The sequence below is a fragment of the Gigantopelta aegis genome, chromosome 2 (genome assembly GCF_016097555.1).
Source record: "Gigantopelta aegis isolate Gae_Host chromosome 2, Gae_host_genome, whole genome shotgun sequence".
NCBI classification, from domain to species: Eukaryota; Metazoa; Mollusca; class Gastropoda; order Neomphalida; family Peltospiridae; genus Gigantopelta; species Gigantopelta aegis.
In genome coordinates this window covers 48,781,643-48,853,731 of record NC_054700.1, presented here as the reverse complement: position 1 = coordinate 48,853,731, position 72,089 = coordinate 48,781,643, and the positions used below count along the sequence as shown (strand labels likewise).

Genomic DNA, 72,089 nt, shown 5'->3' with positions numbered 1-72,089 from the left:
ACCCTGCACGGGCTCGGTACCGGCTTGTCCACAGTTTATAAACTGTTTAAAAATCTCTGGAGAAACATCGAGTCCCTCAACAAGAGGTCCCATTACATGCCGCATCACTCCAGTTGGCTGGACCTAATATATATACTGGACAACAAAACAATCGCGAATAGTTAATATATATATATATATATATATATATATATATATGTGTGTGTGTGTGTGTGTGTGTGTGTGCAGGGGTGCACAAATCGGTTGTCCGCGCACCCGGGACAACCAAAATATGTTGCAGGCAACCATTCTTTGTCAAACAGTTACCCGGACGGGCAACCAAGAAAATCATAAAACAAGTAAAATGAAAAACAAAACTTCACGACACTCGGACAGTCACGGACAATTCAAAAGTATCGAAACTGATAACTTGACTGACAGGCGATATAAATATCCACCCTAACGCTGCCATCCACTCAGCGTCCACCGTGCATGATTTTGACGAGTTCAATGCAGACAGATACGTTTCAGAATGGTGGTTATTAGCAAAGGGCACATGTCACGGGAATCCTATAATACCCGTAACTGAATGAAACACGATTGTCCAAATATCTCTCCTAACTGTATATCTATTAGATCTCTCTGTAACAGGCAGTTATACCCGCTGTGGCTCGTCTAGGTATGATCAGAGATACGATCTTATATAAAGTATATATTATTATAGCACGTTTAGTTCACTAGAAAACACAACAAAACACAATACACTTTGGAATCTGTATTAACCTACGCTGACAAATGTACTGCCGCAGTAGTTAATTAACAACAACAAATAATAACAACCCAGAACTGATCACTTAATTAGTTAATATCTAGGTGTCTAGTTTACACAATATGCTAATCACTTCACAGTGACACAACACCCACACGTGTGATAATTGAGAAACGCTAACACACACACGTGTGATAATTGAGAAACGCTTCCAGGGGAACTTAATTAATAAAGGAATTACAACTCTATTCCTAACTGGTTAATTTTTAATTAACCCTTACTACTCATTCAGTAACGTGTGATAATTGAGAAACGCTTCCAGGGGAACTTAATTAATAAAGGAATTACAACACTATTCCTAACTGGTTAATTTTTAATTAACCCTAACTACTCATTCAATAACCTTGTAATACAGAATTAATACTGGTACCTATCACAATAAAGACAATAATCTACAGTTTACCTAGGTCCTCTAGGATGACTGGCTAAGCTTTATATATATATATATATATATATATATATATATATATATATATATATATATATATATATATATCAGAACGGTGAGCCTACAGAATACTGCGTCAGATGACCGGCAGCACCGTCTAAATAATATTGGTATAATACAGTATTAAAATATTTAAAGTCACATCAATCACATCAAGGTTATACACAGAGCAGAAAATATATATTTATCAAAGTCCCGTCTGAACTAATATAGATCGTTCAGTGGACGACGTCCTTGCCCCTGGATACTTCCAAATGTTTCTCCCCGATATATCTAAAATCCTAGCTATTTATTCAAAACTCTCAGGGACAGCGAATATCGCCTGGGGGTACAAGGCGGTACCTCACCTATCATCTGATATTTCCACCTCTCCAAGAGTCGGTATATTTTTCTCTCATCGTCAGACTGGCTGTCGCCATTCGCCAAATCACGGTTGTAAAAACCGCACTCGCAGAGGTATTACGTAACTACTGGCCACCTGGGCTCCGCACCTGGGCTGGGTGTGTATTAGGCGACCGTCGCGCAAAGGTATCACGTAACAAGTTGCCCATCTGGGCTTATGTGCAATTGGAACTGTACACGGCCTCTAAAAAAATTAATATCGCCACAGGCGAAAAGAAAATTACGAGCATGTACCGTCACAGCACAAGACATATATACTTAACTCCAAAAGAAACGCGAAAATTTTAAAATATTAAAAAACCCACATTTGAATAAACTATGTACAAATCGATTAAGTTGACCAATAGCCATCTTGTCAGCGTATCCAATTCCACATAACGCATGAAAGAAACGAGTACAGTGTGACGTCACGCACGTGCTGAAATTGACGACCAAAATCGATCTGGAATGCAAAACGGGTGGATCATGAAAGATGCGAATTGCACGTGAAACACTACCAGGCCTGGGTATAAAAGAAACGCCAGACAGCAATGTTCAACTCATTTTACGAGTAGCGATACAACGATGCCACGACTTAACGCTGATTCCAGACATAGAGCTTTGGGGAATTTGGAGGCCGGAATGGATGCCAGGCAGGTTGCACGTGCTTTCGGTGTCCATGTCTCGACAATCTACCGTCTCATAGACCGATTTCTACAGAACAACAACGTCGTCGACCGTCCACGTAGCGGCCGTCCCAGAGTGACGTCACAGCGCCAGGACCGTTACATCGTCCGAACTCACATGCGTGATCGGTTCGTACCAGCCACCACAACAGCCCGGCAGACAGTGGGAACCCACAACCGCCCCGTTTCCTACACCACGGTACGACGTCGTCTGATCGCCATCCATCTGAACTGTCGTCGACCGTACATTGGACAACGTCTCACACAGCGACACCGCCTTGCACGACACAACTGGGCTGTTCTGCATCGACAGTGGCGGAACCGACAGTGGCAGAACATCGTCTTCTCCGACGAAAGCCGCTACTGCTTAGATAGGGCCGACGGTCGTATGAGGGTGTGGAGGCGTCGAGGTGAGCGCTTCACAGATGCGTGTGTTATGGAGATGGACCGTTGGGGAGGGCCTTCCGTCATGCTGTGGGGTGCCATATCCTGGGGACGTCGTGTACAACCTGTCATCTTCGACAACAACGGCCGAGGACGCGGCAGGGGCGTCACAGCACAGCGCTACATCGACGAAGTGCTCACGCCTGTGGTGGTGCCTTTTTTCGCGGGTCACCGTCAGATGGTTTACCAGCACGACAACGCCAGGCCACACACGGCACGGGCCACCCAGGCATTCCTGGCACAGCACAACATCATCACAATGGACTGGCCAGCTTTAAGCCCGGATCTGAACCCCATCGAGCACTTGTGGGACGAAGTTCAGCGCATGATGAACCAACGCCCTGCTCCCGTGGTGACACAGCAGCAGCTCCGCCAGGCCGTCGTGGACACCTACAACAACGTGCCCAGGGCCTTCATCAGGAACCTCTTCCTCTCCATGGGTAGGAGGTGTGCGGCGGTCATGGCCAGCAATGGCGGACACACCCGCTATTAGTGGACATGTTTGAGTGGCATGTGACGCCATTGAAGAAGCGCCATGGCCTTGACATTTCAAATGACAATGCGACCTCGATTTTTAACATGTCAATAACATGAAATCTCATCTTTACGAATTGTTTAAGTTTTTCATAGAAACGATTATTTTAAGAACTTTGGGACGTATTTCAATGAGTGCACTCAAAACCTCCAATCTACGTATTCGCGTTTCTTTTGGAGTTAAGTATAAAAGGCCACAGACTACACCAACAACCATCCAGTTCTGAGCAAAAAATTGGCTAAGCCATTTTTTATCTTCCGATGTGAACAATCGGTTACATATTCTATCCGACATCTAACAAATAATAATAATACCAAATATTAACAGGGATCTCGCGACTGGTAACGAGAAGCGGTGTCATCAAGAATTCAGCATAACAGTGTTTGCTTATTTTAATAATCACAGTTATTAATTTTAACGGCAACCTGTATGCCAAAAAAGTCTGAAAAATCTGTAGCGTGTTATTTTAACTCTGTAAAGTCTTTGAGCCAAAGTAATAAAAACGGACCAAAATTGCGTATCAGTTTCAATACACAGGCTAGAACCGAGTTCAGCTAGACCGAGCAAAACAAAAACGTCCGCTAAACTGGTTTATGCGCTTCACGTTAAACCCAATGTCCACGTCGGGAACCAATCACATAGTTCGCGAAGTGTGCATATAGGTCACGCTTGACAGTCAGCCGAGACTTGCAGACATTAAACAATACGATTACACGCAAGTAAATCTTGATGTACATTTGTGAGAAAAAACCTCACCACCAAATAGTTGTTCGCATCAATGAATACTTAATTGTTGTTTCATTTGTTTATTTCCGTTGTCTTTGTTAATTTCGCACTCATGCATTTCGCGATCGCGGGAAAGGAACATGCAGTATTTATACAAATTGCGGTTAAACGTACACTGAATAAAATTAGTTAAAAATAATCATGATATTTGTTAGATAAAATATTATATAAATGTGTTGACTGTGAGGTGACATCTCAAAAGTTAGCTAGATTTTAAAAAGACCGTAAAATTTAAATTCATTATCTTTTTAATCAAAACCTTTTGACGTAAAGGGATTGTAGTCATAACGTGAAGTCAGCATTCTTAGGTTACGTATTTTACAAGCTGAAATCAGTAACAAGCATATAACACGACGCGGAAATCAACAAAATTGCGCAAATTACGAAATTGTTGGGGTGTGGAATAGATGGGTTACTTTAAAATACAATTAAAAGCAGTTCAAACAAAATAAAGATTGATATTTTACAGAAATAATGAGCACTGATTAAAAAAAGAAGAGTATTGGCTCTCAGATTTTTATTAATGCCATAGGCCATAGAATTTGGGGTGTGTTTGCAGAGGACATTGTCTTCTAACTGCAACCGGCCTCGGTTGCGTCGTAGTAGGCCATCGGTCTACAGGCTGGTAGGTACTGGGTTCGGATCCCAATCGAGGCATGGGATTTTTAATATTGAGTGCGTCGTTAAATAAAACATTTCTTTCTTTCCAACTGCATATCTCCCCTCACCCACTGAAAAATCAAAGTAGGCTAATATATTAACTGCCCCTACCCCCATTGCTGTCTTTGATTTTGATTAGGGGGTAATTTTGTTATTCAGATGTATTCCAGTTTGTACATAATTAGCTGAAAAAGATGCATTTTCATATTCATATATAAATACTCTATACAGTACTACACAAAACAATTTTGGCTAAAACATTTTCATTATGGCAAATAAAAATCCCATTTGGCAATTTTTTTGGCTACAAGTATTTTTAATCCTGGATGAGCCCTGATTTCATCAAAGTATTATGACTGTGACAGGCCAAGCGAGATCGAACCGCCTCTGTGGATACATTCAGCTGATTGGGTTTTTTCTCGTTCCAACCAGTGCACAACAACCGGACAAAGGCTGTGGTAAGTGCCTTCCTGTCTGTGGGAAAGTGCATATAAAAGATCCCTTGCTGCATTAGGAAAAATGTAGCGGGTTTCCTCTGATGACTACGAGTAGAATTACCAAATGTTTGACATCCAATAGCCGATGATTAATTAATCAATGTGCTCCAGTGGTGTCGTTAAACAAAACAAACTTTTTTTCAGCCTAAGCGAAGATGAGCTGTAGTTAAAATAATGTTAAAAAAGAAATAAAACTAAACTGATAAGTAATGATAATAATAAAAACATTTTAAATTTCAGTTTCATTTTAAAGACAGTTCAAAATTATATTCATAAAACTTTTTTATGAAATACTTTATGTGGGCAACCAAGAGATGATGTTGGGCTCAAATTAATTCGGTAAACAGGCTGCCAAAATAGCCGAATAATTTTAAATAAATTAAAGAAAACTAAATTAATTGTCGCATTTCGTTTGTTTAGTATATATTAAAATTGTTTTAGTTTCTTTCTTTGTTTGTTTAGTTTGTTTTTTGTTGTTTTGTGTTTTGGGGGATGGGGATGTTGTTGGGTTTGGGGGGTTTTGTTCATGGTTGTTTGTTTTTCTTTTTTACTGGGGTGTTTTCATTATTATTATTTTGTTTTATTTTTGTTTTTTTATTGTTTTGGGTTTTTTTGGGGTGGGGGGGTAAATTTCTCGTAAAGGAAAGGAATAGTTGTTTAATGACACATCAGCACATTGTTTTAAACTAAGGCTATCTGGTGTCTCACAAGATTTACACCTTAAAACAACTCGCAAATCCAGAACCTTTTTGTGTTGTATTTTACTAGAATAATTGTATAACAATCAACAGAGCGAATACATGAGTTAGTGGATTGAATGCATGAATAAGTGAGTGAGTTTGTGAGTGAGTGAGTGTGTGAGTGACAGGGTTAATGGGTTAATGAAGTAATGGCTGAGTGACTGATTATGTGGATGAATGAATGAATGCATGAATGACCGGAATGTGTCCTAACAGTTCGTTCTCGTCGCGCGTCGGACACTTGACAAGGTGTTACCTGTCTGTCGCGATTGTCAGCCATGATAATCTATACCTGCGCTACCAGTATTACCGACAGTCTCAAGTACTCGCGTGAAATCCTGGCTGCTTGTTGAGAGTTCGAGAAAACAGCGTAGGGCGGACACCGGTCTCTCACTTAAATCTCAACGAGCCTTAATACAACACGGAGTGTCGTAACACGAGATATGCTGCTTTAAATTTAAATACGCATTGTATTGCATGGACGTGTGGCTGGTATGCACAGTACAAAAATTAGTTTACTAAGTGTTTTAATTATTATTCTCAAACGTGGTTTTAAACGTTCATAACTTACGGAAAACATGCAAGTAAACATTTACTGTCAGACTGTGAATGTGTATGAAACTATAGAAATATGATAGTGTTTTCAATGGGTTTGGTGTGGGGAGTGTTGTTGTTTATGGTTTTATTTTATTTTATTTAGTTATGTTGTGGTGGGTTTTGGAGTTGGTTTTTTGTAGGGTGTTTTTTGTTTTTGTTTCTTAGGGTTTTTTTTTTTTTTTTTTTTTTTGTGGGGGGGTTTTGTGGGGGAATAATTGTTTTGTTTTGTTTTATTGCTTTTTTCTTCTTTTTTTCTATTTTCTATTTTTTAACAAGTGCATGTCATGACTACAGAGTATAAGTCTATTGCACTGAAGGTGTCTGATTCATTTTACAATATTTACAGTACCGTTTACTTTGAACCATGATTACTTATAATAGTAATTGTTAATGTATAAAATATTTCGCTTTGACCAAAACTGTAGGGATAATCACCAATAAACTCTAGGGATAATCACCAGTACACCTCATAAAGTGTGAATATAGCTATTACTTAAAGTTTGTTTTGTTTAACGGCAAAAATATAGTCAGTTACCGCCAAAATTAACCAATGACTTTTAAGGTAACTTTAATGAACAATGTAAAAAATTCATATGTAAACACATATTATTAATTTGTAAACCCATACCAACTCGTTAATAATAAAATGATTTATTAATTATGATTGGCTATTGGATGTTAAGTATTTGGCCATTATAACACGTAGAAGAAACCCGTTTCATTTTTCCAACAGCAACAATGGATCATTTCATATGTACTTACTCACAGGCAGGATAGCACATACCTTCGAAGCTTCTCGGGAAAACGCTCTACCGACTGGATTAGATCCCGCCTAAATATTACTTAAACCCAGTCCTGGCAGTTGAAGTGTTTGCCCAATACAGTGTGCTTGAACCGTAATTGGATATAATAAAACCACAAATTGCACGAAACTGAAAGGAAATACATGATCATAGAGCGATCATTAAAGTATATTCAAATTTGTTCATACTACTGACAGAGAGGCCTATTTATTTCTCATTAACAATGCAGTTCGATTAAGTATGTTCTATATTCATTAAATTAATGATGCGAATTGAAAATAAAAATAAAACTCATTTGAAAACAAAATTATATCTTTCCTGACTTGTTTCGTGTCATTAAATATACATTGCATGTATGTTTTATATTCATTAAATTACAACTGCTATCCATAAATACGGAGAAATTAAAACCGAATTTTGTTTTATTAAAAAACTAAATATAAATAGAATTGTAGTTTCGTATTATATTAAATTCCTTGCAGTATCAAATACGGATAAGTTCATAATTATTATTCAAATATTAAAGATATTTTGTCATATTACAACACGTTGTAATATATACTTAACAAAAAAAATGCGAATAATTTAATATATAACTGTTCATGATAAAATCAATTCTGTAAATAGGCAGTCAAAATAGGCCAAAAATGTCCAGAAGATACTTGTAATTTTAATAGACACAAAAAGTAATGGGACTAAGACTGAATAATTTACAAATTTAAATAAATTGAAGAAATCAAATTGCTATTCGCAATTCTTTTGTTGTTGGGATGACCAATGTTCATTTTTGTTTTGTTTTGTTTTATTTTGTTTTATTACCTTTTTATTATTTATTACTTTTGGGTTTTTTATCTTTTTTTACGAGGGACCTCTAGTGTTTTCAGTTTTAAATCTGAATTTACAGTCACCTGAAAATGGTGGATCCAGAGGGGTTGTCACAGAGGACTCTTGACCTCTCTCCCAGTTGAAGCGCTCTTTTCAATTACTCTTAAGATCCATCATCCACAACATACATATACATCCCTAAATTGCCCCGAAAATGCGTGTCTGAGAATCATTATTTGCAAAATGTTCCGGAGAGAATTCTTAAATATCGAAAATCCCTTTTATTTACAGTGAGATTATTTATGTACGATATCTTATTATTTTACTTGTGCTGCCATTGTTTTAACTGTACTATATTGGATTGTTAACTTGGTTTGTCTTTTAGATACTGTTAGCTAATAGTCTAGAATTACTTAGTACTCAGTATAGAGCGGCTCATTACAATTTTATAATTTATATTGCTTGTATTATGATGTATATTCTGCAGTTTAATTCTGTTGTAATGAGGTGAGACTTTAATAAACTATCTATCTACTTTGCGCTTTTAAAACTTTTGTGACCCACCCATCCCGGATCCGCCAGCTAGGTGCTGAGATAACATTCTTCTTCTTTTCCTTCATAATGCTACACTGATTCCTTGTTTAAGATAGCTATGTGGTCCTAGAACCAATAACCACCTTGAAGGATGGCATTCCAAGCTGAACCGTTCTCTTGAGGTTGAAGGATCAGCTTCAGCAAGCCCGCAAAACTCTTTTAGAGTGTTTAAACGCTGCCAGCCACTTGCTAAAATGCAGTTGTAAATATGACTTTGAACTTTGTACGAAATATTTGTTTAATATTTGTCAGGCCATTTTAATAGTTTAATCGTTTTTGTTGTGTAATTTTATGATAAAATATGTGTTTGTCATATTATTTTCTCATATTATTTTTATACATAGGGAACATACATGGAATGTTCCACGTTTAACTGGGGATGTCATCTTTTAATACTAAGTATAGGCAAACTGGGTTGTAGGCAAACTGAATGTAGGCAAAGTGGGTTGTAGGCAAAATGGGAGGACACTGATCTGTCGGTGAAATAAAATATAGGTGAGGAAACAAAAAGGTCAAACTAAACCGAGAAGCAGATACGTAATTAAACAGACGTAACGTTATACGACGGGTGACTGTAGAAACATACGTGTATGGCCTCTTTGGAGAATGTTTGTGAATTATTTATAAGGACATGATTGGCTTTTGGAGACTTTCATACCTTGCAGGCCATTCCAATTTAGGTCTGGAAACACGTTCACACCATTCGTGGACGCTTCTTGGGCTTGTCAACAGTTTATAAACTGTTTAGAAATCTCCGGAGAAACATTGCCTCTATGATGGAGTTTCTCGTTCACAGAAGGTCACTTGAGATGAATGAACTAACAAGACAAGACAAGAATTTATTTACACTCGGGCCGTTGCACAACTGTATAGGAGAAATATATACATATACAATTTATAACATTCACGTGACAAGATGGTTGATAATGAACATATACAAAGACCAATAAATAGAATTCTATAAGAACAATATGTATAACAAAAACTCTAAATGCATTAGATACATGTACATATTTAAGAACATCGAACACAAACCACAAGTTGGTGTTCATATAAATATAATCTGGATATACATCATGTGTGGCCAAGTACTTATAAGCAAACATGTCATCGTAAAAATAGTTATATAGTTTTGTTTGGTTTGGTTAGGGACGTTTAAAGTTACTAATAATTACTTTTATAAAATATGCCAATTTCTTTAATATTCCGATTCGCTTACTGTTCATTAATTCTTTAAATTTATAAGTACTTGGTCGTTTATAGTAATATGAATGTATATACTGGACCCTTAAATCATGAAAAAAATTACAAACAAAAAGATAATGAAACTCATCGCCAATATCATTGACGTCGCATAGTGTACAAAGTCTCTCATCTATAGGTGTGTTATTCCAACGACCAGTTTCAACGGGTAAATAATGGTTAGACGTTCTAAATTTTATGATAACTGACCATAGCTTTTCAGGAAGTATACTAAAATAATTTTCAAGAAATAAATTTTCTTTATATAGCTCGTGACCTTTCCCTCTCGATGATTGTGATAAGTTATTTCTCCATATTTGTAAATATTGATCGTGTTGCCTTTGTTTGATTTGTTGCGAGAGACAGTTTACTGATATGAACGATTGAGATATCCATACATTGCTCATTCCTAAGTTATTCAAAATGTTTTTGATAGCTGTGATCCAATTATAGTTGATTCCAGACTTGTTAGTGACTTACCTGTGTAAATTCGCGAGAGAACATTTCTTGACCACCATCTTGTCACGTGATTCAGCCGCATAACGGTAACTGAATTGTGTCTAGTCTCGGTTAAAGAAAGAAAGAAATGTTTTATTTAATGACGCACTCAACACATTTTATTTACGGTTATATGGCGTCAGACATATGGTTAAGGACCACACAGATTTTGAGAGGAAACCCGCTGTCGCCACTACATGGGCTACTCTTCCGATTAGCAGCAAGGGATCTTTTATTTGCGCTTCCCACAGGCAGGATAGCACAAACCATGGCCTTTGTTGAACCAGTTATGGATCACTGGTCGGTGCAAGTGGTTTACACCTACCCATTGAGCCTTGCGGAGCACTCACTCAGGGTTTGGAGTCGGTATCTGGATTAAAAATTCCATGCCTCGACTGGGATCCGAACCCAGTCTCGGTTAAAGATACACTATACCAGTCACGTTAATTGTCTTACCATCGTTGATATCCTTTGGCTGTATATTTTAATTTAAATTTAGATCACATAAACATACATTATTCTCCATTTTAACACTATGGAATGCCATTAGTGGATTCAGAGAGTGGTCATAAGGATCCCCCCCCCCCCAAAAAAAAAGAAGAAGAAGAGAGAAAAAAAAGAGAAGAAAACAACCTGTCTTCCTGACTTCCGCTATTTGAATGGCTATTTGTAAGAGAGAGAGAGAGAGAGAGAGAGAGAGAGAGAGAGAGAGAGAGAGAGAGAGAGAGAGAGAGAGAGAGAGAGAGGAGAGAGAGAGAGAGAGAGAGGGAGGAGAGAAAGAGATAGGAGAGAGAGTAACTGAGAGAGGGGAGGGAGAGTGAGGGAGAGAGAAATTGAGACAAAAGAGAAAGAGATAAGATAATTAAGTAACGTTACATCTCTCCATTTATGTGGTGTCGCCAGTACAGGGATACGAACTCAATGTCTACCAGCCGTAAATGCCAGGCGTCATCACAGCTGACATTCGCGCCATCTTATTTACGAACAGAATGTGGCTAATTCACCAGAGCGAGAGACGTATAATTAACCGACTAAGAGGGGAACAATTAAAGTACTTGCTAAGACCCGTGGTTGTTTTGTCTCCCCACTCTTGTCTCGCCCTCACAAGAAGCTATCCTGACACCCTTGTGTGTTACGACGTGGCAGAGTCCCCTCCCCAAGAGCGCCGCCCCTTTCACCCCTTGACGCGTAATGAATTAGTCACCGTAATAAAAATGACACCATAAAATTCTCAATCGTCGTTTTTGTGTTCGTCGACAAATAACACAATATGGCCGAAATTACCCATATCATATCCCGAATTCCGTTACACGTCAGGATCCCGTGGTAAAAGGACGGAATTTCAAGAGCCGCAGCGGGATGATTTCTTTTTAAAATCTACAAGAACCGAATGAAAGTGGTTTAATTTTTCGTTACCGTTCGAATTAACAGAATGGTGTTACTTAACGCTTTCTTCTCTGTAGTGGGGATTTTTTCCTTCTTTTTCCGTGTCTGAATATCTCATACTTGTCAAGGAAAGTGAAGTCATAGAATGAGAGGTTGAATTCAATTGACTTTTAAAATTAATCCGTGTCATATTGGTGAATGAGTGGCGCGAATGACATTCTGTCGAGCACATTATACTCTACGACGGAACAATCGGCACATTATACTTTACGACGGAACAATCGGCACATTATGTTTAGAGCAATTCAGTTTTATATCCAGAGTGAAATCAGTTTCACTTGTCACGAACAGTATTATTGTGATCTTTAGTGTTCTATTTTAAAGGTAATTCTTAAAATCCAAAGTTCTATATTTTTAGTTAAAGAAATTGCTAAATATAATGCTTGTTTAAGACGAAGAAGAAGAAAACAATTAGCATTTTAATTGCATTGAAAACAGACAGGTAACAGCAAACTCAAATTTTAAATGTTAACAGATGCTGTTCTCAGAGTGTTTTTCTTTCTTCTTCTTTTTCTACCAGTATAATATAATATTATGACATTATTTTGTTGTAGTTTTTGCAGGCATATACTTCAAGGTATAATCATTACATTTTATCAATATATAAATATTTACTGTACTAAATTTGCATAATAACCAAAAGTATAAATATATTAATAAAATGTACTGATTATACCTTGAAGTATATATATATACATTTGGTTATTATGCAAATTTAGTACAGTCCCTTTAAGTGCAGTGGCAATGTGTGATATTTCTAAAGGCTAAAAGACAATACACTAATTCGCCATTATGACTATACCAAGGGTGATACAACTGAATACCAAATAGTTTACCCCTACTGGTACTCATTTAATAACGTTTAGTTCAGATTTTCATTAATATTGATAATATTAACTTTTTACAAAACAAATTAATTTTTTATAAGTTTAAAAAAATCTCTAGAATTGTTACCAGCTTATATAATATTAACACGCTGTTTTTAACCGAGTCCATGTTGTAGCTTTCTTTGAAGTTATTTTGCACCAACACTGATTTCTAAACATGTGTGCATTTGAGGTCCTTTTGGCACTTCCGTTTGGCATTTGCGTTTAAATACAATAAATGCCTACGTTGTTAAATAGCAGACCACGATAAAAGTTAAAAGTGCCAGTGCATTCAAATGGCCATTATGGGTAGCTACTAATAACGTACTTGTAGGCCTATTTAGTATGTCCCACATTACACACAAGGGAGTGATGCAAAGGACAGAGCGTTTGACTGACGCTTAGTGGATCGGAAGGTCCCGTGTTGTCGGATGGATCGAGTTTTTGTTTTTCCTTTTCCCCATGAAATACCTCAGGAAATATCAAGGCCCACTGAGGGGATTCGAACCACGGACTATCTATATGAGAGTTCAGTGCTCTACCAACTGACCTAATAGGAAAATTCCCACTAGCTACTGTCAGTAGCAGGACTTTATACTACTACATGCATATACCAGGTCTATCGCTTCTATTCATTGGTAATGACAACTAATATCGTCTTTCACTCATGTAGTTCTTGTGCCTCTATGAACCAAACCTATTTAGAGGTCATAGCAGATTTGTCAGGAACGAGAGTGTTCTGACCCACCAATATCCTATGTCAGTCCGTAATAAATATATATAGTTACGCTCGTTTTCTTTAGAGCCTAGAGCATATTTATTGATTAATTAATCATTGGCTATTGGATGCCAAACATTTGGTAATTCTAACGTGTAGTCTTCAGGGGAAACCCTCCACATTTTCTTCTATTATATATTATTAGCTAGAGATCTTTTATATGACCTTTCTCACAAACAGTACAGAACATACCACGGTCTTTGGAAAATCAGTTGAAATAACAATTCGTTTAACACCACAATAAAATTCAATGTGCTGATAAAGGAAGAAGGAAGGAAGGAAATGGCGTCGGACATATAGTTTAAGGACCACACATATATTAAGGGACGAAACGCGCTGTCGCCACTTCATGGGCTACTCTTTTTGATTAGCAGCAAGGGCTCTTTTATATGCACCATCCCATAGACAGGATAGCACATATCACGGCCTTTGATATACCAGTCGTGGTGTACTGGCTGAAGCGAGAAATAGCCCAATGGCCCACTGACAGGGATCGATTCCAAACCAACCGCGCATCAGGCGAGCGCTTTACCACTGGGCTACGTCTCGCCCCCGTGCTGATTATTAAACAAATAGTATTTTCTTTTTTAACATCAGCGTATTTGTGTTATACCATATCGCCATAGTATAAAGTTTAAAATTTGTTTTGTTTAACGATTCCACTAGAGAACATTGATTTAGTAATCATCGGCTATTGGATGACAAACATTTGGTAATTTTGACAGTCTTAGAGAAGAAACACGCTACATTTTTTCCATTAATTGCAAGGGATCTTTTGTATTCACCATCCCACAGACTGGATAGCACATACCACGGTCTTTGATATAGGAGTCGTGGTGCACTGGCTGGAACGAGAAATAGTCCAATGCGCCCACCGACGGGGATCGATCTCATACTGAACGTGTATCAGGGGAGCGCTTTACCACTGGGCTACGGCCAGTTCATATAAAGTTTAATCTGCAAAGGTGTTAATAAACCGGCCTCGGTGGTGTTGTGGTTAAGCCATCGGACATAAGGCTTGGAGGTACTGGGTTCGCAACCCAGTATCGGCTCTCACCAAGAGCGAGATTTAACGACTCGGTGAGTAGGTGTAAGACCGCTACAGCCTCTTCTCTCTCACTAACCACTAACAACTAACCCACTGTCCTGGACAGACAACCCAGATAGCTGAGGTGTGTGTGTGTGTGTGTGTGTGTGTGTGTGTGTGTGTGTGTGTGTGTGTGTGTGTGTGTGTGTGTGTGCCCGCCCAGGACAACGTGCTTGAACCTTATTGGATATAAGCACGAAAATAATTTGAAATGAAATGAAAGTGTAATTAAACTTTCTCTCTTTGTTTTTCAGCATCAGTGTGCTGTACTGTTGAAATCCTCACGAACATCGCCGTAAACGTATTGCTATGCACCCATCTATTGCAGCTTACATACCGCGAATAAACGACGGTAGTGCCGTGGGCGTTATTTATTATTAAGCCGAAATTAGTGGAGTGTGTAGTATGTAAACAGCGCACAAAAGATAAGCCGTGTACTGATATTAAACATTTCTCCCTCGCCTATTAAACTGCGGGGTACGTGGCTCGTCTTCTATCTTAGTGGAATCTGTCACCTCGTGACAGCTATAGAGGGACGCGTGGTGTCTCTAGTTTGAATACAGTGAATTAAATACAGTTTTCATTGTTAAGTGCACTTTAGAATGCCCTTAATATTCGCCGGTGAGTGAAAACTGTTTTGTTATAATGTGATATGTTTTATGCGCTGACACTTAGACGTGGCCCTGTCATACGGGCCACCCAGACGCTAAGGAAGAAAAACATTATAGCAGGACCGCGCAGAATGCTGATAACATCGACCAATCAAACGCCGTCTTCTCTAATTAAAAGCCGTGATTTTTTTACTATATGTAAATCGGGTCCGCCGAATGGCATTTAATTCGTCATGGCATTTCATATTCGCTGTTTATATCCGCTCATTGTGCTAAAAATAAAAATTAATTTCGTATACCGACAATAGCTAGTACGAATGAGCGCAGGGAAATTGAAATTATTTGGGTTTGAATAATCCCCCATAAGAGGGGAAGTTTGATGAATAATTCCCTCATACGTAGATATATTGAATGTTGTATACTGACAGTGTAATATTCGGCTGTCTAATTACTACGCGTGCTTAACGTGTGGGTTCGGGTGTAAGGATATTCTGGGTTTTAGAACAAGGTAAGACAAGCAATGAACTGGTTCATAAATAACGAAACAAGGTTTTCTGCTACAATATGTTTATATTAGTGAATCTTACCCTCCCTCCTCCTTTCTCCCTCCCCCTCTTTCCCGCCCCCATCTCTCTATTCGTCTATGTATGACTTTCTCCATCGTTCTCTTTCCGCCTCTCTGTTTCTCACTGTCCTGTTTCTTCTGTATGTCTGTCTCTCTCTCTCTCTGTCTCTCTCTCTCTCTCTCTCTCTCTCTCTCTCTCTCTCTCTCTCTCTCTCTCTCTCTCTCTCTCTCTCTCTCTCTCTCTCTCTCTCTCTCTCTCTCTCTCTCCACCTCAATCTCAGTCTCAGTTTTTTTCTCTGTTTGCCATCGACTCATTCCTCATTTCATAATTTCCTTTGTCACTCCCCTACTCGCTTTCTACGTGTCTCTCCTCAATCTTTGTTTCCTCCTCTATTCTTCATCTTTCTGGTGACAGACGTTGAATTTCAAAATATTTTTGTATTTTTATTCCCGAGATTTTTATATTCCGTTTATAAATTGGGTTGCAACTTAAAAAATAAAACCGTCCGAGTTTTTCTTCTGACCTTTTGCGCATCCGTCCGTCTGTTTGTCTCTATGGTTGACAAACAGTAAATGCAACTACATAAATCGAAATTGTGTGTTAGCGGTGAATGCACTTTAAAATAGCATGAAAAGCTTTTATTCGTCATGAGCTGGGGGCGGGGGATGGGTAGCTCAAGATCCCCTCGACCCCTTGTATCTTTTGGGGTTCTCTACATAAAATCAGTGCCCAACGACTGTTTTATCGATCGCCGTAGCATGTGATTGTGCAAAAGTGAATGTTATAAAACACCCTTGCTTCCTACTAACCGTACTTGTCCTGGGGTGGGGGGGTATTTTCACTTAACGCGTGTTAAACACGATTCGATGACTACATTTTAACTAAGCTTTTTTTGCATTACGTTAAATAACACTATTTACTAGTGCAGATACGCTTGTAGTTTAAAGCAATAAAAGAATCACTTTCAAATTACTAACAGTAATTAGCACTAATGATAATGATGATGCTTGATGGTGGTGGTGGTGGTGGTGATGGTGGTGGTGGTGAATTGATGATATGATCTTGTTTATTTCAAAAGAGAAATCAACATTAAAATGATATTTAGTTGCCATAATTTTCCGTTGAACAAACACAGCAATAGTTTATATACCAGCAAACCAAATCCTATAGACGACAATAGTAACATGTGGCGAAAACCGCTACAGGCAACTTTTCAGCCATCATACTATCTATATATATATATATATATATATATATATATATATATATATATATATATATATATATATATATATATACTCAATGAAAAACGTTCCTGTGCATGTATTACACTGTGTATGTATTTAATGGTCGATGCGGAGGGTGAATCAGATCGTTGTTAAAACATAGTTTATGTCATCGGTAAACAAAAGTAAATCTGCAGAATAGCGGTGTGCCCACAAGAGTTCCACATTTCAACCATTTACAAACTTTGCAGTTGGTCTGAGACCATTTTATTTGGTGCATAGGAACATTTGTTTCTGCAAGAATAATGACTAAAAACTCTCACCTTTGACGTAAATCAGAACAAATGGGGATGGGGATAAACTGTTAGTTTCAGACATCACGTGAAACGTCTTCGACTACTATAATTCCACACAAAACAAATGTTAGCTTATTTTAGTAGGGCCTCATATATTTCATGCACCATTGTAAAGGGTACATTGACACTAGTTCAAATTACATTATATGGATTTATTGGCCAGATAAAATAACATTTTATGACGAGAGAGAGAGAGAGAGAGAGAGAGAGAGAGAGAGAGAGAGAGAGAGAGAGAGAGACAGAGAGAGAGAGACAGAGAGAGAGACACAGAGACAGAGAGACAGAGACAGACAGATAAAGAGAAAAAGAGAGAGAAACAGAGATAGAAACAGAGAGAGAGAGGGGGTATTTATTTATTTATTTATTTGATTCATTTTAATATATTTAAATAACCTGTTGTTGTTTATATGTTTTAAATTTAATATTAGCTGGACGTCTTAATATTTTGTTTAAAGATATTACGTATCTTCTTTCTTTTTAGCCTTATAGTTTTTTCTTATTTATTTATTTGTTTGGTTCTTTGTCATTTTAAATTTAAATAAACTACTGGTTCTTTAAATTTAATTTTAGCTTGACGTTTTAATATTTTGTTATATATCTTTTTTTATTATTTTAGTCATTTTTTTTTTCTTTCTTTCTTTCTTTCTTTCTTTTTTTTTTTAATATTTATTTATTTATTTTATTTATTTATTTATTGTTCATTTGTTTTTTTAAATAATCAACTTCCTTATTTTATTATTATTATTATTATTATTATTATTATTATTATCACCAGCATAGTCCACACCATTATGTAGTAACTGACAGATTTGCTATTCTTATGTCGAAATAACGAAATAAGTCCCTTTGTTACTAGTTGGTTGTTTTTTGTGGGGGGGGGTTATTTTGTTTTTTTGCTAAAGCTATATGTCAGAATTATCAAATGTGTTCTAGTAGTGTCCTTAAACAAAACAAACTTTAACTGTTTCTCTAGAAGAATCTCATTGAAGAATAATATAAAACACACAATCAAAGACCTGGTTATACATACCAATCAAATTACATGTTTTACTGAAGAGCAAACACACCTAATACAGTTATTAGAGCGAAACATGAAAACATCGAAATACCCGTTAATAAACAGTTGTCAAATAATATAGTGTTTTGCTGAAATGCACATGAATGTAACGCAATTGAGTGAAGTGTCATAATTATTAAATAATAATAATAAATAATAATAAATAACACCTGTGTCGTGTCATGTTGAAATATATATATGAATAATTGGTTCGATTTTAGCTTTATTACAATTATATGCACGCATAAATAATCAGTCGCTCTTGTGATTAATTGAACGATTATTTCATTCGAAAGTTTTTTGTACTATTTACCAAAATAATCACATTGCTAGGTGGAAGTAAAAATTGTAATAACTGAAAGTAAAATTAAATAAATTAAAATAAAATTAAATACAAGTAAAAATAAAATAAAATAAAATAATTTTACATTAAATTTAATTACGTTAACAAGCTTTTCAGAGAAACTCCACTCATTTCTGTATTAGCCCTCCTTAGAAACAAAACACAAATAAAGGTTTGCCCTTTTTCTCAAAAAAGCTAGTTTCTTTATGAATAGGCAAGAAAGTTATATTTGACGAACGTGTATTGACACATGCGTGTTGATATGTCTTCGTTTCGTCTCATACAATAATTTTTACAGTTTTTCAAACATTTATAAATGGGTTTTTTATGCCTCTAATCTAATATAACCAAATTCGCTCATTCTAAAAAAAATTTTATTTTACTTGCATATTTTTATATATGAAGATATATGAAGGTCCCCAAGACCGTATTAGCTTCGTATGCGAGTGAAGCAATTTCTCAGTTAATTTTATTCTCCAAATTGTTTGTTTGTTTTTGTTGTTGGGGTGTGAATGGGTTTTCTGTTTTGTATGTGGGAGGTGGGGGTTTTTTGGGGGGTGGGAGGGTGTTGTTTTTGGTTGTTGGGCTGGGGTTTGTTTTTGTTGTTTTTTGTTTTGTTTTGTTGTTGTTGTTTTGTTGTTGTTGTTTTTTGTTGTTGTTTTTTTTTGTGTTTTTTTTTGGGGGGGGTGGGTATTATTTGTGTTGGGTTTTTTGGTTGATTTTTGTTTTTGGCTTGCTTTTTTGTTTTTTATTTTTTCTTCTTTTTTGTTATTTGAACTATCTTCGTTTTCATATATTCATCGCTAGTTTATAATAATCATAAAATGTATTTAGTGAAAACCAATTACTGACGTGTGTGAAGAGTGAAATACTAATTTTGATGTTCTAGGATTTTACAGAAGTGTTATCTTAAGTTTGGTTCCGTTTCTCGTTTAGAATATCAGTGTCTGTATAATCAAGGTTATGGTTGCCGGAGTTTGCTTCCCAATCTTACGAAAAAAACATTATATTATATTACATCGAAAATGTTAAATGACTGCTACAAACATTAATACACGACCGCAAACACAGACACTGGTATTGGAAAGAACAAACTATTTATACTATGTTAGTTTTACTCGACGAAAAGGATCGGTTAGACAGAAACACCTTACAATGGCTTTAAACTCACGACAGTCCCTTTAAATCTAGGCTAATGTAGGCATATTTTAAATTAAATTGAAAACTAAAACTAAAATGAAAATGAGTTTAAAATTATTTTACAGGCTATTCATTAAATATGTTGTTCGAGTATTTAAAAAGCACAGTTGTATTAAAATAGCTCTATCCTAACTTCTCAACTATTAAATATGTATTAAAATTTAAAAATAAAATGTTTTCATCACACAAAATGAAGAAAATATCTACTTCCCAAAAGTTATGACTTTCACGGCCAATTTGTGTTCTTTGTAAAATAAGGGACGTGATCTACCTCAGTTGGTACAAGGTTCGCCTGGCCTGCTTGGGTTGAAGGGTCGAATCCCATCGATGGACCTATTTCCTTTTTTCTTCTTTTTTATTGCCAACTGGTGCCTCGCCACATTGATATGTCAAAGGATGGACAGAGCCTTTGCTGGTAATGAAAAAAAAAGAGTTTCACTGTTTACGTGTCACAATTATCAAATGTTTGACGTCCAGTAGCTGATGATTAATACGTCAGTATACTCTAGTAGTGTCGTTAAACAAAACAAACTTCAACATTTGTTTATAAAATAATAAAATAAAGGCATTAGAAACGAAAAGAAAGACGCATAGTAAAACCTGCATACATATTCAAGTTAAAAACAAATTAGTAATTTGTTTTTAATTTAATTGGTTACAAGAATTAAACAATAATTTATTTTACCTGACAGTTCTTTCAAATTAATTAGTAAGCACGATTTAAATATGGTATTAAATATATAATAATAAAAATAAAATTTTAAAAGCACAGATCTTCACAAAAGCTAAACGGGGATATACAGCTGAAACTAAAACCTGGCCCAATTTCAATAAACATCGAACATCGTAAGCCCAGTTGTACATGCAAACGTAAATCTACGACTAAACCACAATTCTTATTAGTATAACAAATATAGTTAGAAATACACATATTTCATTTTCACTTGTCCTTTAAATGTTTCATTTTCCGTAATGGTGTACTTTTCTTCGTAAAATAGATGCCAAATTCGTGTATAAGTATGCCCGGTATAACTGCCAGTCGCAAACGTAAGCTTACGATGTTTTGTGAAATTGGCTCCATGTTTTTAGAGTTCACTAATTTGGGCACAACATATGTTGTTTTGGTTTTTTATTGTTCTGAGCATAGCGAGAACTTTAAGGAGCACATTAATCTAATTAATCAAAAGAAATGAATATCTAGGTAAAAACGACAAACAATGAATCCGCACATCATCTGTAGTTTCCGACTTCAGTAAGAGCCTACCAAAAAGCACGTGGTTTTCAACTGAACAATAACATGTAACAAACACAATCAATAACTTACAAACACCTGGTGCATAATCTACGAGATGTAGATTACTTTCATTTATAACTGTTTGTATCGTTATACATTGTATATGGTTGTCTCTGTTATTAACTGCTTCATAGAGCACAAACCACAACACTCAAATAAAATATTTTTATTTTTATTTTCTATTATTTATTTATTATTTATTATTTGTTTTCATTTATTTATTTATTTTATTTTCGACGGGAGTAGGTTAGTTGTGGATTTTTTAAAATGCATTTGTTCTTTTTTAAAGGGCGTATGTGAGAGATTTTGTTGTGTTTTTTCTTTCTTTTTGCTGTAATTTTGTTTATTATTATTGATTTTATTTTATTTTATTTTATTTGTTTATTATTATTATTATTATTATTATTATTATTTATTTATTTATTTATTTTAGCTAGTTTTATTTTAGTTAGTTAGTTAGTTAGTTAGTTAGTTAGTTAGTTAGTTCTTCGAATTTGTATAATATTGTTTTCATTCGTTACAGTTTTCAAATAGTTCACTTTTGCGCTTTTGTGTTCACAAAGAAAATTATTAACTAAACTATTGTTGATGTCGTTTTGTTCATACTTGAACAAGAAGTCATTTTTGTTAAGTGAACAACCATTTAATGTTTCAAAACAAAGTCTTTAATGTTTAATAATTCTTACTTTTTATGTATATATTATTATTTAATAACACGTACATATACACAAATATAAGCGCGCCCGTGCACACACCTAAATATACACATAAATAGTAGAACGAGGGTGTGTGTGTGTGTATGTGGGGGGGGGGTAATGTGCTCCCACTGGATCAGACAAAATGTAAAAACAAAACATATAATAAATTGTCATTAATTATAATTAAAATGTGAAACTGGGTGTATCAGATTTTTGTTTGCACTACTGTACAGATACCAACAAGCTTTCAATACACTTGAAACAAAGCACTATAATGTTAACACCTCTAAATCTGCCCTTTTTATGTCCCACTGTTGCCTCCCCTTATTAAAGCGTTTCAACAAACACCACGGTGCACAAATGGGATTTTCATAATTAATATTCAGAATCACACCCATTGCGTCTGTCTCGCAAACTTTATGAAAACGTCTTTGGAGAATTTTATAAACGATATCGAGATATTCTCAGATATTTGTTTAACAGTCACAAGAGAGGGGGATACTTTCTTATGTTTGAGGGGAAAAAATTAAATTGGTTCAGAGTGCGATCGATTTTGTTGTGAAGTGTCCAAAAATAATTGTATTTTTCCAAACTGAAAGTATTTCCTTCTTTCAACGCCTTGTCAATACCAATCGCCGACAACGGACTGTCAACACCGTCACAGTATTGACGTTCGAGATATTACCCCCCTTGAAACTGGAAAAAAATCGTCCCGCGATGAGATATCCAGATCAATGCCGAAACCTGATTGGACGTTTGTATAATACCATCTTCCTTCTGTATTTATCCACCTCTTCACGTTGAATAATCAGGGTTTACCAACAATTATTTTCCGGTTATATCGCACGCTTTCATTTATTGGCAGTTTGAGAGAGAATCATAGTCAATATCTGACGTGTTTGCCCAGGTCAGCTGCCAATCCAAGATAGCTGGTTCTGCTGCTGCCCACTACCCCCCCCCCCCCCCTCCCTCGTGGCACACAAAGAAAATATTAATGAGCAATGGGGAGAAATTGTAAATGGAGTTTATCGCTTCCTCGCGCTGTAGATCGCTTTTGAAAGTGGAATAAAATTCGTATTAGAAAAAAGATATATTTTTAAGGCATTCGCGATATGCATTTTAGCTATACAAATGGGAGAAAAAAATCACTGATGTTTTCAAATATTAGTTGTGGCTTTTATACGAGCCTTTTTGTATCGAACATTACCCCTACGGAATTAATGACTAACCCCCACTAGTGCAGGATATGGCTTGCGCATTTCGACAATAAGGGACATCCAGGGAGGGGTGCCACCGCTGTGACTGAAGTAAAACATTGACGGCGGAGGCTTTAGTTAGCTGAGTTGTTACTAATCACAGCCTTCTGTGGGTAATTTCCCATTTGACATCCACTAAAATGTTCACCCATTAAGGTGAGCCACAAAAAGTGGTGGAGATTTACTAGAGAATAATCGGAGTGGGACTCCCGCTGGTTTGGGATATGAAATGAACTAGCAATATTAATGTGGGGAACGGTGGACCTGGTGTGTTCGCTTATGCTAAAGATGGTCAGATATGACATCACGTTTGTCTTACTATAATAATAATAATAATAATAATAATAATAATAACAACAACAAAAAACAACAACAGTTTACAAACTAAAAAAAAACCCCATATAATAATAATAATAATAATAATAATCAATAATAATAATAATCAGAAATAATAATAATAATAATAATAATAAATAGTAATGATAACAACGATGGCGATGATGATAACAAGTTAGTAGTTGTTATTTTTAATACTCTCTTGTTATTATTATACTTACAATTATAACATTTATGTATTTATTATATTATTATTATTATTATTATTATTATTATTATGTGGGGTTTGTGTAGCCAATACATACTTATTGCAATATCTTGTTGGGGGTGGGGGTGGGGGGGGGGGGGGGGGGTAGCAAACCTGCTGTCTAATTATCGAACACATAGATAACTTTATTTAGTCTTTTCTGTTTTCTTCATTCTTCTTTCTTTCTTTCTTTCTTTGTCTTTCAATAATATTTATTTCCGTTCATATTTAAATTACATAAATATATTACTGTCGTGGCGTATGTATTATGAAGGCCTGGCACGTTGTATAACTTGTGCCTAATTCATTGGCTCTTTTTAAAAAAGCAATTATTTTTAATAAAATATGTCACAAAGTGTTTGACTTCTTTTAAATGCTTTTTATTGTTGTTGTTTTGTTGTTTGGTTTCTTTCTTCTTTTTTTCTTCTTTTTTTGTGGTGTGTGTGTGTGTGTGTGTGCGTGTGCATGTGCGTGTGCGTGTGTGTGTGTGTGTGTGTGTACTGTTGTTTCAATGGGTGTTCTTTTAAATTACACATCTACAATCTACGAATAGGGGTGAAGTAATATATTTGATACAAACTATTTAGGTTTCTTAGTATTCAATAGCAAATACGTAAAATATATTTACATAAATATTTTAAGTGTATTTTTAAACTTTGTAAAGAGAGAGAAAACATACCAAAATCTAGACATATGGAGATATTTTGGTTTAAGTGATTGTTTAAAAACCTAATTATTTTGAATTGTATTTTATGAAACAACTTATTTTATTATGACGGGATCCCTTTATTATTGAAAACAAATTACTTTCTAATTTTGTTTTGAAACATTTATTAAGGGACTGTTTATCATTATTTATCAACTTGGCGTCCCCGCATGTACCCAGCCCCCCCCCCCCCCTCCATACGTACCCACACGCCCCCAACATGAACCCACGCCCCCACGCCATACTCTTTATAAAACCTCGCGATTCTCCCCTTTTAAAAGAATACATAAAAATGTTGATTTTTAAAGAATATATTTATGTTTTGTTTTATTTAAGAAGATACACTTAGTGGCTAGCATTAACAAATAAATTGCAAAATAAAGCAGAAATACTACATACATGTGCTTCTATTTAATAGTTTAAGTTACTATGCTCTTTGTTTGTTTGTTTGTTTGTTTTTCTTTATTTGTTGGTTTGTTGTTGCTTTTTTAGGGGGTGGGGGGTTGGGGGTTTTGTTTGGTGTGTATTTTTGTTGTTGTTGTTATTGTTTTCTGTTTGTTTGGGGGGGTTGGGGGGGAGCTTTGTGTTTTTGCTTTTTTATGGAGCGGTAGGGGTGGGTGTTGTATGTTAAATAAAGTCATTCACTGTTCATCATAATAATATAGATCGAAAGTTAATTACTCTGAATGGCACTTTAAAAAAATCAAATTACTGAAAAAATATGTTTTTATTAAAAACCATTTTTAATGAAAAATACTTGAATACGCATTCAATCGCAATCGTACCATTTGTACTGAAGAAAACGTTCCTGTGTTCAGTAACAGCGAGCGACGCTTACGTTCGCGAACTGTTTGACTGGTCCCCGATGTAGTGTTTTGGTTTACTGTGATGCGCATAAACCAGTCTAATGAACGTTTTTCTGCTTGGTCTGGCTGAACTCTGCTCAATTCTCCCGTAGGACGTTTGACAGACGAGCTATTCGCCAACAAGACATTTGATCGATAGTATATTCCGCCGACAAAAGTAAATTCATACGAAGATAATACTGTGTATGTAGATCATAACGGTAAACAAAGGCATTTGATTCACCCAATAAAGACAATATAACTAGTTTGTGCGTAACCTAACTGTGTATGAAGCTCGTGTAAATAAAACTATCACAATAATGTATTTCGATTTATACTTATAATTGTATCGATAAAATTTGTTTCCTTTAAATATTGAATAAACGAAACTTCAACAACACTTTAGGCATGAACACTGAATGTTAAAAAATTACATAAACGATAAACCAAGCAAAACGTAAAATATCGGCAGTCAAGCCTTGGAAACAGTGAATGGAACTGTCATATTGCTAAATTTTAATTCATATGACTAAAGTATAGATCAACAACAACATAATGATGAATTACTGAGATTAAGAAGAAAGAAATGTTTCATTTAACGACGCACTCGACACATTTCGTTTACGGTTATATGGCGTCAGATATATGGTTAATTATTACACATATGGGCTCAAATATACAGGGTAATATTTTTTCGATCTCTGCACAGTGTGCAGATTGCTTCTACAGCCACTGATTGGCTGGTTTAAAAATCACGATGTTTGGTTGGTTGCTTGTCATGGCCGGAACTTCACTTTCATTCATATAATGTTTCCATTCATGAGTCAGATTACACATACGTTATACGATATACAAAGATTTACAAAAACAAATGGACTCACTTGTTTCGTAAACATGAAATGGTATATTTTCATAAGCAGCGGCTTTAGTAATATATAAAAATTATTATTTTCAAATGCAAATACAGTCGTATTATTTTGTACTATAAATATTTGGCTGTAAAAAGAATGCCGTTATGCTATGACGTCACTTACATTACGTCGTGTAATGTGCGTAAGATTATATGACGTAATGGCTGATGGTTTTGTTGTAGACTGCAGAGGAATTTTACATTAAAAATCAGTTAAAATTGACAATGGGTAATAAAGAGAATAACCAACTCGCTACGAGGAGTTACGAATTATCTGTCCCTCGTGAATGAATGTTGTAAAACCCTCGCCAAAGGCTCGGGTTTACAACATTCATTCACTCGGGACAGATAATTCATAATTCCTCGTAGCTCGTTAGTTATTCTCTAAGGACCACACAGATACTGAGAGACGAAACACGCTGTCGCCTCTTCATGGGCTACTCTTTTTCGATTAGCAGCAAGGGATCTTTTATATGCACCAACCCACAGACAGGACAGCACATACCACGGCCTTTGATATACCAGTCGTGGTGCACTGGCTGGAGCGAGAAATAGCCCAATCGGCCCACCGACGGGGATCGATCCCAGACCGACCGCGCATCAAGCGGACACTTTACCACTGGGCTACGTCCCGCCCGCTACTGAGATTAGTTTTATAACGCATGTCACAGATCAGTGCTATCGCTTTATTTCATTTCAACTTATTTTCGTGCTTATATCCAATTAAAGTGCAAGCATGCTGTCCTGGGCACACACCTCAGCTATCTGTGGTTAGTGAGTTAGAAGATGGTGTAGTGGCCTTACACCTACCCATTGAGTCGTTAAAACTCGCTCATTTCAACTTATTTTTGTGCTTATATCCAATCAAGGTTCAAGCACGCTGTCCTGGGCACACACCTCAGCTGTCTGTGGTTAGTGAGAGAGAAGAAGGTGTAGTGGTCTTACACCTATTCATTGAACCCTTATGAACTCGCTCTGGGTTGGAGCCGGTACCGGGCTGCGAACCCTGTACCTAACAGCCTGTAGTCCGATGGCTTAACCACTAAACAAAAAGGCTCCCTATATCGTAAACATGTTACAATGGCTGAAACTCGATTTAACAAACAGTTGAGGACATTATCAAGAGGCACTGGTGGTTATGTTCTGTGTTCGCTTTTGACGCAAAACTGACGAGTGCCATCGACAAATGTCACAAATGATATAATCGTTGAGAAAATGTCACGACACATTCACAATAAAACTTCTTATCATTGTATACATGCAGTAGTGCGGAAAAATCGTTTATATAACCAACAGTCAAATACACTAGCTATACACGTCTTAGTTTCCTGTTTATTTACAAAACAAAATGTATTTATGAGGACCATCAGGAGCTATGGGCAACCTAGGGAGACACCCCAACATCAACGAGGTCTAATTAAGGAGCTACTCTCGACGCACTAATTCCAAACCTATACGTAGCTCCGCTTTTTTACTCTTTAGAACGACCGTTCAAAAATGCGCCAAATTTCCTTCATCTAAAATGCGCACTCATTCCCTTTGGCATTCTTTTGGCCAACATCCAAATTCCAAATTCCATAGCACCACCATACTGCTACCGGTCAACAGCGCAAGCGGTCCTTCCTCCTACCTCCCCAACCTTTCCTGTCATGGACGGAGGAGCCGGCCGAGGCACCCGTTCCCATGCTCTGAATGTACACGTTAAAACCTAGTCCTGTCCTGTCCTGCTGGGGGGGGGGGGGGGGGGGGGGGGGGGGGGGGGGGGGGGGGGGGGGGGGGGGGGGAATAAATAACCCAACAACAAACAAACAAACAAGGAAAATGGAAAAGTAAAAATAATAATAGATTGCTAAATCTTTTCGTATGTTATAAGTATTTTTCAACTTTATTTGTATTTTAATGTTGTTTTCAGTTGCGATAGTTTGAAGGTATTGAGGTGTTTTAAATATTATATTAAAATAAATATTTTTCATTAAGTTTCATATCTCTGAGGCTGAAAATGTCTTCTCTGCAATATCATTGATATTATGTAATGTAAATATATTTTTTGTCGTTTCTATAGTTTTATACCTACCAGGTTCAATGTTTAATTTATGTTCACAAATTCTTTAAATTAAAGGAGTAATGCAAAAAGAAAAAAAAGAAGAGAAAAAAAAGGAATGGATAATAATTATTGGTTTAAAATCTGTTTTCCGAGAAAATGCAATGACTACTTTAAAAAGACATGTCAATGAAACGTTCTTGTTGATTGATGGGTTTTTTTTAAAATTTCGTTGTATAATAAGTGGGTAAGGAACAATATTAGTTTTTTTCTTTCACCCTATGGCATTTAATTTGAACCTCAGTTTCAAGAAGCGTTACATCTCCGATTATATCCTATAACTTACCCATGACATCCATGTCATAAACCCATATGATAATTTAGTGTATTAACCCGGTTAATAATGGTATGCACATTTGCAATGTCTCTAGGTAATGTGTTGATGTGCATGGGTCATTTGCTTATAAGCCAACAAGACGTATCTCAGCGTAACGTTTTCAAATATTTAGTTAAAATGCGTGACGTCAAACTAATTTGTGATAATCGTGATGACGTCATATTACCGATTGCGGTGACTTTAGTACTGTGATTTACAAAAACAAATAATTAAAATGTTATTTTAGATGTGTTATAGGATAAATAGAATTAGCTACTCGTGTTTTTTAATATGTAAAATATCAACCTCGTCTAGTTAATGGTATTTGTCTCAGCAGAGCCTCGACAAATACCGATTAACATAGACTCGGTTGATATTTTCCATATTAAAAATACTCGTGACTAATCATCTATATATTAGTGTGTATATTTACGGGTAGTAAACAGAGACGGGTCTAGGCGGGGCCCCTGCCCCGCCCCCTCGCCCCTAAATTTTGTGATAGTTATACATTTGTACTTTTGTTATATATATATTTTTTTTTAAACATTTTACGATCCCCCTCCAAACCTCCCCCAAAGTTCCCTTGGCATTCCACCTCATGTCACTGCCCCTCCCCCAAATGAATTTTCTGGATCCGCCACAAACGGCTGTTCAATATATCACTACATTTTGTGCCCGATAACGAACTTGACGCTTTATTACAAACAACATATCCACAAAGCATGAAATAATATTGATCAAAATACACAATCTCTGCTTAATGAGAACAGTAAAGTTAAGAGTTTGATTTGTTTATCGACAACACTAGAGCACATTGATTTATTTATCATCGGCTATTGGATTGTTAAGCATTTGGTAATTATGGCTGAGTGTTAGATAGAAAACCTGCTACTTTTTTTTTCTCCATTAGCAGCAAGGAGTCTTTTATATGCACCACCCCACAGACGGAATATCATATACCGCGGCCTTTGATATATCAGTCGTGGTGCACTGGTTGGAATAAAAAATAGCACAATGGGTCCACTGATGTTGCTCGATCCTAGACCGACAGTCGAGCGCTTGACCACTGGAAAAAAGCAGCTGAAGAAGGAACAATCAGCAAACATAGCTCATATAAAAATTATAGCAAACCGTACCCCCACCCCTAACAACATTATCACACCACAAATAGCCCTAATGATGCTACAGACTCTGATGTTAACCGACCTTCTTACACTTCTTCTTATTGCTACTATTATCATCATCATTGTTAATGTTAAAATTTTAATTTACAATTAAATTGTCTTCATTTTTTTCATTCTCAGACTACTAGTACAAATGGACCTTAATCTTCTATATGATAACTGAGCAGATGTTCGAGACGAAAGGCAGCGTTTAGAGACGGTGTGTGGGGAATTGTCGTCGTTTATTTGTCGGTTTCACCAACATTTTCAATAATTGATTCTTGGAAGTGGCGTCTGAAGAAACTAATCGAGCTTTCTCCCGCCACTTTCGTCACCCGAGCAAAAACAAACGATTAGATTGAGTCAGGGTCGCTCCGACGCCGCCACCTATTTGATGAGTTAATAAACCCAGCACGCTTAAAATCGAAATTAAATTTAGATTACTTGAACATTTCATTTTGGGGACCATGCTGGGAGGGGGATGTGCGAAGGAGTAAATATTAAATTTGTTTAACTTATAGCAGAATTAATAAAAGAACACTGGAAGGATATGAGAGAGAGAGAGAGAGAGAGAGAGAGAGAGAGAGAGAGAGAGAGAGAGAGAGAGAGAGAGAGAGAGAGAGAAAACTCAGAGAGACACAGAGAGAGAGAGAGATGGAGGGAGAGTAGGACGAGGAGAATGAGACAGAGACATAGATAGAGACACAGAAATATAGAGGAGATAAGAAAGTTGGTTTGGTTTAAAGACACCACTAGAGCACATTGGTTTATTTATTATCCTCGATTGTATGTGACGCATTTGGTAATTATGACTAACAGTCTTAGCGGAAACCCGCTACATTTTTCCATCAGGTCAGGTCATAGGTTTTAACGTGCACATTGAGAACAAGCTGTTTTAGCACACGCCTGTTATGGGCGCAGACGCCGAATTTCATCTGTTCCTCCATTAGTATCAAGATATCTTTTATATGCGCTATCCCACAAACAAGACAGTGCACCCCTCGACCTTTGATACACCAGTCGATAGGCACAGTCTGAGACATGGGGGGGGGGGGGGATCAATCAGAGAATAAATCCACTGAGGGGGTTCGATCGTCCGACCAAAGCACCTCGGGCAAGTGCTCTACATGACATCATTATATCTTTCTGTTTCTTCTACTAGTAAACCTCGTCTTTTTCTTTCCTCCTCCTCCTTCTTCTTCCTCGTCTACTTCCTCTTCTACAACAACTACTACTTCTTGTTCTTCTTCTTCTTGTTCTTCTTCTTATTCGGGGGGGGGGGGGGGGGGGGGAGGGGGACGTAGCCCAGTGGTAAAGCGCCGGCTCGATGCGGTCGGTCTGGGATCGATCCCCGTCGGTCGGCCCATTGGGCTATTTCTCGCACCAGCCACTGCACCACGACTGGTATATCTAAGGCCGTGGTTTGTCTGTGGGATGGTGCATATAAAAAATCCCTGGCTGCTTATCGAAAAAGAGTAGCCCGTGAAGTGGCGACAGCGGCTTTTCTCTTTCAATATCTGTGTGATCCTTAACCGTATGTCCGACGCCATATAACCGTAAATAAAATGTGTTGAGTGCGTCGTTAAATAAAACATTTCCTTCCTTCTTCTTATTCGGAAATGTTGACTATTTGCCTGATGAATTACAATCACTTTGACACACATATTCCATCAGCTAACCTAGTAGCCGATTATTAAGAACGGAACATCATTAGAATATACATGTTACTAATAACTATATACATGCATGCATGTACCTAATGCTAAGTTAGACTACCAACTGCCACAACAACGTTGGCCAACTTTGTACTCTCACGACTCTCACCAGATGCTAGTCGTATACGATGTTCGTCATATACGACTTCTGCGGTCGATTAGTTGTTAATCTTAGCACGCCCGTAAAGTCGGGAGCTGGGGAAATTACAACACAACTGTCAAGATGGCCAACTTCGTCGTGACAGTTGACAGTCTGAGAGACTAGCACAATGTTTTATTGATTGTTGAATTTGAACTAGATCCAAACAAGGCAAATCAGTTACTTTGTTTTGCTTAACGACACCACTAGAGCACATTGATGTATTAATCATCGGCTACTGTATGTCAACCATTTGGTAATTTTAACACGTATTCATCAAAGGAAACCCGCTGCATTTTTTCCTAATGCTGCAAGGGATCTTTTACATGCACTATCCCACAGACAAGAATGCACATACCACAGCCTTTGACCAGTCCACTGATTGGAACGAGTAAAAAATCAGTCAGTTGAATGGATCCACCGAGGTGGTTCGATTTCGCGACGCAAGCACCTTAAGTGAGCACTCAACCGACTGAGCTAAATCGCGCCCTCCAAACAAGAATGATCAGAGTCTCGGTCACTGACGACCTCACTGACCAGAAGGACGAGTTACTGACCCTTCAAAGAGGTCATCCTGATTCCCCGTTATCGTCTGCTTTCGTCTGAGGCAAGAATTGGAAATTATCTTCTGCTGAAACAAAAATCGAACAAGAAAGGTTGACGAGTTCTATTTAACAGGTGCACGGCCAAACCAAACGATGTAAATGTTTTAATGACAAAGGCCAGCATTTTTGTAATCAAAGATATCGGCAGAATCTGGGCATCCAGAATAGTCAGCCACTACCGGGCTTTTTGTCTCCGAGTAGAGAAAACCATGTTTCGTTTCCAGTAATGGGTTGACTAAACCGCGGACTTCAATGCCATTTCCTGGTGAATGGAAATGTGTTAAGTGCTGGGCATTTTCTCTGTTTGCAAGGATGTATTAATACAGATTAACTGGCCTCGGTGGTGTCGTGGTTAAGCCATCGGACATAAGGCTGGTAGGTACAGGGTTCGCAGCCCGGTACCGGCTCCCAGCCAGAGCGAGTTTTAACGACTCAATGCGTTGGTTTAAAGACCACTACATCTTCTCTCTCACTAACCACTAACAACCAACCCACTGTCCTGGACTGCCCAGATAGCTGAGGTGTTGCCAAGGACATCGTGCTTGGATATAAGCATGAAAATGAGTTGAAATGAAAATGAAATGAAGAGAGATTAAACAGTAGTTTGACTCTTAGTGTAAATAATGAACTATATTGTCGGACACTAATGTGATTAAACTAAAATAATACATGTCTCTGTGCTGTGGGTGTTTTGTTATACTCGTAATTCATTTGGGTGTTATTGTTGCTGTTCTTGTTTAATATAGTGGCGTAGCGTGGGCGGGGCCAGCGGGGCAAGGGGCCATTGCCCCGGGAGCAAAATTCTGGACTGGTGTAAGGGACTCGGGGAGTATTAACGGCCTACTGCTTAGGGGGCGCAATATTTGCCTTGCCTCGGGCGCTGGCAACCCACGCTACGCCACTGGTTGTTTTTGTTTTTGTTTTGTTTTTTGTCTTAAAGTGAATAAATGCTTTGTAAGCAACAGTACTAATACTGTAAACCAGGGAATGTTAGCGAGTATAAAATGTTAGCTAATTTAGCGAGGCTATACAAGACGCTAATATTTCAAGACGATAAGTTTAAAGAGACATACAACGGACTGTTCCTTAAAATGTTCGTGCAGTTGTTTTGTCTTTGATTAACTGAAGGCACATCAATGGTTACATACTATTGGTTAAACCAAAAAGATGGCAAACAACAGTGATATATATATATATATATATATATATATATATATATATATATATATATATATATATATATCGTTAAAAAGTGTATGTTTATCTCTACATGACAGGCTTGTTTCGTGAGAGAGTTGAATTGCTCTCACTCATCAGATGTAGATTTAATTACACCGTCAACGGAAAGCTGATGACGTAATGGACTCTCACGAAACAAGCCTGTCATGTAGAGATAAACATACACTTTTTAACGATATATCTGGCTCCCACACGGTTGAGCACTCTATAAAATAGCGTCTTTCAACTCGAAAACAACTAATATATATATATATATATATATATATATATATATATATATATATATATATATATATACTTGAACTTGTATATAACAACCACTCAAGGGACCAATATAAAGTGGCCGTTTAGGACAGGTGTCCTTTATATAGAGGTCCCAAAATATTACATCGAGACCATAATATTTTTCTTTATAAAGTCTCGTTATTAACTGTTGTAACAGTTTTATTTCCTTTGTTAATTGCAATACCCTCAAGAAAAGAAAAACAACACCAAATAATAAAAGTACATGTAATTGTATTTATTAAAACAAACTTTGGTACGTTTGCCTCCATATCATTTAATATAATAAAATAAGCACTTTCACATCAATATAATTTACCAATAATAATAAATTAAGCACTGTCACATTAAATATTTCACAAATGTTCAGGTTTTAAAAGTCTCTAGTTTGGAATGCATTGGTCAGAGAATTAAGCACTTTCATATTAATATCATTAAATTTCACCTCATTAAATTAAAACTCATTGGGCCGCTGGCTGCGTTTAACAGGTGGCCGTTCTATAGAGGTCAAAGAAAGAAAGAAATGCGTTGTTGGGGTTTCAGGGTGGCCGCTATGGGCAGGTGGCCATTATATAAAGGTGCCATTTAGACCAAGTTGGAATATATATATAGGTCACTCTTATAGACGTCGTGCCATGTACTATAACACTGGGTGTTGACAGATCACGGGACGATAAAAAAAACAATATTAAACGCTGTGTTTGACGGCAGCCAATCTGCTTCCAGTTAGCAGTCAGCCAGTACTGGGGCTATGGAGTTTCATTATCTACATGCTAATATTTAAAAGGCAAATAATGTCTGTTTCTCTTTTATCTTACAAACAAACCAAATTACACGGGCTATATTGACCGATCCAATCGCGCGCGAGCGACTATCGCGCAGCCAAATCTGATTGGACGTGTCAGTCGTCCTGTCACCATGGCAATTACGTACGTTAGTTTATTAGTTTACTGTGACGTTCCGATCCTGAAACCCAAATCTGATCGGGAGAGATCAGACCATCTGTGACAGTTGTTGTTTTGCAAAAGAGATAAAAACCGAATTTTGAAACAAAAGAAACGAAAATTTGAAATGCAACAGATTTAGAGTTTAAGCTGGATGTCCATACATTATTAGTAGTTTGTCGATTTTTATTTGTTTGTTGTTAGACAATATGTAGCCAAACGTACGGAAATTAAGGTTCGATAAATAAATGTATTTATTTGAGTTTTGAATTGACATTTATCATGAAATGTATTCGCCAAAACGGACCAAAAGTGTAATTATATTATTATTTTATTTCATTATTTTTAGGGGTAGGGTAGTGTGGTTGTTGGGTTTGTTTGTTTTTGTTTGGTTGGTTGGTTGACTGGTGTGTGTGTGTGTGTGTGTGTGTGTGTGTGTGTGTGTGTGTGTGTTTGGCGGAGGGGGTGTTCTGGGTTTTTTCGGTGTATTTGTTTTCTTCAAGAACAATAAACTTTAAAACTAAATTAGATTATGACAAACGTTATTACTAACCTTCAGGCCTTGTTATATATTAAATATATTATGTGTATGCATGCCCTTCAAACCAGTTCCATCGTACCATGTGGTTATTAGTACAATGGAGTCTCTAGCTAAGGGCATCCACACACATTAATCCATCCTACACATACCTCCCACGACATGGCATTCGCATGTTCCTATTAAAGGGACATTCCTGAGTTTGCTGCAATGTTCTAAGATGTTATCAACTAATAAAATATTTCTACTATAAAACTTACATATTAAATATATGTTCTTGTTTAGAATATTAGTGGCTGTATAGTAAACATGTTTCTGATCGTTCTTGTCACGGGGATTCTATAATACCCGTAACTGAATAAAACACGATTGTCCAAATATCTCTCCTAACTGTATATCTATTAGATCTCTCTGTAACGGGCGGTTATACCCTAATGTGGCTCGTCTAGGTATGATCAGAGATACGATCTTATATAAGGTATATATTATATAGCACGTTTAGTTCACTAGAAAACACAACAAAAAACACAATACACTTTGGAATCTGCATTAACCTACGCTGACAAATGTACTGCCGCAGTAGTTAATTAACAACAACAAATAATAACAACCCACAACTGATCACTTAATTAGTTAATCTCTAGGTGTCTAGTTTACACAATATGCTAATCACTTCACCGTGACACAACACCCACACGTGTGATAATTGAGAACGCTAACACACACACGTGCGATAATAGAGAAACGCTTCCAGGGGAACTTAATTAATAAAGGAATTACAACTTTATTCCTAACTGGTTAATTTTTAATTAACCCTTACTACTCATTCAGTAACCTTGTAACACAGAATTAATACTGGTACCTATCACAATAAAGACAATAATCTACAGTTTACCTAGGTCCTCTAGGATGACTGGTTAAGCTTTTTATAATTATTTACGACAGTGAGCCTACAGATTACTGCGTCAGAATAATATTGGTATAATACAGTATTAAAATATTTAAAGTCACATCAATCACATCAAGGTTATACACAGAGCAGAAAATATATGTTTACCAAAGTCCCGTCTGAACTAATATAGATCGTTCAGTGGACGGACAGCGATCCCCTGGAGCCTTCCTATCGTTCTCCTCGATATATCTAAAATCCTAGCTATTTATTCAAAACTCTCAGAGACAGCGAATATCGCCTGGGGTTACATCGCGGCACCTCACGTATCATCTGATATTTCTACCTCTCCCAGAGTCGGTATAGTTTTCTCTGATCGTCAGACTCAATGACGCCAAGTCGCCAAATCACGATTGTAAAAACCGCACTCGCGGAGGTATTACGTAACTACTGGCCACATGGCTCCGCGTCTGGGCTGGGTGTGTATTAGATGTACAGCTCGATGACCGTTGCGCAAAGGTATCACGTAACAAGTTGCCCACCTGGGCTAAGTGCATTTGGAACTGCACACGGCCTTATAAAACAATTAATATCGCCACAGGCGAAAAGAAATTAAGAGCATGTACCGTCACAGTTCTAATATTTGTACTATGTTAATTTTCATTATATTTCTTAAAAAATCCAGTTTGGGCTTCTTACAAATATTAAGACGATCGAAAAACAAATTGAATATACAGACACTGATATTCTAAACAAGATAATATATTTAATATGTAAGTTTAATCGTAGAAATATTTTATTAGTCGGAAACATCTTACAATGCAGCAAACTCGGGAATGTTCCTTTAATAAATTAATAATATGTGCAGTTTCTCCTGCGATAGCTGCATGTTTTGATTCTCCAGCAGATTTTCCAACGCAGTTTGCTAAATATCTACCAAATTTCATACATGTATTTATTTTTAACGTGGTTACCCATACGCGTGTGCGGGGAGTGGGGCAGGGGCTGTGGGCTTTGAAAGTCGAAACACTCCTGCTCCAGGCGAATTTTTTTTTTTTTTTTACTAATGTATTTTACGGGAAACCATGGCTCCTCACCCCCTAAAATATGAATTCCATAACAAAAGCCATGGCTAATCAGGGCTAGCTATCTACACGAAAGCCTAATCTAAGGCCGCCAAGCCCTGTAGATTCGTGTTACAGACACGGCGGAGTGTGTGTGTGTGTGGGGGGGGGGGGGGGGGGGGGGGGCGCTCTAGCCCCTCCAATAATTCTGAATAAAAATATTATGGGTGGTAAATTTTAAGGCAGAGATGAATTTTAATTGTAGAATGAGAGAAATTGCATTTCAGGAAATCTACTTTCCAAAATATTTCGGGGGAGTATACCCTCAAACCCTCTAGAAACTTTGCTTTGCGCTCTCGATCTTAATCAGCCCCTCCAATCTCAGTCAGCCCCCTTAATGTCTTTTACGGGTTGCAGTTAATTATTAAATATTATAATATTGCATTGCGATATATCGTATTTTATGTACGTTTATATGGCGTCAAACATATGGTTAATTACCACACAGGTATTGAGAGAGGAAACCCGCTGTCGCCACTTCATGGGCTACTCTTTTTCGATTAGCAGCAAGGGATCTTTTATATGCACCATCCCACAGACAGGATAACACATACCACGGCCTTTGATATACCAGTCGTGGTGCACTGGCTGGAGCCTGAAATAGCCCAAATGGGGATCGATCCCAGACCGACCGCGCGTCGAGCGGGCGCTTTACCATTGGGCTACGTCCCGCCTTTTCTTCTTTTTGTTTTGTTTAATCATAGGCTATTGGATGTCAAAAGGGAGGAAATCGGTAACAATTTCCATCAATAGCAATGGATCTTTTATATGTATCATCTGACCTACAGGACAGCACATATGGTCTTTGATATACCAGTCGTAGTGCACTTGGCTGGAATGTGAAATAGCCCAATGGGCCCACCGACGGTTATCGATCACAGACCTACCGCGTATCAGGCAAACGCTTTACCACTGGGCTACGATATATCCAAATTGCAACATGTTTCGCTATACATAGTTCATTGATATTCACATTAAATTGTGGAACAACGTCGTTGAAAAACTGATTCTTGGGAAATACGAAAAATAGCATTTAACGTTGATCTCGGGTAGTACTTGGGTGCTTACGTACCCTATCTGTGGGAAATGGAACATGACTACCAGGGCCGTATCTAGCCTAAAATGAGTTGGGTGTCAGTACAAAACAAAACAATCAGAACAGTAATAGAGGGCTTTTCCCCCAATGTTTTAAACTAAAAACAGCCCTTTCTCTTATTTTCTGGGGGTGAAACTGTCCCCTCCCCCAGTAGGCCGTACGCAGGGGGGGGGGGGGGGTGCGTATGCACCTCCCGTAGTCTGCCGAGGTCCGTCCGTAGATGTGTAAAAAATATATTTGACATATATTGAGGCAAAGAAACATTTCAAATTTACTTCCCAGAATGCAGGAAAATGCCTCTCCTGCATTCTAGATTTTAAAAAATTTCGGAGCGGGGTGGGGCATGCCCCCCCCCCCCCCCCCCCCCCCCCCCCCCCCCCCCCAGCAGCCCTTTGAGTCGTCAATTACGCACACCTCGGATCAGCTGTTTTCCTCTCATGGAAAATTACGTTTCCTCGCATTTTAATCATCCTTTCCTCCAAAATGTGTCAGATGGCACAACTTTTAACCTAGGATTTCAAGAATTTCTGGGACCCCTCTAGATTTCCTTTTTGTTTTTTACAGTTCACCAATTCCCACCCCTGCTACGCAATCGCAAAACAATTGCAACATATGACGTCACTATGGCGTGTGCTGTAACGCTAAGATGGCTTCGAAAATATGGGCATTGGTCGGTCCATTCACTTTACATGTCTCGGCGCTGAAAATATATATATATATATATATATATATATATATATATATATATAAAAATAAATAAATAAATAAATAAATAAATAAATAAAATAATAATAATAATAATAATAATAATAATAACTAGCTTGGCCATCGGCACTAATTATGAACGAAAAAACCATTACCAGAATACATATTCGTATCTCTACGCAAAGCAGAGTGAAAGGGACGTTTCGTGCCTAACAGGTGTCTGTTATCTGAGGTGCGAGAAGGGCGGGGTCTAGCTCTGTGGGTAGAGCGTTCGCTCGAGGTGCTTTTCGTCGGAGGATCGAATCAGTGGATCATTATCTGATTAGCATGTTCACTTCTCAACCAGTGCCCCGTTAGGGCCGTGATATGTGCTATCCTGGCTGTGGGAAAGTACATATAAAAGATCCCTTGCTTCTGATGGAAAAACATGTAGCGGGTTTCTTTAAGACTACCAGTTACAAATTACGAAATGTTTGACATCCAATAGTTGATGATTATAAATCAATGTGCTCTAGTGTTCTCGTTAAACTAAACTAATGTTACTTTTAACTGAGGTGCGATGGGTCACATGATTGATTGTACTCAATGAACCCGTCGTTTGCCTGCCCGTGGTATGTGATAAATAGATAGATAATAAATTGTCTGTATCATTATTGTTTCGTTATATTTGTTAAAGTTTACCTTGAAGAAGGCTCCTCCGACCTCAGTGTCAGCACTGTCAGTGTACTCTGACGGTATGCCACATTTTGGTGTAGTGTACTCATCTCATTGAAACTAGAAAAGATATATTCGGTTATATGGCGTCAGACATATGGTTAAGGACAACAAAGATTTTGAGAGGAAACCCGCTGTCGCCATTACATGGGCTACTCTTTCCGATTAGCAGCAAGGGATCTTTTATTTGCGCTTCCCACAGGCAGGATAGCACAAACCATGGCCTTTGTTGAACCAGTTATGGTCAATCTTCAATAAATTGTATGTGTAACACATAAATTGTTTTATTACATTTAATCGACGAAGGCTATAAAATGTGTGTTTTACTCTATTGTTCAGTCGAAAGATAATTTCTTAAAACTATCATTGCTTACATACAAATACATTATTTTTGGTTACGAAGTTTCGAACCATTAAGTGTTCTCTTCAATATATATCTATTTAATTATAGGTAAAAATAAAATAAATTGAAAAAAATAAAATAATAAACAACGGAGTATGGAGTTTAACAAAGATAAACAAATTCAGCTTACATTTTATTTCAATCTAAGTAATTTTTATTTCCACTTTGTCGTTGCTCCATTTTAATTCGATGTCAAAACGTATGCTTATTTATGTATTATGATTTTGTAATGCACCTCTTAAGTATACTACATTTAAGGTGAGGCTGTTCAATAACTTACATCTCACATAGTAAACAGAAATGACGGGCCAATCCTGTTATTAACATAAGACATTTCTGGAGAAATAAACTTTTAAAATGAAAACGACAAAATAAATGCTAACTAATATTATGTGTTTACTAATATTTGGTTTGAATGTTTTGTTGTTTTTGTTAAAGTTGTTATGTTCTTTTGGCTGTTTTCGTTTTGTTTTGGTGCTGGGTTGTTATATTTTAGCGTGCTTTCTTTTTTTTTGTTTCTTTTTTTTTTTTAAAACGTGTTGTAAGATAACCTGATAATCAAACCTCACAGAATATTCGGCAGTAGAACAATAATAGTATTACATGGAAAGGTATGGCAATTCACTGGGCCAAATTTTCAAGTGAATGAAAAAAGTGAATATATGTAGAATATATGCGGATGCACGCAACAAATCGCTTTGCGAGTGTTACGTTGCATAACTTTCGAACATGCTCATGTATCACAGAGCCTTCGAGCATGTCTGTCCCGGGTTCCGTCTCAGGACAGCCAGAAACCCAACCTGGGACAGAGTGTACCCAATTTATTGTGTAAATAGAGGAAAGGTTAAACCCAACCCGGGACAGAGTGTACCCAGTTCAGTGTGTAAATAGAGGCAGTGTTGAACCCAACCCGGGACAGAGTGTACCCAGTTTAGTGTGTAAATAGAGGCAGTGTTGAACCAAACCCGGGACAGAGTGTACCCAGTTCAGTGTGTAAATAGAGGCAGTGTTGAACCCAACCCGGGACAGAGTGTACCCAGTTTAGTGTGTAAATAGAGGCAGTGTTGAACCCAACCCGGGACAGAGTGTACCCAGTTTAGTGTGTAAATAGAGGCAGTGTTGAACCCAACCCGGGACAGAGTGTACCCAGTTTAGTGTGTAAATAGAGGCAATGTTGAACCCAACCCGGGACAGAGTGTACCCAGTTCAGTGTGTAAATAGAGGCAATGTTGAACCCAACCCGGGACAGAGTGTACCCAGTTCAGTGTGTAAATAGAGGCAATGTTGAACCCAACCCGGGACAGAGTGTACCCAGTTTAGTGTGTAAATAGAGGCAATGTTGAACCCAACCCGGGACAGAGTGTACCCAGTTCAGTGTGTAAATAGAGGCAGTGTTAAACCCAACCCGGGACAGAGTGTGTGTAAATAGAGGCAATGTTAAACCCAACCCGTCAAGATAGGATCGATTCCCGTCGGTGGTCCCATTGAGCAATTGCAATATTATTATTTGGAGACTTAATCCAGTTTGGGCTACTTATGAATATTGAAATGAGCAGAAACACTTTGAATATACAGTCACTGGTATTGTAAACAAGGTAATAATATTATATTTGATATATAATTGTATTAGTCGCAAACATCATGCAATGCTGCAAACTGAGAATAATCCCTTTAAATATTTATAGAAGTGTGTATCGCAGCTTATCGTATGTCCTGTATGGTCTATATGATCCTTTCGAAACGGTCTTTTCCAAGTTCAAACTAGTTCTATTCAATGTACACAAGTAACTGTTACTATATTGATCTATTATGACAAAACACGGTAAAAACATTTATTTGTTTGTTTATTTCTTTGTTCGAGGACATCCGTATAGCACATTGATTAATTAATCATCGGCTAGTGGATGTTAAACTTTTGATGCCGTTATTCTGACATATAGTCTGCAGTTGAAGTTTGTTTTGTTTAAAGACACTACTAGAGCACATTGATTAATTAATTATCCACTATTGGATGTCAAATATTTGGAAGGAAAGACATGGTTTATTTAACGACGCACTCAACACATTTTATTTACGGTCATATGGCGTAGGACATATGGTTAAGGACCACACAGATATTGAGGGAGGAAACCCGCTGTCGCCACTTCCTGGGCTACTCTTTTCGATTAGCAGCAAGGGATCTTTTATATGCACCATCTCATAGGACAGGATAACACATACCACGGGGCTCTGGCAGGGAGGCCGGGGTCAATTGCGCCCTTTGCCCCCTTATACATCCGGCACTGCCCCTTCCCTTTCCCGAAAAACGATTGATCTCCCTTAACATGTTCTGGAATCTGCTATTGTCTGTATACCTTAATAAAGTCTAATCCTTAAATACTAAACTGTCCACCTGAGTGACACAAAGCGGATTACGGCCATGGGAACAACCTCTGTGAGTTTGTCCTGTTCCAACCAATACTCCACAAATAGTATATTATATTATATAGTTTGTTTCATATATATATTCGATAAGAACAGCAAATATTGATGATTTCGAACGACTGGCTAGTCTCCCTACTAGATCTCTTCAGATTAATTCGTTGTCCCCATGTACCAAATAACCTGACCTTCCGGTATTCACATAATTATAACGTTGCTAATGCACGTATGCACGTAAATATATATGTGACTTTTTTCTATCATGTTACATGTAATGTTATGTTGTTGCTCTTGTTGTTGTTGTTGTTGTTATTGGTGGTGGTGGTGGTGGTGGTGGTGGTGTTTTATATTTTTCTGTTTGTAAACTAAACTCAGCATGGGTCCATTTGTTGAAAAATAACCGTTTTCTTCACGTCCTCCTTTTTCTTTCTCTTTTCTTTCTCTTTTTTTCTTCGTCGTCGTCGCCGTCGTAGTTGTCTTCATCATCGTCTTTCCTTGTAGTATACTACTCAAAAGAATTTAAGGGTCAGACGATATTTTCGACATTATTTTCTGAATGACAATTATATTAGCTAGACCATAATGTCACGCATGGTATTGTTCCATTTTGACGAAAGTGAGTCTAAGCAACCCATAAATGAATTAAAATCCACTGTCATTGACACTGTCGACTAGTTCTAATGGCGAAAACATGCTTACATTTGCACGTAAATTAGGGCGAAAGGTCTGCTAAGTGCCCATAACTTGCTTTTTCACAAAGCGCTTCATTTTCACGCTTTGCACGTGCATTCCACGTTCCCAATGCTGAATTTCCGTATAATTGGAGCTTGCGTTCGTGTACGGTGCACACTCCAAATTCGACAATGGTATGACTTCAACTGACTATCGAAGATCGAGGAAGGGCTATTGCTTGGCTTCAGGATGGCAATACACAAAGAAATGTTGCTCTGAGACTTGGTGTCAGTCAGAGTGTCGTTGGCCGACTGTGGCAACGGTACCAAGCAACGAATTCTGTTCGAAATCGTCCACGTTCGGGAAGACCCCGAAGCACTACAAATAGAGAGGACCGCTACATCACCAATATGGCTCTACGTCAACGCACAACCACTGCACGCCGATTACGTGACAATCTGCGGACTGCGACTGGAACTCGAGTGTCTGGTCAAACCATACGCAATCGTCTGAGAGCCAATAATCTACGCTGCCGTCGCCAGGCTGTTCGACCACCACTCCTACCACGTCACAGAACGGCCAGACGTCACTGGTGCACGCTTCATCTGCGGTGGCAACGTGTTCATTGGGGTCGAGTGATGTTCACTGATGAGTCCAGGTTTAGTCTCCGGTTCAACGACGGTCGGGTTCGTGTCTACAGACGTCCTGGGGAGCGCTTCGCTGACGTTAACGTTAGACAACGTCACCGGTTCGGTGGTAGCAGCGTCATGGTGTGGGGCGGCATCTCTATCCACCACAGGACCCCCCCCCCCCCCCCCCTCTATGTGGTGGATGGCAATCTGAATGGAATCCGCTAACTGAATGAGATTATCCGGCCGTTGGTTCTCCCAGGCCTTCAGCAGATTGGCGGCGGGGCAGTTCTGCAGGATGACAATGCCAGACCCCACCGCGCCAGGGTTGTAACGGACTTTCTCAAACAACAAGGTATCGCCAGGATGGATTGGCCAGCATATTCGCCTGACTTGGTCCCAATAGAGAACGCCTGGGACGAATTAGGCAGGAGAGTTCGGGATAACCATGCCCCTCTGGCCAACCTTCATGATCTGGGTCAACTTCTTATGGCAGAGTGGCAGGCCATTCCCCAAGAGTTCTTCACACGTCTGATCAACAGCATGAGGCAACGATGTGTCGAGTGTATTCGCGCCAGGGGTGGATTCACACACTATTAAACGAATGTTCTAATGTGTAAAATCCATGTTTGACAACTTTCAACTTTGACAGCATGTCATGTGACTTTCTTGTATACAGTGACGTTTATTTGTGATTTTTTTTAAATATGGAACAATAAATTAAATTTTTGGTGTAGTTTACATCATCAATCTAATACACTCTGAAACTTATTTGGTTATAAATTGTTGACCCTTAAATTCTTTTGAGTAATATATTTAATGAATACGTGGTCGAATACGTATTGTAAATATTATCAATTAACAATAACAAAAAAATATATAATAAAATATTACGTTTTAAAACAAAAACGAATCTTGTCAATTAAATTTGGCATGAATCGACTTTCGTTAAAAGGAAATTAGAATACATTTTATAAGCAGCCCTAAAAAAGTACATTGTAATATTGAAGACCCAATGTGTTTCTGTTGAATCAAGCATGGATGTTTGTGAATGTTACTTTAGTTGTTATTAGTGTGTTTACGTGTTTTGTTGTTATGTCCATTGATCTTTTGAAAACATTTACGTAAATATTTATCCACATATTTGTTTACGTTAGAGTATTACAACGCACCTCTAAACTATTTTGTTTGTTTTGTTTTGGTTTTTGTTTCGATTTTCCCAAGCTTAGAATAAAACTCACTGATTTTGTGCATTTCCTTTTCAAACCAGTTATTTATGGTGTGATTTTTTTTTTATTTATATATTTTTGCACATATAAATATTACAACACGACTGGTATATCAAAGGCCGTGGTATGTGCTATCATGCCTATGGGATGATGCATATAAAAGATCCCTTGGTAGATTAGGAAATATGTAGCGAGTTTCCTCTCTGTGACTATGTCAAAATGACCATATATCTGACATTCAACAGCCGATGATTAATAAATCAATGTGCTTTAGTGACGCCATTAAACAAAACAAACTTTATATGAATATGAAGCACCAATGGACTCGGCTGGAAGTCGGATGGGTGATCGCTTGAGATCTATTGTAGACACTGACGTAGCCTCCCATCATGACCTCCCAACATGGCCTCCCATCATGGCCTCCCATCATGGCCTCCCAACATGGCCTCCCACCATGGTCTCCCAACATGGCCTCCCATCATGACCTCCCATTATGGCCTCCCAACATGGCCTCCCATCATGACCTCCCATCACACCACCACTTTTCATGTTGGCCTATCTCCTCCTAATATAACTCATAGACGTGTGCGAGTGTTCATCCAATGCAGGTGACCCCTAATGTAAGATCCTGGCTACGCCAATGGTTGTAAACATTGCAGATACCCACGATTTGCAAATCAACCTTTTTGGTATGTGCTGCCCTGTATGACTAATTGCACATAAAAAGTACCTCTCTATTGACAGGCAACCCAGGTCAGCGTGTTTGAACTTTTAGTTGCAAATAAGCATGCAAATAAGTTCAACCTTGATCATCAGCACTAGTGGATAATATTAGCATTATTTAAATATTGTTTTAAGGTAAAATAATAAACACATAGTATATTACACAAAGAAAACAAAAATCGATATTACGTATAGTGATTTTATTCTCATGACACATAAAACAACACCATATATACATATAAATATATAGTGTTACCACAGTAGTTTCAGTACAGTTAAACATCACACTTTAATCAGCATTAACAACTAATACATAAATACCCCCCTCCCCCCCAAAAAAAAACAAAAAAAAAACAACCACACATAATAACAATAATAACAATAAACATCTCAACCACTACTCACCATTTCACTGAATTCACAAATTTAATTTCAGATAAATGTTTGTTTCTTTTTCTTTTCTTTTCTTTTTTCTCTCTTTCTCTCGCTCTTATTTGTTCAGTTTATGTAACAACATCTAACTCGGTGGGTGCGAACTGATTATGATAAACTGTCCATAGTTTCGTCCACTGTAGTTTGCTGTCCGCTGATAAAACGTTTGTCCGGGCCTGGATACACACGCGTTTAGTGTCCGGCGCCAGCAGACTCTCTATATCGAAAAGTCTCTTTTTCGGCGGCTGCGCAATGACCCGGGTCATCATCTGTGGATTTTTCTCATCTTTCATTTTCAAAACAGACTCACGAAGATTCTGTGTTTTCTCTTCTTTGCCGAGTTCTTCCTCACATTCTACGGAAGTGTCCGAGTGTCCGTTACTTTCGTTCGAATGAAAAGCATGTTTGTTTACAGATTCGGAGAGTTCCGTGACTTCGGCATTGTCCATCTCTTTGTCGGGGCTTGCCGAAGACCGCGGCGATGATGACGCGGCTGACGGCGACGACAACGACTGTCGTTCTCGGTCCTCCGGGGAACGTCCCGCCCAGTTGGGCGTCGGCGTCGGCGACGAGCAGAGACTATCATCGTCGTCCTCTCCTGGAAACGACAGCCCCATGTAGCGGCGGACTTTCCTCTGAGCCCGGCGGCGTCTGAAATCCCCCTGCTTGAAATCGTCCACGTTGGCTTCGTGCACGGCCCAGTAGTGCCCCTTGCCGTTGGCGCTGCGACCGCACTTGACGAAGCACTCGTTCAGAGACAGATTGTGTCTGATGCTGTTCCTCCAGCCCGTCCCCCGGGTTCGGAAGTAGGAGTAGTTGTCGAGGATCCACTGGTAGATGTCGCCCAAAACCAGCTTCTCTTCCTTGGAGCCGAGAATGGCCATGGAGATGAGGGCAATGTAGCTGTAGTTGGGTTTCGGCTCCTCCTGGATGAAACCCGCTCGCAGATCGTGTTTGTAGAAGCAGGCCTGGGCGTAAGGGTCCATCATGTGTCCCGCGGAGTACGGCAGCACCCCGAGGGTAGACGGGTACCCGCGCATCCCGAACTGTATTTTAGGACCGTGGTTCAACATCTGGAATCGCTGGAAATCTAGAGCCGAGAGCTGGCCTGAGCTCGGGAAAAACTGAAAGTATGGAACAAGATTTGCCATTTTCATGCCGTACGAAGACATCAAAATGTTTTGCTCGGAACTGCACATGATGAATGATTATTGCAGACAGGGAAATAAATATTCAAAATCCGCTAGCTTGCGATGAAAAAAATCAAAGTCAGTATGTTTACGGATGACTGGTATGCAAAGCTGCAAAATCATCGACTGGCGATTTCTTTCTCTCCTGTCGTTTTTATAATATTGGTACACTGCTTGTAAACTGCGTCACAGATAGTGATAATGTCCTTTGTCAGTTTGTCGACACCAAACACTGGAGACCACGCCTTTCGCCAACTTATGAATATGCATAACGATCCGTGACCGAAAAGCTCCTCCCAGTGGCTCGGACCAGCAGGCTGCCTACTATCGCTGGCCAATCGATAAATGAGGGGTTTCGCTCGATAACAAGAGTAAGAGAGAGAGAGTGATTATTTGGTGAAAGCAATGTGATGTCATCCTCTCGAGTTGGTGTGAGGGTCTACTTATTCAAATGATCTCTTTCTGAAGTAGTTTCCAGGTGTTGATTTTTTAGTTGATTACAGGTGATAAGGTGATAACGGAGTGGGTAGCTGTAGGTACACTACTGGTAGAGAGGGTGTGTGAGTGTGTGTTTCGAGACACTCGTTAACAGATTTTCCCAGCGCCCCTTGCCGTAAACTTCCCAAACTTGACAGCTTTCCGAACGCACTTCTTTTGACGACCGCTGCGCGTTCCTTTGTGCTGCACCGCAATTAATACACCCGTAATTGGCAGTGATTAGTTTTTGATCACCTTGCTTATTTACAAACTGTCAAAGTATTCTCTCTTCTTCTTTTTTCGGACAGTGCGTTACGCTTTATCCACAGTCTGGTGAACAAAGCCTGGCTCTGAGAAGAGGGGAGACCCCCAAGAAAGGACGTGGATGTAACCAGGGTGGTCTATGAAAGCGGGGTTTTTTTTCGTCGATACGAAATTCGTGACATATGACATTACTCCACTCTGTTGTTCGTTATGAACTAAGCTTGACGCTACTCGGCGGGTCTGTATTATGCGCCTTTCACAACTTTTTACACTTGTCGCATCAAACATAGTCAAGCCCAGTCGGTGAATGGGGGTGGGTATTTACGTGTGACACGAGTGTCGTAATAGCCGATACTGTGGGAGGGGATGTTGTCAGTGGCGTATTGTATATTCTCCCACACCCGAACTTCCTCTTTGTCATCATATATAATTACTGTTGTAGTTAAACATTGTCTGTTAAAGAGACTGTCACAAGTTTTCTGCCATTGTAACAGGTTTCCGAACAACAGAGTATTTCTTATGACTAGAATTGCATATGAATTGCTTTCTTGTTTACAGTTTGACACCCAATAGCCGATGTATTTTTCGTGCTGGCGTGTCGTTAACCATCTGTTCTATTCTGTTCTATTCTATTCTATTCTGTTTTATTCTATTCTATTCTATTCTTGTTTGGAATATCAGTATCCGTATATATATATATATATATATATATATATATACATGTATATATATATATCAGGTAGTTCTGATCACGTGGATATTTCTAGAGGCCGAGACTAGATTTTACCTCGCAACAATTTCGTACGTATGAAATATATGATATATCACAAATCGTGGTATTTACTATCCTGTCTGTAGAATGGTGCATATATACGATTCCTTGCTACTAATGAAAATATTGTAGCGAATTTCCTCTCTAAGACTATGTCAAAATTATCAAATGTTTGACATCCAATAGCCGATGATTAATAAATCAATCTGATCTAGTGGTGTCGTTAAACAAAAATAAAACTCTTTAACTTTGACCAAACATTATAGCAGATACACAGACACTGATATTGGAAACACGAAAATGTTAATCTTAGTTGCTTAAAAGGGTCTGTTACTCGCAAACATTTTACAGCATTGGCACCATTTTCATTTCAACTTATTTTCGTGCTTATATCCAATTAAGGTTCATGTACGCTGTCCTGAGCACACACACACACAAAAAACACACACACACACACACACACACCACACACCATCTGTGCTGTCTGTCCAGGACAGTGGGTTAGTTCATAATTGTTAGTGATTAGTGGGAGAGAAGAGGGTGTAGTGGTCATACACCTACCCATTGAGTTGTGATGCGCGGTCGGTTTGGGATCGATCCCCGTCAGTGGGCCCATTTGGGCTATTTCTCGCTCCAGCCAGTGCACCACGACTGGTACATCAAAGGCCGTGGTATGTGCTATCTTGTCTATGGGATGGTGCATATAAAAGATCCCTTGTTGCTAATCGAAAAGAGTAGTCCATGAAGTGGCGACAGCGGGTTTCCTCCCTCAATATCTGTGTGGTCCTTAACCATATGTCCGACGCCATATAACCGTAAATAAAATGTGTTGAGTGCGTCGTTAAATAAAACATGTCCTTCCTTCCTTTAAGCTACATAGTTATCTAGAAACAGTGTACGGTACTCTGGTTCAAACATGCAGTTTCCTTCTTATAATATTAAATTCTTGTACATCTGGCGTGTTCTCGCTATGAATGGATTTAATGTTTAACAACACCCCAGCACAAAACATTACATCGACTATTGGGAAGGAAGGAAGGAAATGTTTTATTTAACGACGCACTCAACACATTTTATTTACTATTATATGGCGTCGGAACGACTTTTGGGTGTCAAACAGTGGTAAATACATAAATGAATCGATGACCAGCAAAAATATAAACGATTCTATTGCAATTTGTCCACCAAATAGATCTTTCCTCGTTGATGTATATAATATGTTCTTGGTTGTCCAGATATTATTTGATTATATTGTAATATTATTTGAGCAACGAAGAACACATGGAGTACCTATAGGGCCGTTAGTCACGCCATGATGACAGTGGCCGGTTCGCACCAACCAACAGTTTTAAACATGTATAGTATTGTTAGTGTGTGTGTGTGTGGGGGGGGGGGGGGGGGGGGGGGGGGGGTTCGTTTTTACTTTTGTTTTCTTTTTTATTTCTTCTTTTTGGGGCGAGGGTCTCGCTTTTGATGGGGTGTATGTGGGGGGGGGGGGGGTTTCGTTTTTCGTATTTGTTTTCGTTTCGTTTTTCTAGATTATTTTTCTAAAATATTGTTTTTGGTTTTAGTAAGAATTTTATTGCTGTTTAATTTTTGTGCTGCTTTTCGGTGTTGTTTGTTGTTGTCGTATGTATGTGTGTGTGCGTGTGTATGTGTGTAAACGACCCTGGTTGCTATGGAATTCTTATTCATTGCACATAATCAAGCCGTGGAAAACATCCACTCTATCCTGGTAACTGGGATGGATGTCATGAGAAATTGTGTATCGCGATATATCTTCTTATGGACATTCCCAATAAGCATCATAATATACACTGACCAACAAAAGAAACGCAAATACTACTTTAGTTTTCTTCAGCTTATTTAACATTATTCAGCCTAATTATCAATGTCTTGTGTCTATTTTAGAATCCATTTTCAAAGTCCGTTTATCGAATTAATTGTATTATGAAAAAATATTTACATTAAAATATTTGCGAGTTGTTTTGTTTTAGTTGCTCAGTATACTGTTTACATAATTGTCAACTGAATTCAAGGGAGATATGTAACAAAATAAATAAAACAAGACTATATGATACAAGCTGACGTTATTATTTAAAACATGAAACATGAATAACTTCGGTATATAAAAAAAAGCTTACTTAATAATGTCAGGCCTTTTTTATCACATCTATAAAAACCTGTCGAATCTAAAAGATCGGGGTTCCCGGATGACAACGAACATAAAACACGGAAATTACCGAGTGTATCGGTACAGGCAATGTGCATTGTATTACTTATTAATATATCGGTAAAACGCGCATCCCTACCTAGCCCGCATACTCTGCCGTTCGAGAGATAGACGGACATTTGGACGGTATGATCATTCTCTGCCGTCAGAGCTCACTCTATAGCGAAAACGCGGAATGCCTGACTACCACACGGTAGAAAGGGGTGCTGTCGAGTTTCTTCCTGTAGTGTGTGTATGAGTGGATACTATGAAACATATTTGTTATTGGGACACTCGAAAATGATCAGTGTAAAGGTATTTAGTATCAAACTTAGATTTTTTGTTGTATTAGAACGGGAATCTTTGTATTTAACCGGAACATTATTGAAAGGGATGTTGTTGGGTTTCTTCCTGTAGTGTGTGTGTTAGTGGTTACTGTGTCAAATATTTGTTATCGGGACACTCGAAAATTATCAGTATAAAGGTATTTTGTGTCAAACTTAGAATTGTTGTTGTATTAGAACGGGAATCTTTGTCTACAATGTGGTAGTCGGGCATTCCGTGTTTTCGCTATAGAGTGATCTCTGACGACAGAAAGCGATCATAACTGTACAGAAGTCCGTCTTGCTCTCGGGCTAATTGCTACCCAATAGCATGCAGGTTAAGAATTTGCAGGATATGTAGTCTGAAAATATCAGCTTTCTTGGTGCTGGCAATCTGTTCGCTATCTTCTAGGTAGTAGACAATCTCAGTTAGTCATCTTTGTTTGCTTCCACCATCCCAAATGATGGCTATACTGTTATTATGTGCCAACGAGTGATGTGTGCAAAAACATATTTTCAAGAATTGCGAAGCGAGTTTCCAGAACATTTACTTGACCATCATGGGCGTCGATCGGTAGGGAACAGGGGGGACGCGTCCCCCTCACTTTTCAACGCTGGGGGACAATCTATATAAATGCCTCCTCCCCCCCCCCCCCCCCCCCCACACACACACACACTTTTTCATGTAGCAAAAGCAACAACAACAATACCACCACCAACAACAACAATAACAACAGCAACAACAACAACAACAACAACAAAAAAAGAAAAAAAAGAAAAAAAGCGACAAACGACGTAGGTTTTGGTCGGTTTTAAAACATAGGCAACTATTTTGTCAGACATCAACGTTTTGATTTGCAATTTGGATTTGTTTTCTTGAATTAAAAGTTTAACCACTAATGTGTAGCTTTATGATTTTCATTCACATTCCTTTATCACACACACACACACACAAACACACACACACACACACACACACACACACACACACACACACACACACACACACACACACACACTGTACACGAACACTGTACACAAACACACACGCACGCACGCAGACACACTAACACACTAACACGTCCCCCTCCCCCACTTTTAAAGCCAGATTGACGCCCATGTTGACCATAGACTTTTTAAAAAGAAGTTTGAATTAAAATTATCTTTATTTAATTATTAAATTAACATGGATTTAATAATACTGCTGTGCAAACATGACTGACAAAGCGATCTTCCAGAAATCCCCATAAAAACAAAATGAATCGAACGCCGTTAAATTTTAACTTACACTCAATGACAGAACATTGTGTCATCATTATTTAGCTTCGTATTCATTTTAGATATGTTTATCGTAATTGCACTTCGTAACCCTTTTTTATAGGTACAGATGTTTAAATTACTTTTTTTCAAGTACGATCAGATGCATTGGTAATCAACAAACTTAATACGAAGAAACGACACAAAGGGAGATAATTTAATCGTGAACTTTTACAAAACAGTAAATACGATTTCTATATTTTCACTGCAGCTAAAATACAGTGAAAATATGACTTTTTTTACCGAATATCACTTCTGTGGTTTATATAGATCTATATATTTCATTGCTATGTATATAATAAATGGAAATATGTCATTCCTGAACAAACAAGTTGATATTACAACGTGACTGACAACTGGCAGCTTTAAAATACGGTTGTTTTTCATATATAGTTAGCTTTCTGTTTACGTCACTCGACAGTTCGTTGCCCAGTAGATCTTACACCGCGAACTTTCGTTGCTAATGTCTACGCACACGGCTAACAACTGTCGCTAAGATTGTTGTCAACAATGTTATTAGCCGTGTGCGGGTAAATAAAACATTGTTGGCGTGACATCATCCTTCGTTCGCTTGATGCGCGGTCGGTCTAGGATCGATCGACATCGGTGGACCCATTGGGCTATTTCTCGTGACAGTCAGTGCTCCACAACTGGTATATCAACGGCCGTGGCATGTACTATCCTGTCTGTGGGATAGTGCATATAAAATATCCCTTGCTGTTAATCGAAAAGAGTAGCCCATGAAGTGGCAACAGCGGGTTTCCTCCCTCAACATCTGTGTGGTCCTTAACTATATGTTCGATGCCATATAACCGTTAATAAAGTGTGTTGAGTGCGTCGTTAAATAAACCATTTTCTTCCTTCCTTTCTTCTCTCCATATAAAATCCTGCTACGCCAGTGGTACAGAAGCACAAGGTGAATTTGTTACATTTAGTCACAGTTTTACGCGTTAATGAAAGTATGCACCATTGGTATAACAAGCCAGGCAATTGGATGGGGGTCTAAGACCATCCACTTACCCCCATCTGTGGAAAATATTTATGATTATGGACAAAATAGTGTGTATAATAGTGGCCATAATATATAACACAAAAATAATTGTATTTTTTCTTGAGTTTAAAACCATATTTGCATATGGTTGAGCTTTAAGAACCACGTCAATCGTTTATTTTAGGTAGAAATAAAAACTAAACAAGGCAGTGTGCAGTAAGAACAAGAGTGTCACTATGTCTGGCTTATGTTTATTGTTACCATCACTTACAAGGGATCTTTTATATGCACCATCCCACAGGCAGGATAGCACATACCACGGTCATTGATATACCAGTCGTGGTGCGCTGACTGGAATGAGAAATAGCCCATTGGCCCACTGACAACGCATCAGGCGAGCGCTTTACCACCGTCCGGACTAATAATAATGATATTATGCATAATAATAATAATAATTGGCAGCAGTTTTGTCGCCAACATTGTTATAGTTTGCCGCACACGGACGATTTTTGTTGTAGATGGTGATTTTGTTTTTGTTTGTTTTTTTGTTATAAATTGCCGCATACGACCTATATTTGTCGAAAAACATTTTTGACAACAGTGTTGGCCGACAATAATTATTGTTGGCCGTATGTGCTAGGTTTAAGAGACAAAAATGTATCCATGAGATTGCGGAATTTTTATAAACATGGGCCTGCCTACTGAATGAATTTCACTAGCATTCAGCAAGACAACAACATATATTTTGACATTTACTTTTAATGGACATACCATCCTTTAAAAGTATCGTACATTACTTCTGGTTATAACATACAGCTTCTTATGCTAATCAAAAAATATCAGCTGTTACGACGGAGTGGGCCAACTCGATTGTTGCGGTGTAATTCCCCCCACTCCCACTCCCACCCCCACAACACTCCCAACTTACGATTGAAAGAAAGAAATGTTTTATTTAACAACGCACTCAACACATTTTATGTACGTTTATGTGGCGTGAAACATATGGTTAAGGACCACACAGATATTGAGAGAGAAAACCCGCTGTCGCCACTTCTTGGGCAACTCTTTTCGATTAGCAGCAAGGGTTCTTTTATATGCACCATACCACAGACAGGGTAGTACGTACCACAGCCGTTGGTGTACCAGTCGTGGCGCACTGGCTGGAGCGAGAAACCTTACGACTAGTGCGCTCAGATTAAAAACTAATTGGTCGTAGGAGTTGTATACGACGAGAATCGGGTTGTAAGAGTGCTCAAACTAGCAACTAGACAGGACATTGGAGAGATTGGCGAGTTGTCCTTCTCATAATTGTCAAGAAATAATGCCCTTTAGGTCATAATTATATATATATATATATATATATATATATATATATATATATATATATATATATATATATATATATATATATATATATATAGTGTATTAAAGGGACATACCCTAGTTTTTAAACACTACGGCATATTTTTCACTATTGGAGCCGTTTATGATCACTGAAATCAAACAATACTTATATTGTATTGTGTAGAGTATCCATTTTCGTACAACCGAAGTCTTTCTGCTTATTCTAGTGTTTCTGATACCACAAAATGCATTTTTCATATTTTTACAAACGCACGTGCGTCTGAGAAGTAACTGTTACGGAGTCGCGTATTAGTTTATTTGGAAGGGTATTTCAACGTCACAGACTCTTGTTTCACTGTGTTGTACCCAAATTTGTTACAGGTTTATAAATTAACCAAACTTAGTATCCATTTTTACGGGTTGAACTAGAGTCTAGGTGAAAATTATGCCTTAGTGTTTAAAAACTAGGGTCTGTCCCTTTAATAGTGTACATGTACAAGCTAATTAACTACATAGATTATATTTGAGTAAATATTATTTACTGTACATATTTTTTGTATTGTGTGTTGGAAAGTTTTCACTAAAAATATTAATTTCTTTTTAAAATAATGAATATCACCTTAATAAGTCTTCGGGTCAGTTAGTATAATAAGTCAATAAAAGGCCAAAATGAAAGCCCCCATTTAATAACGTAAAGCGCAAATTCCATTTGTCCGTAGTCAATATACGAATACGTATACATAATTCACAATGCATAGAGTGCTCGGATACGTATACGCTTACGGAGAACACATACATAGAATCTATTCAACTCGTTTACGTATAAAGCGATTGATGCGGCGTACGTTTATAGATTACGGACCAATGGAGTTTGCGCCTATATACAACCATGGTTGAACTACATTTCAGCCTTGTTGATAAGGCCAAACAAAATAAATTTCTGGTCTCTGGTCAGCGCGCGCGTCCATTTTGACCCTCGCATGTAAAATTATTATTATTATTATTATTTTAATTTCCCGCGGTATGACGTCGATTTTTGCCAGTCCTTTCTTGCTATGGCGTAAAACCGCATTTGGAGCGCATGAACTAGGACGTGCATATGCCCCCATATATCCACCTTTTCTGTGCAACCCATGCTAAAAAAACAACAACAAACAAACAAACAATCGTATCGCCGCATGGAACTTTGGTCTGACCAAAGACCTCGGACTATTTTATTTTTATTTTTGGGCGAAATAAATTGTTTAAAAACATCATACAACAAACATGGACATTACACCCATCGTTTTCTCAATCTGCAAATACGACGAACCAAAACTCTGGAGCAGATGACATAGTATTCGACATAAAGTCGACAGCTAACTACCCAAAACACTGAAGAAGAAGAAGACAAAGTATTCGACATAAAGGCGACAGCTAACTACCCACAACGCTGGAGTAGAAGACAAATTATTCGACATAAAGGCGACAGCTAACTACCCAAAACGCTATAGTAAAAGACACAGCGTTTGACATAAAGGTGACAGCAAGCAAAACTATTGGAAATGTCAAAGTCTATTCAGCTATTTTATTTCGATGTTTTTCCAAAGACATTACACTAAATAAAGTCAACAAGTCTTCGATTTCCTGGAATGCTAATAAATAGCGACGTCTAAAGTTATTCGTTGTTTACTGATGAACATTGAAAACGGAACTCCTCGCTCGAGGCGCATCCACAACCCGCTGTTTGTACACAAGATGATAGGGACAATTTAGTTTCGGCGAGTTGAAAATTTCACAAGTTGTCAGACGATATTCCGAGGGCTGTATCTTGAGATGACCTACCGCCGTCTAAAAAATGTCAAGATGGCTCCCTCCATTGTGCTCGACATTTCGCGCCTCCTCGTGGAGAGCTTGACAAGGGAAGATAACGAGATGTCGACCCTCCTCTCGCTTGTGAAAAACAGATTGTGTGTGAGTCTCGTTTATCTCCCAGTTGGGTTGGTGTTAGAATCGCACCGTGTTGTATCTGGTCAGGGTATATCTCATGACTGTTAGCTATAATGTGTCTGTCTGCCCGTCTGTCCTTCTGTCTCTTGCTGTCTGCTTGGCTACCCATCTATTAATATATCTACTCGTATTTTTAATCCTTATACTGCCTGCCCACCTGTCTTTCTGTATAGCTATCTAACTACCTATAGTGTTACCTATGTATCTGCACTGCCGTCTTTCTCTCTACCGGTCTATTTACCTAGGTACCTGTTTTATATACCCGCCTAATTATCTTTATATCTACACGTCTACCTACCAACTTCCCTTTTTATATATGTGTCAGTTTATTTATTTATCTACTCACCTAACAGTTTATGTATCTGCTTGCCTACATATCTACAGGACTTCTAGACTGTGGTAGCCCCACTCTCATGGCTAGCGATATTCAATGTTGGGCTAGTAAATAGCTACTATTGCCGTGCCTGACGACTAGTGAAATTGTTTTGTCAAATGCTGCATTTAAGTATTGAATTGTAAATATCAATATCCTGTCCTCAGCAAGGGATCTTTATATGCACCATCCCACAGACAGGATAGTACATACCACGGCCTTTGTTACAATTGAGTACTCAGAGTCCGCCAGACTTTCATTCCTATTACTCTGAGTCCGCAAGACTTTCATTCCTAGTACTCAGAGTCCGCCAGACTTTCATTAATAGTACTATGTGTCCGGCAGACTTTCATTCCTAGTATACAAGTCCGCCAGACTTTCATTCCTAGTACTACAAGTCCGTACGACTTTCATTTCTAGTACTACAAGTCCGGCAGACTTTCATTCCTAGTACTACAAGTCTGCAGGACTTTCATTCCTAGTACTACAAGTCCGCCGGACTTTCATTCCTAGTACTACAAGCCCGTCAGACTTTCATTCCTAGTACTACAAGCCCGCAGGACTTTCATTCCTAGTACTACAATCCCGCCAGACTTTCATTCCTAGTACTACAAGCCCGCCAAACTTTCATTCCTAGTACTACAAGCCCGCCAGACTTTCATTCCTAGTACTCGGAGACTTTCATTCCTAGTACTACAAGCCCGCAGGACTTTCATTCCTAGTACTACAAGCCCGTCAGACTTTCATTCCTAGTACTCAGAGACTTTCATTCCTAGTACTACAAGTCCGCAGGACTTTCATTCCTCGTACCACTAGTCCGCCGGACGTTCATTCCTATTACTCCGAGTCCGCCAGACTTTCATTCCTAGTACTTAGAGTCCGCCAGACTTTCATTAATAGTACTATGTGTCCGGCAGACTTTCATTCCTAGTATACAAGTCCGCCAGACTTTCATTCCTAGTATTAAAAGTCCGTACGACTTTCATTTCTAGTACTACAATTGCGCCAGACTTTCATTCCTAGGACTACAAGCCCGCCAGACTTTCATTCCTAGTACTACAAGCCCGCAGGACTTTCATTCCTAGTACTACAAGCCCGCCAGACTTTCATTCCTAGTACTACAAGGCCGCCATACTTTCATTCCTAGTACAACAAGCCCGCCAGACTTTCATTCCTAGTACTACAAGCTCACCAGACTTTCATTCCTAGTACTACAAGCCCGCCACACTTTCATTCCTAATACTACAAGCCCGCCGGACTTTCATTCCTAGTACTACAAACTTGCCAGACTTTCATTCCTAGTACTCAGAGACTTTCATTCCTAGTGCTACATGTCCGCAGGACTTTCATTTCTAGTACTACAAGTCCGCCAGACATTCATTCCTAGTACTACAACACCGCCGGACCTTCATTCCTAGTAATACAACACCGCAGGACTTTCATTCCTAGTAATACAACACCGCAGGACTTTCATTCCTAGTACTACAAGTCCGCAGGACTTTCATTCCTAGTACTACAAGCCCGCTAGACTTTCATTCCTAGTACTACAAGTCCGCCAGACTTTCATTCCTAGTACTACAAGCCCGCCAGACTTTCATACCTAGTACTCAGAGTCCGCCAGACTTTCATTCCTAGTACTCAGAGACTTTCATTCCAAGTAATAGAAGTCTGCAGGACTTTCATTCCTAGTACTACAAGTCCGCAGGACTTTCATTTTTAGTACTACAAGTCCGCCAGACATTCATTCCTAGTACTACAAGTCCGCCAGACTTTCATTCCTAGTACTACAAGCCCGCCAGACTTTCATTCCTAGTACCACAAGTCCGCCAGACTTTCATTCCTAACACTACAAGTCCGCCAGACTTTCATTCTTAGTACTACAAGCCCGCCAAACTTTCATTCCTAGTACTACAAGCCCGCCAGACTTTCATTCCTAGTACTACAAGCCCGCCAAATTTTCATTCCTAGTACTACAAGCCCGCCAGACTTTCATTCCTAGTACTACAAGCCCGCCAGACTTTCATACCTAGTACTCAGAGTCCGCCAGACTCATTCCTAGTACTCAGAGACTTTCATTCAAAGTAATACAAGTCCGCAGGACTTTCATTCCTAGTACTACAAGTCCGCCAGACTTTCATACCTAGTACTCAGAGCCCGCCAGACTTTCATTCCTAGTACTCAAAGTCTTTCATTCCAAGTAATACAAGTCCGCAGGACTTTCATTCCTAGTACTACAAGTCCGCAGGACTTTCATTTTTAGTACTACAAGTCCGCCAGACATTCATTCCTAGTACCACAAGTCCGCCAGACTTTCATTCCTAGTACTACAAGTCCGCCAGACTTTCATTCCTAGTACTACAAGTCCGCCAGACTTTCATTCCTAGTACTACAAGCCCGCCAGACTTTCATACCTAGTACTCAGAGTCCGCCAGACTTTCATTCCTAGTACTCAGAGACTTTCATTCCAAGTAATACAAGTCTGCAGGACTTTCATTCCTAGTACTACAAGTCCGCAGGACTTTCATTTTTAGTACTACAAGTCCGCCAGACATTCATTCCTAGTACTACAAGTCCGCCAGACTTTCATTCCTAGTACTACAAGCCCGCCAGACTTTCATTCCTAGTACCACAAGTCCGCCAGACTTTCATTCCTAACACTACAAGTCCGCCAGACTTTCATTCTTAGTACTACAAGCCCGCCAAACTTTCATTCCTAGTACTACAAGCCCGCCAGACTTTCATTCCTAGTACTACAAGCCCGCCAAATTTTCATTCCTAGTACTACAAGCCCGCCAGACTTTCATTCCTAGTACTACAAGCCCGCCAGACTTTCATACCTAGTACTCAGAGTCCGCCAGACTCATTCCTAGTACTCAGAGACTTTCATTCAAAGTAATACAAGTCCGCAGGACTTTCATTCCTAGTACTACAAGTCCGCCAGACTTTCATACCTAGTACTCAGAGCCCGCCAGACTTTCATTCCTAGTACTCAAAGTCTTTCATTCCAAGTAATACAAGTCCGCAGGACTTTCATTCCTAGTACTACAAGTCCGCAGGACTTTCATTTTTAGTACTACACGTCCGCCAGACATTCATTCCTAGTACCACAAGTCCGCCAGACTTTCATTCCTAGTACTACAAGTCCGCCAGACTTTCATTCCTAACACTACAAGTCCGCCAGACTTTCATTCCTAACACTACAAGTCCGCCAGACTTTCATTCCTAGTACTACAAGCCCGCCAGACTTTCATTCCTAGTACTGTTTGCAATCGGTGGAGGGGGGGGGGGGGGGGGGGGGAGTAGGTCAGTCGGTTGAGTGCTCACTTGAGGTGCTTGCATAGAAGGATCGAACCACCTCTGGCATTCCATCCAGTGCACAACAACTGAACAAAGGCCGTGGTATGTGATTTCTTGTCTTTGGGACAGTGCATATAAAAGATCCCTTGCTGCATTAGAACAAATGTAGCGGGTTTCCTCTGATGACTACGAGAATTACCACACATTTGACATCCAATAGACAATGATTAATTAATCGATGTTCTTCAGTGGTGTTGTTAAAAAAAACACTTAGGAGCGAGTCGTAGCCCAGTGGTAAAGTGCTCGCTTGATGCGCGGTAGGTTTGGGATCAATCCCCGTTGGTGGGCCCATTGGGTTATTTCTCGCTCCAGCCAGTGCACCACGACTGGTACATCAAAGGCCGTGATATGTGTTATTCTGTCTATGGAATGGTGCATACAAAAGATCCCTTGCTGCTAATCGAAAAGTGTAGCCCATGAAGTGGCGATAGGGGTTCCCTCCCTCAATATCTGTGTGGTCCTTAACCATATGTCCGACGCCATATAACCGTGTTGAGTGCGTCGTTAAATAAAACATTTCCTTCAAAACAAACTTTTTTTCTTCTTTTTTTTTTTTTTTTTTTTTTGCAATCATGTAAATAAAACTTTATATACATTTTAAAGTAAACAGTTTTTAAAATAATAATCAGAAAAGTTTTTCACTTTATATATATATTAGTGGGTATTTTTCAGATTGAAAAAGGCATACTTTATTTTAATATTAAAACAAAATGACGATCTTCCAGAGGGAATTGGCTCTTCGGTGGTTTATGACAACTGGCAGTAAGCGTTATTGGAGAAGCTTTGAATTCTTTGCACGCCAGCACACTGGGTACGTATCGGCAGCTGCTTATTAAAATGTTATGTTTCACAGGGTTTAAACTAAGACAATATATAAATTATTTTAAAGGTAACGTTAAAATACCTCTGCATAATTACATCAACATATTATTTTTAATGCGTATCAATATAATATAATACAAATTATATTGCATATTTTCCACAATGTCTTTGATTAATCAATATTATCAAACTGATAAAAGAATAACACATAATAATATAACTAGGAATAAAGTATAATGCAAAGCGCTACTTTAAAATAATATAAATAATTTAGCACAGTTAGAAATATCACATAATTTAAAATTTAAGTATAAAATTATTAGAGAACTAATGATGCCCGATGATATTCGACATTCAGATGATGAGATGGAGGCCACGGTATCCGATAAAACGCTGCATGAGGAAACTGGGAAAAGAGTAGACACAATGATGAAAGTCATTGGCAAAAGAGCTATAACTTAAGACGCCAGGACCGCATAGGTGGAAACACCTTGGATTGGACCATATGTCATCAGAGGGGTAACGAAAAGCGGATCATACTTGTTGTCAACAACAGATGGAGTTATTTTTAAAAGTGCCATAAACGGTGTCAATTTGAAAGAGTGGATAGTTGTGCCTGCAGCCAAAACATTTATAAATTAAACTGTTATTATTTTTTACTGCAATTTAAGCTATAGGACTTGCATTTCGGTTTTCTAGGAATGCAGGTCCGGCTAGGTCTTGAAATCTTAGCAGTCAGACCTGCATTCCTAAGGAATGTAAGTCTTAGGACTTCCATACGTAGCCATATACCTATATATATCAACGGTAAAACTTCATTTTGTTCATGTTGAAATGCTGGCTCCCATTCACACTAAAGTTGATAAAGGTTGGGCTCTCTTTCTTGTGATATCTTGTTTGCTTGGAAATACAACCTGGTCACTGACCAACACAATATATCCTATTAACACATGTCATCGGTAGACAGCTGGGAAGTGTACCCAGTGCCTCGCTGAACATATTTATGTTGATATGTAGACTAGTAGTTTGAAAAACAAAAACAAAATATAAATTAGTTTAAAAAAAGCGAAAACAAAACAAAACCAAATAGAAAACAAAACCAACAAGCCAAAAAAAACAGAAAAAAAAAAAAAAACTATATAACTAAAATGGACAGAAACCCCCCAAACCAAACAAGCAAAAAGCGAAAGCAAAACGAGAAAGAAACACAAAACCAAAGCAACAAGCCAAAACCAAAGCCAAAACAAAACCCAACATATAAATCAATAAACAGATAAATAAACAAACAAACAAACAAATAAACAAACAAAACAAATAAAATAAAATCCAACACAAATATGATGACATAATTATACCACTAACAACCGTAAGTTTCCATACAATGACCTGATTTTATTAAGATGCACCAACCCACACGAATTACTACTAAATACCTAATATATATCTATACATCTAATCTATCTATCTATCTATCTATCTATCTATCTATATATATATATATTAAAATATTTGTTGTACATTCATCAAACACACCCAAAGAAAGAGGGGCATTTCGTTGATCACTTTTGGTCACTTTTGCTTAGGACACCATATTTGCTGCAAAGGAAAGAATTACCTGAACTATATTGAAAGAGAGAAAACAAATATGTGAAGAGTTTTGTCACTAAAATCCATAATATTCTATAATAATATAATATTCTGAATTCTGATGTCAAACTGTATGTGGTCATGGTCAAATGGTCATGTTCGCTAAAACAACGCGCCAACTGTCCAATTGGTCCTATTATTTCTTTAGTGATAAAAAAAATAATATATATATTCAAGATGGATGCCAAATTTTTTAACCAATCAGATTTGTTCGGGCTTGTGTCACTACATTCTTCCATGCTTTATTAGCCGTATGGGTTACCTCCGACCAATCCCACTATTTTCTACATCAAGCTAAATTCAGTATGGCCAAATACCCACAATTTCACTACATAAATTTCTTAATAAATTGCGAGCATTTAAATATAAACTGAAGACGCACTACAATTTTTGCGTCATTAACACAAAAATGTCGATTTGTTGACAGTTGGAAAAGATTAAAACTGATCGAGAGCCGGTATCAGTATTTCAAGAATTATTTCCGGTTGGGAGTTATCTGTTCTTCTTTGGAAATTAGACGAATCAAAAGCAAATAAGCAAGTGCAAGAAAATCACGCTTGGCAGGCCAATTCGTCAAAAGACCTTTCGCTGCCTCTGGCCAGATTTGTTTGAAACTGCCTCCATTTTGCCCTCATTAGCAGTAATTTGTTCGTGTGCTATAATCCGTTTCCTTTCCAAAGCGTGTAATTGGCCGGCCGTTTTGCGAGCAGCTTTTGGCCGTTTTCACTAATCTCCTCAAAACGATGTAAAGGGATAATGGAAGGGAACCGGCCGCGGTGGCGCAGTGGTTAAGCCATCGTACTGGTAGGTAGAGGGTTCGCAGTCCGGTACCTGCCCCAACCCAGAGCGAGTTCTTACGGGTTCAATGGTGGGTAGGTGTAAGGCCACTACACCCTCTTCTCTCCCCCATCCCCGTCTCTCTCTCTCTCTCTCTCTCTCTCTCTCTCTCTCTCTCTCTCTCTCTCTCTCTCTCTCTCTCTCTCTCTCTCTCTCTCTCTCTCTCTCTCTCTCTCTCTCTCTCTCTCTCTCTCTCTGTCACACTAACCAACAAACAACTAACCCACTGTCCTGGAAAGACAGCGCAGATAGCTGAGGTGTGTGTACCCAGGACAACGTGCTTGAATCTTAATTGGATATAAGCACGAAAATAAATTTAAATGAAATGGCCGTTTTCACTAAACTCCTCAAAACGATGTAAAGGGATAATGGAAGAGAAAATGACGTTTCGTATAAGGTGACAGTTACATTCGGTTTGGAGTTTCACCCCACGGCACACCTGAAGAGATTTATTACCAGTCATTCCATGCTAGTATTACAGATAGGACAAGATGCATGATTGTTGCGTCACAGTACTTATTTCCCTGTCGATACCCATCCACGGTTCCAGCTGGATGAAGATTTCAATTCAGGTTTGTCTTCTTATTCGTGCTTTAGTTTCACGCTGATCATTCACGTAATTTGTGGTGGCCTGAAAGATTGATGACTCCAATGAAAAGTTTCTTTTGTTTACCGACACCACCAGTGCATATTGATTTATTAATCATCGGCTATTGGATGTCAAACATTTGGTCATCTCAGAGAGGAAACCCGCTACATTTTTCTATTAGTAGGCTGGTCTTGGTACGCACGTTTCGTCTATTTTGGGGCGTCTGTCCAGGACAGGGATTAAAATGGATAGTGGTTATTTTGAAGATCAGAGGGCGGGACGTAGCCCAGTGGTAAAGCGTTCGCATGATGCGCGGTCGTTTTAGGGTCGATCCCCGTCGATGGGCTCATTGGGCTATTTCTCGTTCCAGCTAGTGCACCACGACTGGTATATCAAAGGCCGTGGTATGTGCGTTCCATTACCACTAATGGCAAAATTTAGCGGGTTTCCTCTCTAAGACTATATGTTAAAATTACCAAATTCTTCATATATGCAATAGCCGGTGATTAATAAATCAATGTGCTCTAGTGGAAGGATCTCTTGCATACAATTTCCCATAGTGGGACCGTCACATATGACCGACAGAGACAGAACCGTACAACTCTTCATCAGGTACCTATCTCTCAACAATACAGAGTCGAATGGACACTTGGCAAAATAGTGGCTGATTCCATAAATCTCTGTCTAGTGTCTCGTCTATAGGAGGACAGCCACTCCCGAGGAGGGATGTTGTATTCTTCCGGTGCCGCTCGAAGAGAACTACCACTCCTGGGAAGGTTATTCCATCCTTCTTGTACCGTCACAAAGATGACTGCCACTCCCAAACTAAATGTACCAGACATGCCATACATAATGTTTGAAAAAAAAGAAACATAGATGTGTACGGTTAAGCCAGTGCGTTGCATTCGGTTACTGGTCTCCGTCGCGTAGTGGTTAAGCCATCAGCCGTTTGGCTGGTAGGTACTGGGTTTCGCATCCCTGCACTTTCCCTACCCACTAGCAACTTAACTACTAACCCCTCTCCTGATGGTTGCATATTAAACAAAATAAAATAAAATTCTAAGTGCACGTTGTTAAGCCTATATGTTACATTGCGGACATACAGACAGGTTTACTGTAATCGTCTGGAGTCCGCTAATTAATTCTGCTTAATATTTGATTAAATGTGACACACATAAACCATGTAATGAAATACTGACCTGTCCATAAGCCGTACAGACGATACGTGTTGTGTCATCAGTTTCAATAATGTTGTCCTATCTTATTAATGTCATAATTAAATTACGTAATACGCAATATGAAGACACAATTATTATGTGAATCCAGCCGCGAACCACTAAACCCCAAATTAGGGAATTAGTTTTTTGCTTGTTTTTTGTTGGATTTTTTTTTTTTTTTGCTTATTATACTTGTTATGTACAGATGGATTGAGAGGTGTGTGGTAAGTAGATGTGCTTTACCTCTTCTTAATCTTTGAATTATCTTTTGCGTAAATAAATAAATAAATTAAATTAAATTAAATTAAATAGCATTTTAACTGTTTATGTGATAGAATGTTTGGATGCCAGTTTAGAATAAATTGTTATGCTGCTAGAACTTTTAGAATATATTACTATACTGCTAGTACTTTTATCAACCAAAAAGGATTCTAGGCATGTTCGGGGGGAGGGGAGGGGGGGGGGGGGGGGGGGTCCAGTGAGCATCTCTATGTAATTCGCCTTTAATTTACAATTAACTAGCACAGAGTTGGTGTTTTTAGTAACAAAATTAATGACGAACTCAACGAAAGCTCATTGTTATTCATTGATATCTTCATTACTATCAACACAAAAACAACGTCCAGATCTCAGGAGCAATTCTAGCAAAAACGGCCGCCATTGTGTCTTTTTCCGTGGGGTAATTCCTCCTTGTGGCTCGCACGTCCTAATCACCGCACCCCTCTAGTGAAATGTGCCCGATCATTGAAAAGTAACTGATTGTTAATTTAGTATAATCAACTCCTAACTGAACCAAAAACATATGATGCGACAGCGCCGGAAATAATAATCTTTAAGTATAAATCGTCTGGCGTGCCACATAATTAAGTCCAGGAGCAGACGCATCTGAACAGCACCAACCCCTTAAGGTGATGGCTGATTAACGGAAGTTGTTTCAAAACGAGCCTTCCTTCTGAAGAGTTCCAGCGGATTGTGCTGTAAACCGTCGGAAACGAGGCAGAAAATTGACATCAGCTATGGTTTGGCCTGAGGATTTATGCTCAGTGGGAAATGCAGTGTATTTTACCCAACGCAAGTTCAATGGTTATATGGCGACATACTTAGCCAACACATCAGAGAGAGAGAGAGAGAGAGAGAGAGAGAGAGAGAGAGAGAGAGAGAGAGAGAGAGAGAGAGAGAGAGAGAGAGAGAGAGAGAGAGAGAGAGAGAGAGAGAGAGAGAGAGAGAGAGAGAGAGAGAGAGAGAGAGAGAGAGAGAGAGTAAACACCAAAATGTAATGTTAAAATCAATTTTGTTATATTATGTAATAATTACTTGGTATGTGTATATATATAAAATTATATTAATATAGTATATTATATAGATTTTATTTAAGGTATTATTTTAATGTCAGTCTCTTGTAATTCCGTATGGAGTAGCTTGTGTACTTTTATTCCTGTATTTTTGTATTTTAATGTTTTTAAACCTGTGTACACATGGTGAGACATAAAAATATATGTCTGTCTGTTAAAATCAAAGAGGGTGTCTCGAGTATGGAACATGAAGATGGACATTTTGAATTTTTATTTCTCTATGTTCGCGTTTCGTGTTCATTTGGCAGACACTTGTTTACCATATTTGGATGTTGTTTACAAAATCTAGGCTCATCGACCTTGGTTTCGGTTGTTGTTGTTAATTTGACTTGATTTAATTGGATTTTTTTTCTTCAACTTTTTATTATTATTATTATTATTATTATTAGTAGTAGTAGTAGTAGTAGTGGTAGTAGTAGTAGTAGTAGTAGTAGTAGTAGTAGTAGTAGTAGTAGTATTTTATATATAAAGTTGGGTATATGTAAAGTTGGTGGGTTTGGTTGGGGTTTTTTGGGGGGAGGGGGGGGGGGGGGGTTAGTGGGTTGTTTTTTTACTAAAAATCTAATCCGGTCCAGCATCGACAAAAATAGACCTCCATTCAAATTCCATCCATCACGAGCCATCTGCCAACTGGCGGCATGATAGAACTTTCTTTTTTTCAGACTAAACTAAACTAAATAGCGGTCACAACAGACTGTGCCTTTTATCGTCGGGATTGCGCCGATTCGCTAGCTGCTCCGCCCAATGCCTTCCCCTTGTAATTCCAGGACAAAACGAGGGGCTGGCAAGTTACACTGACATCTATTAAGTCTGAATGGGGATCCGGCATGGTCTCCTGCCGAAAGAAAAAGCAAACATGGTCGCGCGAGCCCGACAGCTGAATAGAAAGGATCTTTTAAATAACAGTGGCGACATCTTGACTGGTTCTACACACTCAGGAGGATCAGTTGGCGGGAGAAAATGATGTGTCGTCTGCTAATTCTGGAAACGGCGAATGACGGACAGATAGACATTTTTATTAAGTAAAAAATGTTTTGTTTTGCTTAACGACACCACCAAAGCACACACTGATTGATTCATCATCGGCTAGTGAAAACAGTTAAGGTTTTTTTGGTACGGTTATAGAATATGTCCGCCACCTAAATACAATCATTTACTATACACTAAATAACGAATATGTAATTTTCGATAATTTTAACTACTCTGACGATTACTAAAATAAAGCCAATAACTCGAGTTAATTTCCATTTTATTTTATTTTATTTTAGGAACTTTGCGTTATTTTGTGTTTTATTTCAGGAACGGTTAGGGTTTAGTTTGTTTTAGGAACATAGGGTCGAGTGATTTTCTGTTTTACTTTATTTTAATTTAGGAACTTTGTCGGTCGATAGTTACAGCGGAGTGTTGATAGCCTACACGGCTACAGAGTGATTAGGGTTAGCAAGGGGACTGGGGGGCTGCCCCCCCCCCCCAATAAGTCTTAATGTCAATTTTTTTTTTTTTTTTTTTTTTTTTTTTCTAAATAAATTATTATATTTTCTTTCTTTTTCCTCCGCAAAAAACCATGCCCCACTTTTTGTAAGAATCCCCACCAAAAAAATCCCTCTTTTTACAGAAGGATTAGTGGCGGACAGATTCTATAACCGCTCCGGGTTTTTGTTTAACAAAATCGCTAGAGTACATTGATTAATTTCATCACCGGCTATTGAAAAAGTTAATTTTGGTTATGTTTAACGACATTCCTAGAGCACGTTGGTTAATTCATCATCGGCAATTGATGTCAAATATTTGATAATCCTGATATATAGGAAACCATACACAGTTTTTCGTTAGCAGCAAGGGATTTTCATATGCAATTTTCCACAGACAGGATGAACTTCGATATAGCAGGACGCTGACTTGGGATGAAAAACCAGAATCATAATGACTCAACCTAGGGTTTCGATCTTATGGCCCACGCACTTCAGGCGAGCGTTCTACCGACTATACTAGATCCAACCACAATATTTGCTTATGTCCTAATCAAAAAAGGCCTTCTGTCTTTAAACCTATTAAAAAAAAAGTTAAAAACCTGAATAATACTAACTAAATTAATATTTATCTCATTCGCTCAATCTCGTCATACACAATAGAAAACGGGCCCTCCGTATTTTGCGAGCATTGTATAAAGATATTGTTTTACTAACTGTCAAATAAAATTAAATATTAAATACATATTCCTGTTTACAATAACAGTGTCTGTATATTGAATGTGCTTACGGTCATGTGCCAATGTTTTGCAGCAGACACTGTTCATTTTCTTCGCAATATAATTATATTAAATACTTTATTTCGTACAAACGAAACTATTGGAAGGAAGATAAAATATAGTTTGGGCTACTACAAACAGTATTAGGACGACAACAAATTAAACACTTCTTTAATAGATATACACATGTACAATTATCCTAAACAGGAAATTATCTTTAATGTTAGTCGGTTTGCAAACACATTACAATAGCAGCATACTCGCACACTCCCTTTAAAGTACCGGAAAATGGAATGAGCGATATTTGAGAAATGTCCACTATTTGCGTACGTAATGGTAATTTCTTTGAACAGAAAGATGGTGATAGATATAGTCAACGACAAAAAAAGACGCGAGAACAATAAATAATTTTACTAGATAAAGGTAACAAAACCAAAAAAAAGGGAGAAAAACAGGACAGAAAAATACATCCTGTTATTGCCATGTCTAGAAAAAAAAAAAAAAAAAAAAAAAAAAAATAAAAAAAAATAAAAAAATAAAAAAAACATTTAATATTAACACCGCACCGTCAGTTGCGGTTTACAAGCAGGAACTGGAATGGTGATCGAAGGAGAGGACTGTGACCGTACATTTTTGGTCTCTGTATAAATAAAGATTAAACTATGTTTTTTGCAATCACACTACCCCACCCACCCCAAAAACAATTTGTGTCCATCCACTGCAAATTTCCTATGGGCTTGAATAATTTCATTTTTCTAAAGGCCATTCCCGGATTCCTACGTGGTGTAGTGCATAACATCTGTATCAGCAAACGTAACTGAGGAAAAACTCCATTCCTGAATTGTCATCGCTTATATGTCATTTGTATATTATTGTTGGAAATTGCTTAGAATTCCATTTTCGATCATCGGTTATAATCGGTTTACATTAACTTTCGATTATACAGTTCGAATTATGTGAACATTAGATGAAACGATTTTAATTAACATGACAGCTCCCCTTTGATCGTGATTACCCTGATAGATCTACAAATCGCTAATTTTACCATTAATACCGGTCTAACAGTTGTTTTCTTTACTTACACGTGAAAACAAAACCAAACTCTAGAATATATACATCAATTTTATCAACTAATCAGAAGTAACAATTACGTAGCCCAATGATAAGGCGCTCGCGGTCGGTTTGGGATCGATCCCCGTCCGTGGACCCATTTAGCTATTTCTCGTTCCAGCCAGTGCACCACGACTGGTGTAGCAAAGGCCGTGCTATGTGCTTTCCTGTCTGTGGGATGGTGCATATAAAAGATCTCTTACTGTTTTTAGAAAAATGTAGCGGGTTTCCTCTGATGACTGTGTCAGAATTACCAAATGTTCGACATCCAATAGCCGATGATTAATTAATCAATGTACTCCAGTGGTATCGTTAAACAAAACAAACTTTAGTAACAATTACAGTATTTACCGCGACAATCGATTATAGACAATAATAATTAATCATCACATGCGTAGACTGCAACAATTTCATTCATTTCAACTTATTTTCGTGCTTATATCCAATTAAAGTTGAAGCACACTGTCCTGGGCACACACCTCAGCTACCTGGGATGTCTGTCCAGGACTGTGGGTTAGTTGTTAGTTTTATTAGAGGTTAGTGAGAGAGAAGAGAGCGTATTGACCTTACACCTATCCACTGAGCCCTTAAGAACTCGCTCTGGGTTGGAGCCGGTACCTGGCTGCGAACACTGTACCTACCAGCCTGTAGTTCGATGGCTTAACCACTGCGCCACCGAGACCGGTTAGACCCCAACTGATCAATTTTCGATTAGAAACAGTCATTGTATCATCACTGTTGTATGTTTGGAGAACACCTCCGGGGAAGAATAGTTTTGTGTTAATTGAGTTACCTTCTTTAAATAAATTACCAGTAATTGTTTTATATGTGATCTCTTGTAACTCAGGTTAAGACGAATCACAGCCACCTCACTCCCACCCACCCTTGTGAAAATCTCTCTTGTAACTCAGGTTAAGACGAATCACAGCCACCACACTCCCACCCACCCTTGTGAAAATCTCTCTTGTAACTCAGGTTAAGACGAATCACAGCCACCTCACTCCCACCCACCCTTGTGAAAATCTCTCTTGTAACTCAGGTTAAGACGAATCACAGCCACCTCACTCCCACCCACCCTTGTGAAAATCTCTCTTGTAACTCAGGTTAAGACGAATCACAGCCACCTCACTCCCACCCACCCTTGTGAAAATCTCTCTTGTAACTCAGGTTAAGACGAATCACAGCCACCTCACTCCCACCCACCCTT

General features: G+C 38.3%; 1 protein-coding gene across 1 annotated transcript; it reads right to left on the bottom strand.

The window, feature by feature from the left end:
• Positions 1-46,001: 46,001 nt before the first annotated feature.
• On the bottom strand, positions 46,002-47,851 carry LOC121378778 (forkhead box protein A1-like). The gene has a single exon (XM_041507095.1). It carries the CDS (start codon positions 47,648-47,650, stop codon positions 46,523-46,525), a length of 1,128 nt encoding a protein of 375 aa, XP_041363029.1. The 5' UTR covers positions 47,651-47,851; the 3' UTR covers positions 46,002-46,522.
• Between the last annotated feature and the right edge of the window lie 24,238 nt (positions 47,852-72,089).

Bases quoted from the DNA above. Each gene is read 5' to 3' on its own strand.
- LOC121378778 (XM_041507095.1), bottom strand. From the start codon at position 47,650: ATGTGCAGTTCCGAGCAAAACATTTTGATGTCTTCGTACGGCATGAAA.